The sequence below is a fragment of the Hibiscus syriacus genome, unplaced genomic scaffold (genome assembly GCF_006381635.1).
Source record: "Hibiscus syriacus cultivar Baekdansim isolate YM2019G1 unplaced genomic scaffold, ASM638163v2 tig00000724_pilon, whole genome shotgun sequence".
In the NCBI taxonomy this organism is placed as follows: domain Eukaryota; kingdom Viridiplantae; phylum Streptophyta; class Magnoliopsida; order Malvales; family Malvaceae; genus Hibiscus; species Hibiscus syriacus.
Genome location: NW_024061812.1, coordinates 5,781 through 66,728, shown reverse-complemented (window position 1 = coordinate 66,728; position 60,948 = coordinate 5,781). Strand labels below are relative to the sequence as shown.

General features: G+C 33.0%; 1 protein-coding gene and 1 pseudogene across 1 annotated transcript; one reads left to right on the top strand and one right to left on the bottom strand.

Moving 5' to 3' along the window:
* The first annotated feature begins 16,326 nt into the window (after window positions 1-16,326).
* On the top strand, window positions 16,327-22,004 carry LOC120212241 (annotated as a pseudogene).
* A 169-nt stretch (window positions 22,005-22,173) lies between these two features.
* On the bottom strand, window positions 22,174-25,102 carry LOC120212251 (ribose-phosphate pyrophosphokinase 4). Its single transcript, XM_039210627.1, has 7 exons — window positions 24,938-25,102; window positions 23,745-24,060; window positions 23,214-23,309; window positions 22,993-23,061; window positions 22,768-22,896; window positions 22,465-22,564; window positions 22,174-22,378 (listed from the first exon to the last, which is right to left on the bottom strand). Exons 1-7 carry the CDS (start codon window positions 25,078-25,080, stop codon window positions 22,245-22,247), a joined length of 987 nt encoding a protein of 328 aa, XP_039066558.1. The 5' UTR covers window positions 25,081-25,102; the 3' UTR covers window positions 22,174-22,244.
* Window positions 25,103-60,948: the final 35,846 nt, after the last annotated feature.

Genomic DNA, 60,948 nt, shown 5'->3' with positions numbered 1-60,948 from the left:
CGAGTATTCGCATGGCACCGTACGAGGCTCTGTATGGACGTAGATATCGTACTCCTATATGTTGGACAGAGTTACATGATAGAAAAATTTTGGGTCCAGACTTGGTTTGAGAGACAGAAGATACTGTCAGATTGATCTGTGATCGCATGAAAGAGGCATTTGATAGGCAAAAATCATACGCAGATAAGCGACGTAAGGATATCGAGTTTGAGGTTGGAGATCATGTTTTTCTCAAAGTATCTCCATGGAAGAAAGTATTGAGATTTGGACGTAAGGGTAAGCTGAGTCCGCGATTTATTAGGCTGTATCGTATTTTGAAGAAAGTTGGACCTGTTGCTTATCAGCTTGAGTTGCCTCCCCAGCTTAGTCGTATTCATGATGTTTTTCATGTGTCTATGTTGAGGCGATACCGTCCAGATCCAGATCACATCATTCAAGTTGATGAGGTAGAGCTAAGACCTAATTTGTCATATAAGGAGGAGCCTGTTCATGTTTTAGAGTGGGATGAGCGAGTTCTTCGGAATATGCATATTCAAATGGTCAAAGTTCAATGGAGTAATCTTAGCTCCTCAGAAGCTAGGTGGGAGACATTGGAGTAAATGGAGGTTCAATTTCCGCATCTATTTTCATAAGGTAAATTTCGAGGACGAAATTTCTTGTAGAGGGGGAGAATTGTAACAACCCGGAATTTTGAAAATAATATTTAGTTGAAATTTGAGTTTTAAATTACGAAAATTGATAAATTTTGGGGACTAAATTAAAAGATTTTAAAACTTGTAGTTTATTTTTAGAGGTAAAGAAAATTCAGAGACTAAGCCCTGAATTTATCCAAGAAAAATTGGTGAGGTTTGGTATTATATACGGCAATTGGTTTCTGAAAAATCAGAAATCAATTGCTCCCAAATTGCTTTTCAATTTCCTTCCCCCAACGTAAACTTCCGACAACGATCTCGACGCCATCCGAATTTCAATCGTCGTTTTGAAACAACCATTGTGTTCGTTATCGAGTCAGGAACAATTCCCTTAAATTAATTGAGGTGAAACGTTGCCAAACGCCGGGAATTTCAAGTCAAAGTCTCGACTTTTTTTAGCATAATCGTCGAGAAAATCTCAAATTCATCGTCGATCGTTGCTCCGTTTTCGACACCTCCCGTACCATCATTTTCTTGTGCCGTTCCGAGTCCACCGGTGTCCTTCTTTTCTCCGGCGGCGGCGGCATTAGTGGAGGTGAAGCGGTCAAAGTTTCCGATTTGTTGAAATCGAGCCCTCCGCCGTTCAAAAATTTGAACCGAGCTTTGTAAGTATCTCGAAATCACTCAAAATAATTTTTAGGAATTTTTCCGTGAATTTTACGCTGCTGGAAGAGCCCTCATGCGCTCCCACGCGCCGCCACTGTGCGTGAGGAAGATCAATATGACCGATTTTACCGGTTTTTCAAAGGGTTTGACCGGTTTTACCGGTTCCGACCTGACCCGTTAACCGTTGATCGTTAACCGTTGATCGAGTGATATTTTAGTAATTATTTTGAAACTGGTGACATATTGGGAATTAATTCGAAAAGGTGCTATTTTTGTAAATTTTAAAAATGCTATTTTCGTAATTTTTGAAAAATGACATATTAGTAAATATATTAAAAATGGTGCTATATTGGTAATTAATTTTAAAATGGTGATATTTTCGTATTTTTGTAAAACAAATATATATACATATTAATTTCGTAAAATGGTTGACCACTTGAACTTTGACCGACTATTAAGCAGCCGTTAATCTTTTCCGAGAATATCTATCATGACATGTTTTGACGTTATGAATTCGTTTTTTGGGTCCTTTTTACCAAACTCGAACCCGAAAGTCTCCAAATCGTCAGTCAAACCTGTTGACTTTGATTTTGACCAAGAATTCAAAATTTCGGAAGGTCATTTTTAATCATTTTCGACATTCTGAATCCGATTCCGAAGTCTGTTTTGCAAAATTCTGACCCGAAAATTCCGAATCGAGCTTGTAAACCCAAAAATCTTAATATTTTACTATTTTGATTATTTATTTGAGAATTGGTTAAGGAATTGATTCAATAAAAATATTTTATGAAGGTACTCGTGTTTCATCTGAGCAAAGATCAGTTAGGTCTGGTCTTGTCCATTCGTTAGATCAGCCTGAACCGTGTACTACGAGAATTACCCGTAGGTTTCCGTATATTATTTAAATAATAGTTAGATTATTTATATTATGATTCAAATATGGATTTTTCTAATTCGTAGGATCTAGCGCTATAGCAGAGCGTGATCGACAAACCCAGTTATAAGCTTCCCTATCTGATTTCTCATACTGTTACAGGTGTGTTTCCCGATAGCGTTACATTAGTAATGTTTAAAATATATATATATGAATATTGTGTACCTGATATATGATTTACTGTATATTTCTGATATGATTTTTGGTTACGATATTTTATACCGATTCTCTGAATACTTATTATCCGATATCTGAATTTCTGTATACTACTAATTTGTCTTCTGATTTCCGTATTTCTGTATATGATTTCCAAATATGAACACTTTTATGTTTTAAAGAATTAATCATGGTTTTCATTCAAATACATTCATGAACATTTATGTCATGGGGGGATATTGTGGAAGGAAGTATATCTGCAGGTTCCTTGGCTGTGTGCTCAGGGCCTTACTGGTTGTGTGGGATAGGTGTATGGTTCTGGGGAACCTACACAAACAAATTGTGAAAGGATGGGGGTAGTGTTCATGTTTTCAAAATATATTGCATAAACAAAAATTTTATTGTAATATTTTAATTGTATATTTTTATACACTGTATGGAGCACACTGGGCTTTTTAGCTCATTCTGTAGTTTTTACCCTTTTTCAGATAACAGCAGACCATAAACTATCAGATTTGGCATCAAGGGAGATCAACTACTTATTTTGTACGAACTTATATCTCTATATGTTTTTCAGTTATGTTTGGTGACATGTATTTGCCATCGTTTTGGATATATATGTATTATTAACATTTTGTTATGTATTATATCTAATGTATTGTAAGATATTTTAAAGAAAAAAAATCTCTGAATGGGATATGTGAACACTTAGGTTTGGGTCTAAATTACAGACCCGGTCTGGGGGGTTACAGGACATGTGTGCTATTGGCTAGAGCATGCTGAAAAATAAAAGGTATGGTATCTTATAATTAAGGATGTCACTCACGATACAATGCATTGTTGTTGTATGAAGTTGGAGTCTGTTGGATTTCCATGTAGACATATGTTGATGTGCTGAAATATGAAAATACGAAGGAAATACCTCAAGGATGTATCATGAAACGTTGGACAATTTATGCAAAGAAAGATGTTGGATTACAAAAGAACTATAGAAATATTGAAGTTGATAATCCAACAACAATACAAGCTATGTACTCTAATCTAGCCTCTTTTTTCATGAATATATGTCATCGTTTATCACAAACATTTAAAACATTCAACGAGGTTAAAGATCAATTTGTAAAAATAATCCTCAAACTACTAAAAGGAGAAGAACTACGAACGAAGATATTTTTGGAATTGGTGATCCTATAATTCTTGAAATAAAGAGGGGAATACACAAGAAACCCAAGGGCCAAGCTTCATCATCTAACCCCACAAATGAAGATGCAACATCAGACTTGAATAAAACTCATTATTTCTTAGCTACAACATGTATACTTTCAATAAAATAGCTTTAAATGCCTATATGATGATTCATGATTGAACCCATATGTAAATGATTTACATTTAACTTACATTTGCAGTTGGTACAGAGTATTTTGAATTCAACTCCATATCACACCAGCAATTGCTCGTGGCAAGATAGACCCTCCACCCCGTTAAAGACATGCAAGCAAGAAAACAAATATGAGTTGTAATTTTTTTAACCCAAAAAAATGAAAAAATATCATTTTTTCTATCTCTATGAAAACCCACAAGCAATACACCAAAGCTTTTCAAAGGAACTTTCACCATTCACAAATTTCCAGTTCATTTCTTCTTTGTTTAAAGGAAAAATAGGGAGAAAGTTTGGGCTTTTACCTGGCATGTGACAAGCGTCGAATTTTCCAAATAAAAATAATTCCTAATTATAAAATTTATAAATAAATAAAGTAGTATAGAGAAGTATGGTCGATCCACTGGGACTAAGGAAGTTTAATAATGTTGTTTCTCGGATTGAATCAACTACAAAAAAATAAAAAGGGGATTTAAAATTAATGAAAATAAATAAATAAATATTGAATAAAATGAGAAAATAAATATAGTAGAAGAATTCAATAAAGATGATATAGCCTCAGGTTTTGCTTAGCCTCAATTTTGACCGATCATCGAAATAAAATTTTCCCTTCGTGATGTATGCTGATTACAATCAACAGAACCCAACCCCTGTAGCTAACTTTTCTCTCATGTTAATCAAAATTTCCAAGTCTATCTCTGAAATCCGATTCTTGTTAGTCTAACCACGTCTATCGTCGTTAGATCCTAAATAACTTTAAATTTTGGAAAAGTCCGACTTGAGTTATAACATCCCACCAAGAATCAAACTCGATCTTGATTCCCCTTAACGGACCGTTGCTAATTTTGAATTACGACCAACCGATCCGACTTCCAAACTTCAAGCAAAACAGTCTTCAAATCAACGTGCACCTTTTAAGTTGAATATGTAATAACTTTTCAGTCCCAGTTTCCAGAGAATCAAGAATACAATCTGAAGGTATGAAGATCAAGATTCAATTCTCACGAATGAAATTGAGTTTCACAAAAATCTTTGTCTAAGTAGAAGTTTAGCTAAGCATGGATTGCATCATGCTTAGCATTTAGAAAAGAAAATAATGAAAGAAAATAAAGAAAGAAATATAAAGATGAAAGAAAAGTAGAACTTCAATAAATAATCAAGGAAAATAAATTCTAATATGAGTTTCAACTATTGAACCTAAGGGGTATTTATAACCCCAGAGTTCTAAGCAAATAAAATAATTAAATACTAAAATAATCAAACTCAAAATCCTAAAAAGAGTTCTAATAAAATAATTAATTCTTAAATAAAATAATAATGGAATAATCAAACTAAAAATCCTAAATTAAAAAGGTTTATCACAAAAGATAAATATTTAAGTCTTCTTGTTGAATTCTTCTTCATCTTCTCTATAACCTTTCCTATGTAAATTCCAAATTAAATATTCAAGGAAATTCTGCTTGTCTTCTATAAGATGTTGAATGGACCATCAAAATCCACTAGTTTTTAGGCTAATTAATCCAACGAAGCTTCTATCCAAAAATAAACTCAAAACAAAGATAAATCGGTAATATCTAAGCGATAAATGAGAGTTAAATAATAATAAAAATATGTAATATTAAACTCTCATCCAATTCCCCCTCACTTATTCAATGTTTGTCTTTAAAAGTACATAAATTCCAATTCCCATCATTCATCAAAAGATTCACTCGAAAGTTTATGTAAAATCCCAAGTACATGCATGGATTGAAGAAATTAGACAAGATAATCAAATAAACAACAATTAACCAAATGAATAAGAGGTAGATATGCAAAGCTTTTGTTATTTGCTTGTGAGATGAAATCAAACCAAGTTTAGTTTCCTCATGATGAGCGATTGGCGGAGTGTGAGTTTTATTTTCGTCCCTTTTGTATCACTCACTCTTTTTTTCATGTGCTTATTTTTTACTCTCATTTTTTTGATTTTTTTCTTCTTCTTTTTTGGTTTTTTCTCTTTTTTTTTACACTTCCTTTTTGTGATTCTCTTTATTTTTTTAAGTCTGTAGTCTAGAATAGTCATCGAATCATTAAACTGAAAACAAGATAACAACCCAACTATCTCACCTTAGTTCTCCAATCTAAGCACATTTAAACGATCTACCGCTTACAATCGCCTCACAAAGTTACACATCTGAAAATAACATTAATCACTAGCAAAACAAGCACATGATCATATTTAAGCAACACTAAAAATTATACCACAAGGTTAAAAGCTTTCATCAAATTATTTCATCAACTCATATAAATTATTCATTCATAACAAGATCAACTCAAGCTTGAAAACAAGGGATTATGACAAAACTAACAAGTCAACCATACAATCAATAGTCATAAGAATCGAGATATCCCATCAAACCAACATGAATATATAAGGTGGAATTCTCACTCTACCCCCTCACCTAAAGAGTATTATCCCAATACAAAATAAATAAAGTAAAGGAGAAGGGATATAAATACTCCCTGTGTTTAGCTTTGGTGGGTTATCCGATTGTATATGAACATTGACCTTTATTCAAATCAACGTTGTGTCCATAATTTTGATCTCAATCAGAAAATACCTGGTGTACCCTAAAGTATAAAAAAAATAAAATAAAATAAAATAATAATAATAATATGAGTTACCTCCCATTAGAGCGCTTTTGTTTAACATCGTTAGTTGCACGACCTGGTTGAGAGTATAGGTTCTTCGAGAATGATTTCTTCGATCACACAAGCTTGATGGTTCTCATAGAAAGGCTTCAATCAATGACCATTAACCTTGAAACAAGTTCCCGAATCATATTGAATTTCAACTGTTCCATGTGGAAAACTTGAGTCACAACAAAAGGTCCTAGTCACTTCCTTCATAATTTTCCTGCAAAAATTTTCAGCTTAGAATTAAAAAGCAACACCTTTTTCCTAATAGAAAAAGATTTAAAAGAAATTCGTTAGTCATGAAATTCTTTTGTCTTATCCCAGTAGACCCGAGCACTATCATAGGTGTTCTTTTTTATTTATTTAAGCTCTTGAATATGAAGTTTTTGAGTTTCGCCAACAGTATACATCTCCATGTTGCATTCTTTAATCGCCCAGTAAGCTTTGTGTTCTAATATAATAAAAAAATGACATGGTTTGTCGAAGACTAAGCTATATGGGGACATGTTAATTGGACCTTTATAAGCGGTATGATATGCCCATAATGCATCGTTTAATTTCAAGCTACAATCCTTTCGATTCGATTTCACAATTTTATCAAGGATTGACATGATTTCTCCATTTGAAACTTCCTATTGTCCATTCATCTGCTGGTGGTAAGTCGTAGCGATTATTTGAGTTACATCATATTTCTTCATAAGTGCTTCAACAATTCGGTAACAAAATGTCTCCCACTATCACTGATTATTACCCTTGGTGTGCCACATAAAATCTTTTAGAAAATCAATGGTGGTTTTAGCATCATTATTATGAATAGCTCTAGCTTCTACCCATTTAGACACATAATCAACAGTGAGAACAATGTAATAATTCCCAAAATATGAAATGAAAGGTCCCATATAATCAATTCCCTATACATAAAAAATTTCACAAACATGAATTATTTTTAAGGGGCATTTCATTTCTTCGGCTTAAATTACCTGCACGTTGACACTTTTCAAAAGATTTAAAAAAACATAAGTGTCATGAAAATAGTCGGCCAAAAAAATCCACATTCCAATACCATATATGCAGTTCATTTTGGACTAAAATGGCCTTCACAGGAATAAGAATGACAAAATTTAAGTATAGAATTTACCTCACTTTCTGCTACACATCGTTGAATTACCTTATCGGAACAGTGTTTTAATAGATATATATATATCATCCCATATGTAGAATATGGGTTCACATTTAATTCGACTTATCTTGGAATATGATAAATCTGAAAGTAGTATTCCTATGGCCAAGTAATTTACCATATATGCATACCATGGGAGTACACCATAGGTTTAATACAAATGTTATTCAGGGAATTCCTCTTTTATCGATGCATCATCTACCATGATGGGTAATCAGCTAAGGTGATTAGTAATTAAATTCTCACAACCCTTATTGTCTTTAATTTCCAAATTAAACTCCTAAAGGAGTAAAATGCATCGAATTAAGCGTGGTTTCCCCTCCTTACTTAGCAAATATTTCAAAGCTGCATGATTAGAAAAAACAATAGTTTTAGTTCCCATATGATAAGAGTGGAGTTTTTCTAAATCGAAAACAATAGCAAAAAGTTCTTTTTCTGTTGTCGAATAGTTTCGCTGAGTCGCATCCAAAGGCGGTGATGTGTGGTTCTTTTCCGATCTATTGTCCTAACATAAATCCTACACTCTCATCACTCGCGTCACATATGATTTTGAAGGGGTAATCCCAGTTAGGTGGTTGAACTATGGGTGCTGAAATCAACATTTCCTTAAGAAAATCGAAGGCCTTTTTGCATTTTGGATTGAAGTCAAATATCTTATCCTTTTGTAATAAATTACAAATTGGTTGTGCTACTTTAGAAAAGTCCTTAATAAACCTCTGGTAGAAACCTGCATGACCAAGAAATAAATGAACTCCCTCACAATATTAGGGTATGGAAGTGAGTGAATAATGTAAGTTTTAGCTTTATCAACTACAATCGCATTAACAGAAATGACATGTCCTAGAATTAATCCTTTATCAACCATAAAATGACATTTTTCATAATTTAAAACAATATTGAGTTCAATGCATTGCTTTAGGATTTTTGTCAAATTTGTCAAACACTCATCAAAAGAATTATCGTAAACTATGAAATCATCCATAAACACTTCGATCCTTTTTTCTATGTTATCAAAAAATATACTTACCATGTACATTTGGAAAGTGGTTGGTGCATTACAAAGACTGAATGACATCCAATGATAAGCAAAAGTGTCGAATGGACAAGTAAATATAATATTTTCTTGATCTTCTAGTGCCATGGGGTTTGAAAAAAACCTAAAAAAACCATCAAGGCAACAATAGTGAGAATTTCTCGCTAAACGTTCAATCATTTGATTAATAAATGGAAGTGAAAAATGATATTTTCTAGTTAAAGAGTTTAACTTCCTGAAATCGATACAAACTCTCCACCCATTCTGAGCATGTATGAGGACTAACCCGCCTTCTGAATTCTCAACTACTATAACTCCAGTTTTCTTAGGGACCACATGGACTGGACTTAACTAATTACTATCAAAAATTGGATAAATCATATCAGTGTCGAAAATCTTTTGGATCTCCTTTTTAACCACCTCTATCATGGGAGGGTTTAGGCGCCTTTGAGCTTTCCAAGAAGGCTTGGCATTTTCTTCGACTTTGATTTTATATATGCAAGTGAAAGGACTGAGTCCTTTGATGTCAGCGATTATCGCTTCTTTGTGCTCTTTTAGGACTTCAAGTAAATCCTCCTCTTCCTCTATGGAAAGTTTGTTTGAGATGATAATCGGTAAAGTTGCTTCTTCTCCCAAAAAGGCATACTTTAAGCGATCTGGTAATTATTATTTTAGCTCAATTTCTGGTGCATGCAACATAGAAGGTAACATCTTAGTTTTTGAGGGAGTAAGACACAAATCAGAATAAACAAAGGAAATATTTTCCAACTCCCTTATTTTAGCATCGACTTCCTCTAATTCCCTACACAAATATAGGATTAATATTAGTTATCCATAATTGAAAATTAAAAGTTTAATATAAGATTATTATTATTATTTAAAATAAAAGTAATGATTTAAATTTAATCTCGAATGAAAATGAATGTTGTTAATCCATGGAATGTCTATAAGTTGAATAGTTTCATCTTCGCATGCACGACACTTGAAAATATCATTTTCATTGTGATTGCTAGTAACTAGTTTTTCCAAATATTTCAGTCATTCAACTCTCATTTCCTCTGTCTGCACAAAAAATCAAACTACTCAATATCACTACGCACATAAACTAAACTATGTGAAATTCTAATTTAACTATATCGTGAAAGTTTGTTTGGATCAATCAAAATTTTGCTTAGCTATTATATACTTCAATACGTAAATGTCACAATCGTCCATGAAGTCAACATAAAATAATTATATTACTCAAAATATATAGTTATGGTTTGAGTAATAACTTCATAATTTAAACTTCAAGTAACATACATATTTGGTTGCTTTGGTAATTTAAGAAAATTGATCGAAAATTGTGCGACATCTTTAAACAATCAACTCAATTACTCAAATGGGGATGAGACCTATAAACATGAGGAGTTTTGATCAAATGATATCATAAGTAGCACCACAAATGAGAAAATAATTTATTAAAATTGATGGAAATTCTACTAAAGTTAATGAATAAATACTTACTAAATCTTGTGCAATTCTTTTACGTTACTCATTCACACCAAGAGAGTCTAAAACATAATTTTGTTACTTCGCAACATTAACAACCAATAAAAATCAATGCTTACCACTTTCATTGTGTAAAGGCAAATAAACCTATTAAAATTAGTCAAATTGAAAGTTACAAACAAACACATGTTAACAAACAACAAATGAACAACAGATGGCATATACCTGTGCAACATTGCTACTATCAGTAGGCATAGACTCTTCTATCATTCGAGAAGGATATCTTCAAGTACTCTATCTAATCTCATTTTGTCGGGATATAAATAATGTTTTATGACTCCTGCCTGAGATAAATAAGGTTTAAAATTTATTAAATTAAAAACCTTAAATTATGTGTTACATCCATCCATGAAAAATATTTTTATCTGAAATGACAAAAGCATATACATTTTTTTTTTGGCTTAGACTCTTGGTTTATGTACAAATCGTACAAATATGTATTGATAAACTGTTACATTACCAAAAAGTATATTAACACTTCTATTAATAATTCAAATAATTTAAGTACGTAAATAAATTTTATAATTAAATTATATTACCATGTCACATAACCATTTTCCTAGAAAGACACTTTGAGCATCACCGGCTTTTAAAAATATTCTTCTAGCAGTATAATAGATGTCATGTGTATTCTTCCAAGTAGCAATATTGAGGCAAATTATACGTTCTTCAAGCGTTAGATAATACAAATATTGTTTATATGTATCAACAATAAAAAAAAAAGTTTCTTTAACAAAATTCGATATCATATCACATCTGTTATATTTATCTTGCATAAAAATATTTAATATTTGATGTAATATATTTAATAGCATTTAATGCCTATAATCATTTCATAAAGAGAAAATATTTAATATTTAATAAAAAATATTTAACAAATATTTATACATTATTAAGTACAAATAATGACACGGTTTCAGTAATTATCATGATATGTATTGCGTTCTCCTTGAATCTATATATAATACTTAAATATATTAATTTTAATCAAACAATAAATAAAATTATATACAATAAAATATAATTTATATTTATCATTGTGGTACTTTTCTGGGTTCAAGCTTTCTTTTTCACGATCATATTCTTCATCTTCAGATCATCCATAGAATTTGCATGTGCAATAGATGGCTTAACATTCTTTTTCTGTTGAGAATCTTTCCTCTTTGACGATGTCTTGTGATTACTTGATAATTTTTCACGTCTTTTATTATTACTGGAATATTTTTAAACGTGACTAATTGACTAAGAAATTGATGATCGTCAAATTGAAAGTTAATAATCTTACTAGAAAGTTCTAGTGGACCATCAGTAGGTGACTTTACACTATCTTCAAAACTAACATCAAGCTTTCTTTTACCACTAGGTTGCAATGTAGGAGAAAAATATTCATGACAAAATTTGATAAACGGAGAGCTACACATTTTTCTAATATGATTATCAATTTTCTCCTTCAAGGACTCAATACATAATTGTTCTTCATAGATCAACTATCTAAACATTCACCATTCAATGAAACATTATCTAAACTTTTCTCTTCTGATCCATTATTTAATCCTTTTTTCTTTAAGGATTCACCATGTAAATATTCCTCGTGTGGTCTATTATTTAAATACTTATCATTAATTTTTTTTCAAATAGACCACTCATGTGAACAAGTACCTTTTCAATATTTTTTATTGAATCAATCGTGACATCTAACTTGTTCGCAATATTGTAAATACTTATTAGACTTTTCCTCCATATGTACAACTTCAACTCCTTACATGAAAATAAAATAAATAATAATTTAACTCTAACTTGATATAAAATATAGAGATTCATAAAAAAATCTCATTAAATTAACAACATAAACATGAGATAAAGTATAAAAAAATTTGTTAAAATTAATAAACGAAAACTAAATTTTCTTTAATGACGAGAAATTTAAAATTTTAACCAAAAACATTAAACATACACAACTTGTTTAACTAATAACAATAATGCACCTCAATATTGATATTTTTTGAATTCATGTCGAGTTGTCACTCGCAATCCATTTTTTCTTGTTTTGAAGGAGTCAAATTGAGATCCACTAGTTCAAATTGTAGTTATATAACCAAAGTTAAAATTTATTTGATTAAAATCAATACTAAATCAAAAGTAATGATAAAAATGATTATCAAGTTAAAGTTAAGCATAAAAATTAATATTAATGATCAATATTAAAATTTACGTATCAAAATTAAGATTATTATGATTCAAATAATCACAATTAATATCAAATTAAACATTAAACATTAATTTGTCAAGATTAATGATAACAATTAATATCAAATGATATGATAAAAGTGAAAGAATAAAATAAAATTTTAATATTATTGTTAATTAAAATTAAATAATAAATTCGAAATTAGTAATCAAAATCAAAATAAGTCAGAATTATTGAGGAAATACAACTTAGAAGTCTAAAATCTAAACATGGAAAAATATAGGAGTTTGCATAAAATTTGATCATTCAAAATTAAAATAGAAATATGGGGGCTTTCAAGTAATTTAGCCATGAATATAATAACACATATGTTCGAAGTCCAAAACAAAATCAGGGGAAAATATGGGAGGGTGTATGCAATTTGGCCATACGAAATATAACAAAAATAAGGGATTTGGAACACAATTTGACCAAACTTATTAACACAAACCAGATCTGGGTTTACTCAAGGCCGACGAACATGAAGCTTCAAGCTGAAACTCCCGATGAACGAGCAGCGGTGGTCGCTGAGATGGACGACGGTTGTGGATGGTTCTCCGACCGTCGACATACGTTTAAAACAAGAGAAAATGATTGAGCAGCCGGCGATGTAAACAAAAATAGTATCGTTCGTGACCGTCGGTTCTGGCGACGACGATCCGGGTGCCGTTGGGTGGAGCAAGGCTGATTTTCTCTTAGTTTGACTCTCCAACAGCACTGAATATTGTATAAAATGGTTTTCCGACGAAACGCAGTGGCAACAGGCGGTGGTTGTTGGTTAATTCGGGACGAAGCCTAAACATATATAATTAGATATTTTAATTCTATAAAAATTAAACTTATTTTAATGTATTTATAGTATTTTTCATGACTTCTATTTTTTATATGTTTCTATTATATGAATTTACGAAGGTTTAGAATTAAAACAGTGACCTTAGTTTAGGTTTTATCTTATTGGATTTTTTTCCTTCTCGTAGCCTGTTAACGTTGAATACTGTGTATCATTCTCTTTATGTTTTCTCTTTTTAAGTTTAGCGGATCTTACGGTTCTGTCTATATACAAAGATTTTTTACGCATGAATTTATTTGTAGGGAGTACTTTCCAGTACAAACGCGCATATGAAGACTGCATATGAAAATTATTCAATTATTTATTTATTTATTTATTTATACATACATTGTATTTTATCTTTATTTTAATTTTTGACAGCCGGAGGTCTTTCATGGAAGCTGCTCTCAACCATGCGTTGAGGGCAGTCTACTACCCTACCTCCCCCTTACCCCATTGCATATGGGAATATGGTTTTGTTGTTGTTCTTAAAATAATTAACATTTTTAATAAAATAATAATAATTTAATTATAATTATATTAAAATTAAAATTTAATAAATGATTAATTTTAAATAAACCATTACACTCTTTAATAAGAACAATTTTATTAGTGGTGTGTTTTGATGTGTGTGTTACGATGTGTGACGTATGTTTTAGACTCATCCGATATTAAATATAATAATAAGATATATTTTAATATCAATACATAATAAATATTGAATGTAATAATGAGACATATTGTAATCTCATAAAAGAGAAGTATATTCAAACTTTAAAATTAATCAAAAAGATAATTAACTTTAATTTAATCTAAGATGATTATAAAATAGTATCGGTTCAAAATCTTTTTTATTCATTACAATACATACACCACGCAGACAGGAACGGAGCCAGAACTTAATCTTAATAGAGGCCATGTCTTTTTAACGATTTTAAATTTTATATATAATTTTATTTTTATTATTTATTTATTTTAAAAAATATAAATGATAACATCAAATATGCATATCAATATTATTATTTCTATGAAATAACGAGTAGAAAATTATAAATAAAATTAAAGTAAATGATAAAAAAATACATGATTTTGAAAGATGTCACAAACATAACTATCACATAATCATAATAAAACATGTCGCTCCTTAAAATCTCAAAATGCATTCACGAGTGATATTGTACTAAATATACTAAAAATAAATATGATTTAATAACTCCAATTAATAAATATAATATTACTTAATTGCTTACCTTTATAAATTTATACTCAATTGAATTTAGACTACTTCAATAAATCTCTAACAATAGTAAAAGAAGAAACTTACTTTTGTTGTGGAACTGATAGTTCTATTACAATATTTTACGACGGAAACGAAGACTTTAGAATTTATTATATTTTGTTTTGAAAAAATCTAATTTTGTAAGGTAAACTACATGTTTAGTATCTAAATTATTATTTTTTTGTTTAGGTCCCTAAATTTTATTTTTTTTAAAATTATACCTAACGTTTATTTTAAGTTTCATTTTAATGCCTAATCATTAAAAACTTAATGGTGACATTGGCGTATCACCATAAAATAATGTCACATCATCATTGAATTTTTTTTTAAAATATCATGTTAACAGTTCTGTTAATTTTTTAATAACATGTACCATATTGAAAATTTAAACTAAATATTAGGTATGATCTTGAAAACGTTTGAGTATCAAAACAGAATAAAAATAATAGTTTAGATATTAAACTTATAATTTATCAAATTTTAACCGTTCTTATACGAATATAAAAATTAAATTTATAAATTACTACAGGCCGTTACCCCTTTGGGCCACAATGGTCTTCCGTTCCTGCATGCAGAAGTAACTGTTTGAACCTAAAATCTCTAAGAAGAGTAACATTCTTTTTTACAATTGATGTCACTTAATAAATTCAAGATTATCAAAGACTTACTTTTTAATAAAATCTAAATTTAATCGTATTTTTTCCTCTATACCTAGAGGAGAAGAGAAAAAAGACTTTAGAAAAAAGAATGAGAATACTCTTAATATGTCTAAAATTCATTACCTAAAAAATATGAAAGAACCAACCAAACACGTCTAATAACAAGAAACTTGAAACGTTATAAACACAGACATAAAATATGAAAGGGTAAAGTGCTAGAGATAATTCAATAATATTAAAAAAATATTTTTGGTTAATAATTTTTTAAATATTATAAAATAATCATTTTGTAAGAAAAATCAGATCTTAGATCTTTTAAAAAGTGTAGGTAGAGCTCAAGATAAAAGACTCTGATCCGAACATCTCAACTCTAGAGCGGAGCAGCTGAATGAATCAAACCACTTTTGCCGACACGCAACTACACGTCACTGGTCCCCACCAATGCCAAAGATAATCAATCACCTGCGCTCATTCTCCCCAACCCTCCCTCCATCACCTGCCGCTGGATCTTCGCAGCATTTTCGCAAACCAATAAACGATAGCCACGCCAGCAAATACAAAGCCCATGGCTTGTTCGTAATAAAACGGGAATATAAAGGGTGAAAACAAAATGGGCCAAAATTATGTTGGGTAAACTAAACATTTAGCACCTAAATTATTATATTTATTTAGTTTTGGTACCCAAACTTTATTCATTTTTACAATCATACTTAATGTTTAGCTTTAGGTCTTAATTTGGTGCACCTTAAAAAATTAACAAAATTGTTAATGTTATATTTTTTTAACGATGACATGATATTATCTTATGGTGATATATTAATATCACCATTAAATTTAACAGTAGATATAAAATGAAACTTGAACTAAATATTATGTATAATTTTAAAATAAATAATTTATGTGTTAAAACGAAACAAAAATAATAATTTGAGTGCTGCACGTATATATAATTTTGTTTGTATCTTGGTGTGGGCTATATGTTTCAACGGACGCCAAACAAAATTCAAATTCAGCAGATTGTTTTTTTACTCTTTAAGCCAAATTTTAAACTCTGCTTATTTTTTTTTCTCAATGACGGAAGAACAGACTGCCTGAGAGAAAACTTAGTGGTTTTTTCCCTCCAATCGTGTTTTTTCTCCCACTTTCTATTTTAACACACTTCTTTTAATTTGTATAAAAAACATTTTTGTTTATTATATGTATATTTTTCTAGTTTCCCGGCGAGAGAAAAGGAAGTAGAAGTGTACAAGGAAGAAATATCTCTGCTTCTACGAAACTCTCTCTGTTTCTCTCTTTCAGTTTTTGTTTTACCGGCTGTGTATATATAATTTTGGTTCATCAAAGGCAAAAACTTTATTTGGAATCAGGCCACTCAAGTTTACTTCTTCAATGCATTTTCTTTAACTACTTTCTTTTATATTCCATTTTCTTGTAAAAAGGTAAATTTTTTCTTCTTTATTTTTAGGTGGTTAATTGTTTGTTTATTTTTTTCCCTAGTGTTTGATCAAATATCTGAGAAACAAAGTATGGAGTGATGTTGAGACATGTTTCTGGGAAGTGCCCAAAAGGGTTGATTTTGATTCTCAGCCTATAATTCTTTTGACTTTGTTAATAAGTGAAGATCTTGTTGGCTGTTGGGGTTTGATGATTTTTTTTACCTTTTGGTTAAGTGGTGTGTGTGTGTGTGTATGTGTTTTTTCATTTTGATTCACATAATTTCATGTTTTGGGTGTTGACTTATTTGCTGCAATGATGGACTAGTTATTTGATCATGATTATCAGCTCTTTAGAGATTTAACTGTAGATAACTTTCGAATTTTCTATTTGATCTGGACAACTTTGCTTGCTTTTTTTTGGACCTATGTTTATCTGTAAAGAATCATTGCATGATTGACTACTCCAAAGTGAATTCCTGCAACCGGTGTTTACTAAAAGGAAAGCTGTGTGATCAATAACTCATTGGAAATATTTTAGTTTAAGGGTAGCGATTTGATTATGAAACTGGAACCAAAAGTTTCATTTGATTTGACTGCTAGTTTACTTGAATTGCTCAGGAACTGATGTATGTATTCAAAATGAAAATTTAGTGAATGCTTTGCAATATGCTATTCTATTCTAAGGCTTCACATAATCTGTGTTAGATATGATGAATTAGTCTGCAATATCATATTTTGATAGTTAATTTTTGGAATTCTTTGCATGCAGAAAGTGTTAAATGGAGAAAAGGTCAAACGGTTGGATATCAAGTCAACTTGAAGGTATAACTTCTTTAATCATCTGATTAAATGAATCTAGTATACGCATGCATGCGATCTTATTCATGGTGTTTATCTAGTCTTACCTGGTATTGATTTTTGAATTCTTGTATTATAGGACCATCCAAAACTCCTTCAGTCAACATTTCGAGAGTGTGGGAAACTGGTGCATGGGGAATCCCACGTAAAACTGAGACATTTCATTCATCAAGTGATGCAAGCTTATTTTCTAGCTCATTACCGGTCCTTCCCCATGAAAAATGTATGTTCTATCTACTGATATAAAATGTTGCATATGCTATATTGTGATGCACTTAGAATAGAACTGACGCACCCTTTTGCTAAAATGCAGTGCACTTTGCTGATGCGGAGCATTCTGGTCATTCTGTTGATGATAATTCGCCTGAGTTGTGCAGGCTAGAACTTAAGAATGGTGGAAAGGACCCACTCAAAGATGATGAAACAAATGCACTCAGAAGTTTACTTCCTGGTGATGAAGATGACCTCCTTGCTGGCATAATGGATGACTTCGACTTAAGTGAGTTGCCTAGTCAGTTGGAGGACTTGGAAGAGTATGATGTCTTTGGTACTGGAGGGGGAATGGAATTGGACTTTGAACCTCAAGATAGCCTTAGTATTGGGATGTCGAAGATGAACCTATCTGAAGGGGTTCTTGCAAATGGGATTGGTCATTACCCTCTTCCAAATGGTGTGGGAATGGTGGCTGGGGAACATCCCTATGGTGAGCACCCCTCAAGAACATTGTTTGTACGAAATATCAATAGTAATGCTGAAGAGACTGAATTGAGATCTCTCTTTGAGGTATTCTAAATTAGTCTGTTATTCTTATTTACTTTAGTTAGTATTCTGCCTAATAGATCTCTTTGCCGATGAAGGTTTTATTTTTCAGTCTCCTGAACTTTTTTTTCCCTTCATTTATGTGCAAATAAGAGTTTTCATCCTGTTAATACTAGGCTACTGATTTTCATCTTGCAGCAATATGGAGATATCAGAACTTTGTACACTGCGTGCAAGCATAGGGGTTTTGTAATGATTTCATATTATGATATTCGAGCTGCGCGTACTGCAATGCGTGCATTACAAAATAAGCCGCTAAGGCGAAGAAAACTGGACATTCACTTCTCAATTCCCAAGGTTTGGACTAGGTGTATTTTGTTAGATGTTTGAGTTTGACACTGTTGATCCCGCCTACAAATTTAGAAGAATTTTTCTCTTATAATGTTTTAGGATAACCCATCAGAGAAAGATATAAACCAAGGAACTCTTGTAGTATTCAACTTGGATCCATCTGTGTCAAATGATGACCTTCGACAAATATTCGGGGCTTATGGAGAGGTCAAAGAGGTGTAATATTTGCCTAATTTGTTCCTCTACGACTTCCATTCACCATTTTGACATGTCTTTGTGACTTGCTTATGAGTTGTTTGGTTGCGAGAATGCAGATCAGGGAAACTCCACATAAGCGACACCATAAATTCATAGAATTTTATGATGTTAGAGCTGCAGAGGCAGCTCTTAAAGCATTAAACAGGAGTGACATAGCTGGGAAATGCATAAAGCTTGAACCTAGTCGTCCTGGTGGAGCTCGTCGAAAGTAAGTGTTAATTATAACTTCTTTATATCATCTGATATCTCCAGTAGATGTTTCTGTAAGATAATCTTTACAGGATCCGATTCTTGAAACACTTAATATGAGCTGTTAATGCAGTTATGATGTGGGAAATTAATTGCACTTTCCTCACGGTTGCTAGGTGTACTTTTACACTGGAATAAAGAAATTAAATTAATGTCCCTTTTTTGTTAGCTTGATGCAGCAGCTAACTCAGGAGCTGGAACACGATGAAGCCCGAAGTTTTAGACATCACATAGGTTCTCCTGTTGCTAACTCTCCTCCAGGTAAAATATCTTAGGCGCTCTGCATTTGTGCACTCAACAACTTTATGCTTCATACAACCAGTTTTTCTGTAATTATTGTGAGTAATACATTGCTGTGACAGGTAACTGGGCACACTTTGGTAGCCCTGTTGAACAAAATCCTTTACATGATTTTAGTAAGTCTCCTGGTTTGGGATCTTTCAGCCCTGTAAGTAACAATAATTTGCCTGGACTAGCTTCAATTCTCCCTCCTCATGTGCCTAACTCTCCAAAGATTGCACCTATTGGTAAGGATCAAAGAAAATCCCATAATACAAACCCAATTTTTTCTAATACCGGAGCAGTGCAAGGTGTATCCTATAAGCATTCTAGATCCTTCCCTGAGCAAAAGATAAGTGCAAGCCCTGGACCAATCTCTACCTTTAGTGAATCTAATTCAAGTTCATCTGGTATTGGAACATTGACCGGTCCTCAGTTTTTGTGGGGAAGTCCCACTCTTACTCTGAGTGTGCTAGTTCTGCTTGGCCAACACCACCAGTGACACACCCTTTTTCACCAAGTGTACAAAGTTTTTCATATACAAGTCGACATGACTCTTTTCTTGGTTCAAGCAACCATCATGTGGGATCTGCTCCTTCTGGTGTGCATCTTGATAGACACTTCAACTATCTCTCAGAGTCACCTGAAACATCTTTTATGAACCCTGTTCCTTTTGCTGGTGTGGGTTTAAATCATAGCAACGGAAGCTTTTTGATGAATGTTGGTGCCCGTGGAACTATCGGTGCTGGTGTTGGCCACATACGAAATGTAACTGAAAATGGTTCACCTAGTTTCAGAATGATTCGATGCCAAGGCACGGTGCTTTTTTCCTTGGAAATGGTTCTTATCCAGGACTAGGTACAACTGGCATTGAAGGGTTGGCTGACCGCAATCAAACTCGGCTAGTTGAAAATAATGGAAACCAGATTGATAACAAGAAGCAGTATCAGCTTGGTTTGGATAAAATAATAAACGGAGAAGATACAAGGACCACTTTGATGATTAAAAATATCCCCAACAAGTAAGACAAATTAATGAATGGTGAAGAACTTAATGCTTTGGGTTCCAAGTAAAATGCTGTTTTTTCTTGATGGTTTCTGCTTATATTCTATTTCTTTAGGTATACTTCAAAGATGTTGCTTGCTGCCATTGATGAAAATCATCAGGGCACTTACGATTTTCTTTATTTGCCAATTGATTTCAAGGTACTTTAGCTTGGGTTGTTGGGTGCTGTATGGTTAAGCCAAGTTGAATTATTGGTGATTATCAATTGACTTTTCTGATTGCAGAACAATTGCAATGTAGGTTATGCCTTCATCAATATGATCTCCCCTTCACATATTGTCTCCTTCTACCAGGTTCAATTCAACCATTGGTCCTTTGTTAAGTGTGTCAAGAAAGAGTCGCATATATTATCAATCAATAAATAGTATTTTTTAACATCAGAATAAATGTGTATGTGTGTATTTATCCAAATTAGTTTATTTATACTAAATGGTACTATGGACCATTTTCTGGTTGTAAGGGGATTATATACTGGAACTTATCCATATAAGACAAATATGTGAGTTTTATGTTTATGTGAATGTATCTTGGTTGAAGAGTTAATTATATGGAAAAATTTTGCAGGCTTTTAATGGAAAGAAATGGGAGAAGTTCAACAGTGAGAAGGTGGCATCATTGGCCTATGCACGAATCCAGGGCAAGACTGCCCTTGTGGCACATTTCCAAAATTCAAGCTTAATGAACGAAGATAAGAGGTGCCGACCAATCCTGTTCCATTCAGAGGGCCAAGAGACTGGTGATCAGGTAGTCAGTTTTTAATACGAATTTCAATCGAATTTAGCCTTGTTTAACTCTAAAATCCAATGCCAACAATAGACTAATGTATACCAATCCTAGTATTCGATTAATGCAGACTAATTCATTCAGATGGTGTCATTTCAGTAGAGACAGAACAAATAAGAAGTGTTTTTTTTACTTACAAGTTTGTGATGGCGCAGGAACACTTCATTTCTAGCAATTTGAACATCCGTATTCGTCAACCAGATGGTTCTTATTCTGGGGATTCTTTGGAGAGCCCAAAGGGCCTTCTGGATGAGAAGCCAGAGATTAGTTGACAATAAATTTGGAAATCTTACCTTTAGCCTTAAAAAAGAGGGGCTAAGGATTCTAACAAGTTGATAAGTGTCTTTTTCTAAGTGTCTAAAGTTGGAAGACAAATTAAACACAAGCGTATGTTTAAGCTTGTGTGTTTGCTCTTCAGCTATGGGCCTTTCATGGTAATTCACTAGAGAAGTAAAAGATTAAATGAGTCAGAAGGTTTTTTTAATTGTATGTAGAGCTAGAAATTGTTATTGAACTAGGGGTCGAAGAATAAGGTTAAACATGTTTCTAAGGGTTGGGAGTCTGTTTGCAAACTGTGTGCGCTGCTTGTCAACCTGTGCTTGCATGTCCTCCGAGTTCTATGTTTTCGGTCATTCATGTCGACGTTGAAACATGGTTACTTTGTAAATCAGTTGGGGAACCCCAAATGCCAAGGGTACAGGGCTGTTCGTATAGGGATGTAATGAACTTTGTTCTTGTCAATATTTATGTATGTACAGATATTTGAAATGCCCCGTCTTCTGTTCTTATCTCTTGCCACAATGGGACAAGCACATGTTTTCATTTAAATAAAATTGATGAAACATAATGCGCAAGTAACACCTAGTCTTGAAATTGATTTTCTCACTTATACTAGATGCATATATCAATAGAGATATCTAAATCAGTGGTTTTCAACACTTTTTTATTGAAATGATGGGAGTTGGTCAGAGAGAACCAAGAGAGTTCATATGAACTCTTGGAAATTTGGTTAAATTTGTAGAGCATCAGCAATTGATCCAGCAAGACTCAGAACTTCAAAAGGAGCTTTGTTTTCGATGGCTTTCACAGTGTTGGGACAAGAATCTGTGATCCAAAAGTAGGCAATTGCCTCATCTGATCCTTCTGCAATATGGGAATCAAATACAATCAATCAATACCTACAAAATTTGAACCAGATACATGAGATGGGGACAGGCAAGTATACTTACTGTCACTCATTCGTGTAAATCGCTCCCAGGAATGCTTCGGAAAAACACCATGAGTGACGTACGCACTCACCTTTGCAGCTCCATGAGCGAACAGAACTTTCTGGAAGAAGAACCAATTTACATGAACCAACAAATCAGTCATATTATTTCAAGTCCAAAGCCAGAAGAATGCCAATAAGTGAAACGCCCATTGTATGATAAATATTCTCCAGACATGTACATGATCATGTAATGTCTGAATATCGAGGCGACACCAGAAATAAGGGGAAAATGTGTATGAAGAGGTTATTGGACTACAAGTACCTTGCACTCAATGAGAGTGCCTCCAGATTGCACTAAGTCATCAACAATCACAACATGACAATTGGCAGGATTTCCCTCCTTGAGTCGAACTATCCTCTTGTCACCCTCACGAACCTTTGTGCAGATAACCTGCCAATCAATTACCATGTACTTTCAATCTACAAATAATAAACAGGAACAAGAACAGAATATAACATAGCATAATAGGTAAGCTTCTAAACTGACCGTCGGAAAATGATCCAACAATTTGTGAAATCGTTTCCAAGCTCCATCATCTGGAAATGCAACAACTATCTGAAACAAAGATCGAAGATAACAGACCATTCCTAAGAAACGTTAATGGCATTAAAAGTTGGGAAAATCATGTACAAGGTAACACTGACAAGCAGCATGATGACAGAAAAATATATTTAGCGCTAGACAACATTTCGAGATGATATACAGACCTTGTCTGCATCAGGAAGCTGATGAAGACGCTGCTTTAGAAGAGGAATCCCAGTCTCAAATAACGGCAACACATGGTCTCCAAAATAAAATCTTTCCTATATTAAAAGGAAAATTAACAAATAATGATTAAATAAAAGACAGGATAACAGAGTAAGCCCTTGATTACAAACATAAATATTGTAACAAAATTGATAAACCAATAAAGTAGCACCGTTCAACAAAATAGAGCATTTCATGCTACTAGGCCTAAAACCGTAAACTGAAAGAGAATGCAAAACACAAGCCTGTCCTTTGATGTTGCTTTTAAGGAACAAGTGAAACCATGAGAAGAAATAAAAGAATCCTCGTGTTGTTAAAGCCGATGTGTTGGTGAGAAAACTAAATAACCAATTCCCAACTATCCGAATGCAAAACAATTAGATAAAACTTTCCGGATGAATCAGATAAACCACTTCAGCAATAAATATATATAAATATCATAACATAGGAATATATATATTGATCAATTTCATTGCACAAGAAAAACTAACCTGCAGAGCATGGATGTCATAAATGACTACACTTGTTGGACCACCCCTAGATATGGGAATGTTTGACAAAATCCTTGCCATTGTAAATGCAGTTGCTACATCTCCTTCTTCTTCCATTCTCTCAAAGGTGCCGGTAGGAAAGAACGGCAACACCAAAGTGAAGGAAGCAACAAACAATCTTGGAAGATTATATATGACTGAAAGCTGTTCAAAGATAACAGCTGGGGAGCTGAAGGATGCAAGAAAAGCAACATGCTGACCTCGAATATCATGTGCATTGTTTATGTAAAGATTCGGAAATCCATCATCAAAGCTCCTGTCAACGAAAGAAGTTCAATATAACAACACTCTTTGTTTAGAACTATTAATATATATCTTACATTAATCAATTGAAGAGCATAATTTTTTATCATATGAGCTGGAACATTCTAAAACATCACAGATGATAAAGACAAAATTTAAATGCATATGCCTATGGTAGAATGTAATTAATGTCATACTACAACTGAGACGTTAGCAAGGAGGATATTGATAGTAATAATTATTTTTGCAAAACAATATATATCTTATCGGAATCATTGATTCAATGGAAACAGTGTTTGTTATCCGAAGAGGAGAGTCGGGATTGAAACAACTGGAAATGATAAAAGGAGTTTGCACATATCATCATATTGGCTCAGTTTAAATTAAGGACTTGAAAGTAAGAACATAGATAGGTTAATATGTTCATGGGACAAGGTCAAAACATGAAAATCAGCTGGTTTTCCATGTTATTGAACACAATGGCCGATTGTTAAGTGCTGAACCACTTATTTGTAGGTTTAGAGCTGACTGACCGGCTAAAGAATATGAAAAAAGTGTAAAAAAAACAAAGATAACCCCTGTATTCACATCCAAATAAAAAGCAGAACTTCCCCCCTTTTTCTCTATTTTTTAAGAAAACAAATATACAAATGCTAATTATAAACTAGTTCATGAAATTAACTGCCACTTATCCCAACACCCAATCTGATCATAATCTTAAAGACTCAAGCTTTCTACAAACATATTAAATGAAGAACAAGAAAGTAATAAACCCACCTCGAGAAATGCAAAAAAGGAATCTAAAGAACGGAAAGAAACACGAAATTTATCATTCATAGGAGAAGAAAAGAAAAGAAAAGAAAAGGAAGATTTAGAAGAAGTGAGTAGACCTCCAGTTGATAGATTGAAGGGTAAAGAGTGATGAGTGAGCAGCAACTTTACGGGCAAGCTCTTCACATTCCACGCAGTAAAACAAAAGAACTTTCTTCTCGTTCATGGACTTCGATTCCCCCATGTCCTTGTTGTTCTCCATTTTTGTTCAAAAAAAGAGCCTTCTCTTTTCCTGGGGATGAAAAAAGAACGACGCTATAGAATTCAGACAGAGATGGAGAGAGACAATGATTTTATGAAGAAGTGGTGAGTAGGAGGGCGGGCTTTGTTTTTTTTTTTTGTTTTTGTTTTTTTGGATAATTAACGGGCTTTGGTTTTGCGACTCTTCCACGCTTTCCTTCCCACTTTATATCATATTCTTCACTTTTCTCTATTTTCTTGGGCTTTGTCTTGACCTAATACGACACAAATTTAATAAAAGTTAACTAAAATGGGCTTATGTAAGAGAGAAAAATGTTATAGAATCTAAAATTAAATATCTGATTTGATTATTTCGTCATATCTTTAATGAGAATTATTAATTGAGTGATTTATTATATAATAAATTAGAAATATATGTTTTAGGGAAATTATAATCCGTTTTTATTCGAATAATATTTTATTTGAATATTAAATTATTAAAATATAATAAATCAATCAACTGTTACCAATTATTATTAGAGTAATAGAATGTTAATTTGATACATTAAACCAATGATTTTGTACTGCTTGGTCACACGAAACAGTATTTAAAAGGTCATTTGTACTTATTTAATATCATATACTTAAAGCTTCTCAAGTCATGAAAATTAGTATGTATATGTTTCACCGAAACCAGGCCATGCTAGTACCTATATAAACCACGTAAGCCCTTAATATAGTCTTGGACGGCTCGAGGTCGATTCGACAATTTTGTAGTAGGAAACTGAATTTATAAAATCTTATAAGAGAATAAATTTTTAAAATTCTATCAGGCGAAAAGAGACTATCCATAAGAATTATATAATATATAAAATGTATAAATATTTAAAATTTAAGGGGGGTGATTGTCCCAATCCAACCCTTCAGTCAATTCCTGCCCACGCTTTACCCACCCTTTGCAAAGTCTCTACTAAAGATTAATTAAAGATTGAAACGGTTGTAAGTTAGAGTTTTTTTTTAAGGATTGAGTTCTTTTTGAAGAGGAGAGTCATATGGTCAAAATGATTGTCTTGTGTGGTCAAACAGTGACAAATCATCAGTTTAACGCGCAGCATCAATAATTAGTTACCTTAATAACAAATGTTGATGTCCAAATGACCGATTTATCCAATGAAATCCCCACATTTTATTGTATTCTTGAATAGTCTTTTGTTTTGCAAAGCATTTCTAGTGTTGAATATTTTTTTTTTCGAATTCTTCTTCAATTTTTCTAGATAGTCTACAACTGCTGTTCTATTTAGGAATAGTAAGGGATGTAGCAGAACAAATTTTTATTGATTCGAATTTAATTTGTTGCTTTTATAATAAAATTTGATCTAAAACCAATCTAGATATTAATTATTTTCTACCCACTCAAATTCAAATTAAAAAATAATATAAAATCGAACTTCATTGCAATTTAACCTAATTTTCAAATTTTAACATAGTTTTTGCTAAAATAGAAAATTATTTAAACAAAATATTAATTTGTTCAAACACTTAGCATAAAATTAAAATAAATTCTTTTATATATATATTTTTCACCATCCTAGAATCATTTATCTTTTATGTCCTTTAATTACTAAAAATAACTGAAAAACAGTTCATAAAAAAGTGGAAATTGACTATTTCAGATAATACTGTGGATGTTGAGATCTAAGGTAAAAGATCTTATATATTTGGAGGGGCAAACTTCAACATCAATGACACCCTTTCTTATCTTCCACATCAATATCCATAGAAGAAGTAAATAAAAAACATTAATTCACATTTAAATTGGTAATAAATACCTAAACATGTTTAATTTGAATATTAAATTTATTCAATTTAGGATAATATTATATTAATGTCTCATCATACATAAACCATACAATAACTTAGATTTGATATTATATTAAACATGAAAACAAATTTGGTATGACAGTACCTTGTTTTAACATAGGTGACGGTAAGGCCTAAACAATGATTTTTTTTGAATAAGACATAATATTAAAAATAGTCCACAACATTTATTAAAATGATTATTTTGATTTTTATTCTTTTTTTTCTCTATAGATGAAAACTATTAGTTAGCACACGATTAAAACTTTAAAATATAAATATTTTTAACCTAAAATGAAACATTGAGTGTTAAAATACTTTAAAAAAAAGGAACAAGATGATTATTCTATCCAATATTAGAGATTTTTATCTTAAAATAAATTTTTGTAGGCCAAAATATTCCAAAAATAAAATAAAAGATAAAATAATTATTTTAATTAAATATTTGAGGTTAATTTGAACTGTATGCCTTTGAATAAATGTAAATAATAATGAGGATAATTATTCGACTTTTGTCATGTGATATGACATATGTGTTTAGGCCTTTTTACCCAAAAATCACCCAAAAAAAATTAATAATTACATGTAAAGCACTCATTGATCAAATTTTACCAATCTAACACCCATTTGTTGACATGGACGGAAGGCGCAGATCACCAAACGTGCATTCCCTGGGTTTTCATCCGAGCTGACACCACGTGGGTAAAGCGTGAATCACCATTCACGCCTTCGCGGGAAAAACTGACATGCGGCGGAAGGTGAGTATCACCATCTGCGCCTTCCAAAATTACCCGCAACCATCCGTCGCTCTCGCTTAATTATCAAATACTCCTCCCCTATAAATACCACCTCATACAACTCTCAAACCGCATACAAAAAAAGAAAACACTATCATTCTTACTTTTATCATTCATTCTAACAAGCTTCAAGTCTGTTATTATTTTTAGAAGGTAAAATTATTTTTATTATATTAATAATCATTAAATAGTATATTATTTTATTATAGTTTATTGTGCTATTTTTTATGTTTTGTAGTTATAAAATGGAAGGAGGGTTGTTGCGTTTAGATAATATTTCGATTCATTTTACTGATACGGTAACAATTTTAAATTGTGTTATGTTAATTATTTTGAATGATATATTAGTTTTTAATATTAGTTTATATTTTAATTTGTATACTATTTATTTAATTAGGGGAATGATCGTATATTAGATCCATTTGTAACGCTAAGTTAGAGATACCGAATTGTGTTTGGTTGTATTTAGCCGAGGCTGTTTCAGTTACATAGCTAGATATGAAGGGCATTGTAACATTGAATCCAACCTTATTTCTGCATTGGTTGAGAGGTGGAGACCAGAGACACACACATTCCATCTACCGTGTGGGGAGTGCACTATTACGCTGGAGGATGTTTCCTTATATTTGGGGCTTTTGGTAGATCGGGATGTCATTTCTGGTGTGGCGGATGGTGATTGACATTCCTTGTGCGAGGAGTATCTTGGAGGTATCCGCCTAATTTCAACGGTGGTCAAATATCGTTATCATGATTGATTACAAGTTTTTAGGATTTATTTTTTTGGCTGAAGCAGAGAAGGGATAAAAGCTTTTTTTTTTTGGGTAAATCACGCTAAGGTCCTTAGACCTTTAACGTGTTTTTGCGTTTAAGTCACTTAGTTGTAGGTTAATTACCCATAGGTCCCCAGACTTTAGGTAGCCTTTCAAGTCCTAGGTATTAAATTAGGGTTTTATTCATTTTGAGTCATCGTTTCTTAGTGTTTTGTGTCTAGTCAGTTGTTCGAGGGAAAATTACCTTTAAGTTCCCCAAACTTGGCTGTGTTCTTATTTTTTAGTCACTAGATACTTTGTTTTGATGTTTTCATTGATTTAAGCATCTTGTTTCTATTTTATTTTAATTAAGTCACATTTTTTATATGCCATTTATTTGAATATAGCAACTGATCTATAATTTATTTTATTTTAGCCATTAATGAAGTTTATTTTCTTGTGATTTGGCCCTGTAATTTTTATTTCATTTTATTTTTGTCCTTGCTGCTGCTGTATATGAAGTTTGATTTTATTATTGTTTTAGATTATCATTTTGCCATGTTTATATTATAGTCACTGTTCAAGTTTAACTTGTTACTTGATATGCTTTTATTGTATTCATAACTTATTACTTCGTTCTTGTTTTACCCCTTAAAATTATTGTTTTGGTCTCTATATCATCCTATTTTTGTTTCAAGCTTTGTTTTATTATTTGTTATTTTATTATCACATGCTAATATGTAGTACATATATATAGTACATATACATTTGATGGTGTTATTAACATCGATTAAAATTTATAGAATGCCCTAAATTGCTCGATATTGATAATATATTTTTTATATATTCGAAACTACTTTCAAGTACATTTGTCGTAGAATGGATGTGAAAAGCACTACTTTATAGAAGATGTGTGATTCAAGATGCCATTCAAATGAAATGGGAACTCAAAATAAATCAAGTATATTTTACGAAAAGTAATATTAATTACTTGTTTCTTTAATTCTAACATTTCTATTTGCAATAGGTACTGCCCTACATGGTAAATTATTTTATGTAACTGTTGTTATTTTATTTTATTAGATTATTAATTTTTGATAAATCAAAGGGGAGTTTTCTTTTGCAAACAAGAAATAAAAGAGATAGCCTTCCATAAGAGGATGTGTGAATCTCGATATTTCTTTTCGAATTAAATGATTTTCCATAATAAATAATTCGAAGAAAATTAATTAAACTTTAATAAATGGATCATATTCTAACTTTATATTCGATTTACTAATTTTACTTCATCGACAATGTATAACGATTTGGTACCAATTTTGGGCGCAATGGTGGTGACTTTTCTTCCCCATGCGTAACCGACTCCTAGACCCGTTAAATCGAATCTTTGATAAGCGCATACCAGTTTTTTGTCTTTTAAATGATTTTTTCTAAATTGTTTTAAAAGACGTTTTTAGGTATTCTACCTACCTAACCCGAAGGTCGATGGCGACTCCAAATCAATTTAGTTAAAATAAACACAAAAAGTCAATTTTTCCAAATAAGTCGTAAATTCGAGGTTTTCATCGAAAACATATTCGTTCGTCAAAAAAGATGTTACGACAATAATGTTTTTATTTAATTTTCTTTATTTATCCGCAAATGTAATTTTTTTATTTAATTATGAACTTTTTTATTTATTTTGTTTGTTAATGTTTTTATTATATAATTGTTTGAATTGTATCGTTTGTATTTAATATTTATATTTAATTATTTTTATTATTTAGTTTGTAAATTATTATATAACAGAAACTGAGATTTCAAAAATGACAGTTTCATTGTCACAACATCTACGATTATGTGATGATAAAAAAGATGAATTTTTTTCCTATTGTGGCCTAGGTTTCTACAATGCCCACATCTTTTGTTTTCTTTAGACGTATCTTGCATATCCATATCACAATGAATTAGAGTGGATTTTGGACGACTTGTCTCCTTTAATAAGGAAAAATCTAGTACAATCGAAAGCCAATTCTGACCCTCATTTGGGTCTTTCTCATTACCTATGGAGGAACTCGACTTCATATACCTTAAATACTTCTGAAAATTAGTATATGGGATCCACAAAACGGTTATAGTCTTGACAGGTTTAAGAGCAAGCTACTATAACATGGGAGCATGGATACTTTAGAGCTTGAAAAAACCCACAGTCACACCACCTGTCTTGTATTTTTAACTCTGAACGATTAGATTCAATCCCTTGAAGAGGCTGTGGCATTTCTATGCCACGAAATAGTTCATGGGTTCGAGAGAAGCTTGTTATAGACATTACATTTGAAGCAACAATTCTTTTTTATAGATCTGCAACTAATCTTGGGTGATAAACATGACCGTTTTGCATCCAACATTCAGCTTGTCCCTCGAGCTTGGCAAAAAGAGCTCCCAAACAAAAATTTCATTTTAACCAAAGCTCTTACTGGTAAATGCCCCCCTTTAAGGTCGAATTGATAGTCTCAACCAAGTTGGTCGTCATGTGTCCATATCGATATCCACCATCATATGTATTTTTCCACATTTCTTGGTTGATGAGGATGATGTAATTGTATCCTTGCTCATTTTTAATGGAAAATCTTGAAACATTGACTCAAACGTTTGAGGAAGTAGTTTGTAACCCGATAGTCAAATGTAGCACTTACTGTTAAGTTCCCATAAAAAAATAAAATGATGGAGAAATGAAATTAGGAATTATGACATACCCATGTGCACAAGTAATTGGTGTTCATCATTTTTCTTGAACTTTCCATGATAGTTCACAACAATATGTCAGATACAGTACCGATGTTGGACATAGGGTGGTTGCCACATTGGACCCAAAGACTCCATTGCTGCTTTGATCCACAGCTTCGCGATCTGAAATGACACAGATTTTTTCCCTCGCGACAACATGTAAGCATAAGTTTTTGAGGAAAAAAGCCCAAAAATATGTATCTTCTCCTTCAACAAGGGAAAAAGTAACTGGAAGAATGTTGCGATTACCATCTTAGACAACTGCCAATAGTATAACTTGCTTGTATTTTCCATACAAGAATGTCTCATCAATTTGGACCACAGGCTTGAAGTATTTCACAACATTAGTGCACTGTAGGTAAGTCCAAAAGTCGGTAGAATTGGTATCGATCGCGAAACACTCGATCATTGTGGTATGCATGACAAGTTTCAAAGTCGACTATTGTACCGGGATTCAGTCTGCGCACTACCCTAAACTAACCTGATTATTCGTTATAAGATGAATCCTACTCACCGTGAAGTTTTTTTAATGACATTATACTTTGCCTTCCATGCTTTCCTATATGAGACGGTGTACTCATATTGAGACTGTATAGATGAAACCATCACCACAATAACTATATGGACATGATGGCTTGGCAGATAATGTCGAAGTCTAAGTTGGGATGATCCTGGTTGATCACTGTAGAACATCATGTATGAGGACCTTTGTATATTATTAGTTCCCATATGTTATTTTTCCTCTTCCTCTTTGATACACGAACCATCCAGTTGCATCCGTTATCACATTGGACACAATAACATACATACTTTTCGGTGGTGGATCTGTCGACTCTAGAGTGAATAGAATTACGAATATTGTAATTCTTAATTGCAATCATCGCTTATTCTTTTGATGAAAACTCCATTCCAATATATAACTCACCATCATTGATTGATTAGTTAAATCCGTAGTCACCAACATTAGACATATCCGCAAATTCTGGTCCATACATTACACCGTAGTCAACTTCATATATGTGTGTTGGAGGTTCGGTGTATACCGTATTTGTAGGAACTTCATCTACATCATCATCATCGGAGTTCATGTTGAACTGTGATGATTCTGGCTCAACAAATAGTCCAATCTCAGCATCATACCTGGCTCACGAAGAGGTTCTTTTGATGGAGATGAGGGTTCATCTGTGATGCCGATATTTAGGTCAAACAAGATGGTACTTGAATGCCTTCATCTTGAACTTGAAGGCACCATTTCGTACATGTTTTGAATTGAGTATTGTGTCATAGGCATCTCAACATTGAGGTCGAAGAAGCTCACAATTGAATGCCTCCCCTGGAACTTAAAGGCATCGTGTCAAATGGGTACTGAACAGATTGTTGTGTCGAGGGCATCCCTATTTTCAAGTGAAAGAAATTGGCAGATGAATGCCTTCATTTTGAACTGGAAATGATGTTGCCATATAGATTGTTCGTGGAGCCACCGCGATAGAGATCGTAACAAGTTGTCGATGAATGTCTCCACATTGAACTTGATGGGATGGTACTAGGATGCCGATTTCCCATTAACGTGTTAAAATCACTACACATTACTTGAGTTGGGTTGTCAAATTGATCAGCTTTTTGAGCTAGACCATAGTGGGAGCATAATGACATACCACGAATCGCAAACATTTCAACAAATATCGCATACATTTATGTATCAACGTCTAAATCTTGATTATGAGAATCAACCATCATAGAAACATCGTCATCGTTGGCGAGTTTGAACGCAGTATAAGCTAACAGAAATATTGCAATTGGAAATCTGTACTGAAGCGAGGATAGCCTTTTAGTACTTCCAACATGAACCTCCCTTGAAATTTTAGTGACCAGCTACTCAAGGGTGATGTTTCTATTGAAGGATATTCAGACATAATAATTTGATGCGAAGCCAACGCCAGTTTCATATTCCCGAATTTATTCATTATAGTAAACAATAGCTGAATTACGTCTCATTTTGAGAGTTTGAAAGTTTGAAAGTTTGAGAGTCTTATATGAAATACACCTAATTAAATAAATAGTATATGAATTAAAATATAAACTAATGATAAATTTTTTTTAAAAAATTAACAATAATTAAATAACACAATTTAATATTGTTACCGCATCGGTAAAATGTCTCGAGATTTAATCCTGCCTTCCATTTTACAACCGTAAAAATAATACAAAATAGTTAGTAAATATTTTTTGGGTCAAATAATGAAATATAAAACAAATATAATATAATATAATAAAAAAATTTTACCTTCTAAGAACTATAACAAAATCTAGTTAGCTTGATAGAAGGAATTGATAGAAGGAAGAATGTGAAAGTAATTTTGGTGTGGTTTAATATTTGTATTCGAGGGTATTTATAGGGGAGGGGATGTGTGAGTTGCTGAACTTTAAGACTCGAGTAATAATGGAATACCCAATAATTGTGAATAATGGAAGGCGCGGATGATGATATGTGCCTTCCGCTGCGTGTTAGTTTCCCCAGCGAAGGCGCGAATTACCATCCGCGCTTTGCACTTGTGACGCCAGCTCGAACGAAAACCCAGGAAAGACGCGTTTGGTGACCCTCGCCTTCCGTCCATGTCAGCAAATGAGTGTTAGATCAGTAAAATTTGATCAATGAGTGTGACAGGTAATTATTGATTAGCCCAATGTTTAACTCAACCCATGTGACCAAAAAGGACAACTAAATTAATATTTAAATCAAGGATTTAAATAGTGTTCAGGTAGTGAATGTATCATTAAGTAAATTTATAAAATTTTAAAAATGAAAAAAATTATAAAATTTCAAAAAATTAAACATAAATTAGCAATTAAAAATATTTAAAATATATAATTTTAATTTTTTTTAAAAGTAACTATTGTCTGTCAGTCTTGTTTTTAATCTATCTCTATCAATAATAATGGATTGTAACTATAATTTAATTTAATGGATAATGATCGATTACAATGATAATAATATGTCGTTATTCCTATTATTACTATGTAACAATAACTTAATTTTTTTAAAAAAATTTAAAAAATATAATGAAAAAAATATTTGCGATTAAAATACTTAATAGTGATTACAATGAAATATATCATATCTACAGTTGTAATAAACGCATGAAGAGGCAATTGCAATTTAAATGTCCGGTCGAAACTTCAATCCCTGTCATCTCTCATAATCCGATTCAATCCTTGAACAAACCCTTTGTGTCGCTTCTCTAAGTAACCCAAAACCCCTGCCACGAACTTCGGGTCCTTATCATCTTCCCTGCAAACACCTCTTGATTCTGCCCATTCTCGACAACCGCCGCATACGGCGCTCGAGTTCATCTTGGATTTGGAACATACCCGAGAAAGAACAGAACAAAGCTGTTCTTCTCGGATATTCGATTCCAAATGCAGTGTTGTTTCTCATTCACGGTTGCCGAACCCGACCCGAGTCCGTATATACTTCACCATGCCATCGATGAGCCAAGGTGGAGCACCACTGGGCTCGCCATCCGAGAGCCATATACGAGCCATTGCACGTTGTATGGCTGATATGACACTGTACTTGACATTACTTTCGTCCATTATCGATGGACTTAAACTGATGACATAAACAGGTTTCTTGCCTTTGCTCATGTTGACGACACTGACTTTGTTCGTCGACGTGCTGTGTCAACAACTTGCTAAGACGTGGTAGCATTTTGAATATTTTAGGCCAACACATTTGAAGAGTTATTCACCTTTAGTTCTCTATGTAAATAAGTTATAATATTTTTTTTATCTCAAATATAAAAAGTTTGAACATATCGTATGTTAGGTATATTTAAAATATTTATTGTCAAATAAATTGAGAGTTTTTCGAATAAATACTACTTTATAATCTAATTTAGATTAATAAAAATATCTGAATTAGGTTGTGAGTTCAATACTAATTAGGAGTAAAATTATTATTCTCTCCCTCTAAGTAGAAATTGTTTTAAAAATAATATTTTAATTGATGAATTTTTAGAGTGATTTCAACGATAAAAAGAAATATTATTTTTTAGAAGATTTGAGATCGAACAATTGTATATACAAAAAGTGTATATGTTATTAATAAATTAAAATAATATTCAATAGATACTACCTTATAAATTATCTTAGATTATTCAAAAATATATTATTCCATTTATTCTTAAATAAAATCTTATTGGTTGTTTTAAATGCAGGATTAATTTGCAATAATATTTTATTTAAATATAAAACAAAAGTGCACAAATCAAATGACTTTAGTGGTTAAAATGATGATTGTTATCTTTAAAGATTTTGGGTTGAAATTCTAGTGATTGTAGCGTATTTAAATGTTCATTATTACATGATTGAGAGTTTTTAGAACATATTCTATCACATAATTCATCATTCCGTAACTTTTAATAGTTGAGATACTTAATAAAGTATCTTCCTATGGTTGAATGACCATTTGTGTACTTTACTCCATAATATAAAAGGTGGGTTTGAGTAGGGACAACGATGAGTATAATATTTGTATATTTTGAATTATTTGAACGCCAAATGGTCGAGAGTATCTTTAAAAAAATACTACGTTATATTTATCTAGATTAATAAAAAAAAATCGTAAATTTTTAAATTTAAATATACTTTAATTTATAAATTATTTTTTGAATCTGGTTTCAAATTAAATATTATTATCCGTCATATATCTAAATTCAAAAAAAATATGAATTCAAAATTTTAAATCATATCTTGAGTATCCAAATATACTCAAACTCATATATGAGTCTATTAAAAGTTGAAAGACCATGATTTAAATCCTTAAAAACAAATATATTTTCTATTTTGTAATACGAAGTCTGATTCAAATACTAAAATTCATAATTAATATATGCATAAGTAATATGGAGTCAAGTGATGAATATTTAAGGGTGTTTAGCCTTATTTTTTTTTTCTAATTTATAATAGATAGTAATTTTAACATTTAAATCTATAAATATATAATATGAATTGCCATTATAATATCTTTGAATTTGTAGGTGGGAAGAGGTTTGATAATTCAAATATTATATAAAAACATAATAAAATTGTTAGGAATGTTTATTTATTTGGTGTCTATTTTCATCAATAAGATAGAATTTTGATGTACATCATTATCATATCTTTAATATCCATTAGTATTAGAGTTGTGTATTACATCTACTACCTATACCTATAAATATAGAGATTGATATAATCTCTTATCATGCTTCATATTTTTTTCCTCACACATCTTATTTTTGTTCTTTCTTTATTTTATAATACGTTATAAACACGAGTTTCTTCAAGAGCTATCTGTGTTTATTTATTTTGTAAGTCATCTATCTCTCATTGCAATTTCTTTTCTTAATCTTTATATATAGTTATTCTACCATTTTGCATAACTTATTTTTTTTCTTTCTAAAGTATGGCGTGTCTAATTTGTGAATATGTTGACATTACATAATGTTTAATTTGTATGGTAAGTATTTGATTAAACTAAAAATTTCAATAATTTAATTTATCTAGTTCTAAAAGTTTAAGCACGATTAAATATATTAATTATCATTTACAAAAACATTTTTTTCTTGAATTTTCACCTGAGATGTGAAATAGTAGTACATTCGAGTTGAATCTTTAGATTATTGCATGAATATATTATTTATAATTACGCTTTAGTTACTGATTGTCGCATGTATAGACTGAATTATATATTTGTATTTTAAAACATGAATTTATTTTGTATTCATAATAATAATTGTCATTTGATTTGTTTGTTTTAGATTGTATATCAAATTTTGGAAGTATTTATATCATTAATCGTGAAGATTAATGCTTAGTAGATGGTACAACTAGTTATACCATACTTACACGTAAGAAATATTTTTCTCACTTGACAAAGCAAAATGATTAATGTGAGTACTATATTTGGAAGTACTAAAATTATAGAAGGCTCAGGAAGAGTAAACATATTATTGCCGAATGGAATTGAATTCAAAATTGATGATGTGTTATATTTTTCTAAGTCCCAAAGAAATTTATTGAGTTTTAAAGATATTCTTTAGAATGGATATCATATTGGGACCACAAGTGAAGGAAATGTTGAATATCTCCAATTTATTGAGTTTTAAAAATTATTGACAATTCATATCGTGATTCATTGAAGAACCAACAGGTTCTTCAAAGTAATAATTTTTATGTGATGCTTGTTCTAAATATAAATTAATTATTCAACCATCAATAACAAAGATAGATTATGAATCTATTAAATTTTTAGAATGGATACATGGTGATATTTGTGAGCCTATACACCCTCCTTGTGGACCATTTAGATATTTTATGGTTTTAATTGATGCATCAACAAAATAATGGTCACATGTATCATTGTTATGGACCTGTAACTTATCATTTGCAATGTTACTTACTCAGTTAGTCAAATTACGAGTACATTTTTTTTTAATTTTTTCATAAAGATAATTCATCTTGACAATGCTGATGAGCTCATGTTCATGCACAAAAAAAAATCTTGTTGAGTCATTCGTCAAACGACTCCAATTAATTGCAAGGTCATTTCTTATGAAATCACAACTTTTAATTTCTTCTTGGGGATATGTCATAGTACATACAACATTAGTAATTCCTTCAGATCAACGAGTTATTATAAGTTATTCCAATTACAAATGGTTTTTGATCAGCAACCAAATATTTCTCATTAAGAAGTTTTAGATGTACGGTACATGTCCCTATTTCTCCACCAAAACGCACAAAGAAGAGTCCTTAAAGAAGGTTGAGAATATACGTACAGTTTGAATCTCATCAATAATATAATATTGCGAGCCATTGATTGGTAATTTATTTAAGAATTAAAGCTCAATTTGTTGATTGTCATTTTAACGAAAAGTTTTCCCAACATTAAGGATAAAATATAAATAATTAAGAAAATAAATGAAATGAAATGAATTATCATTATCTTATTATGATTCACGTATACAACAATGTGAACTTGAAGTTCAGAAGATAATTCATATATAAAATTTAACAAATCAATTATTAGATGCTTTTACTGACTCAAAAAGAGTGTTTAACTCACACAAACTAATTGTAAATGCTCCAATTAACATTGATGTCTCTAAAGGAGAAACTCTAGTTGCTAACAAGTCTAGAACACACTTGAAGTATAAATCAATAGGCTCTAAAGATAAGAATTCTAAAAAAACACGAAGCTATGTTTTTGATGGTCAAAATGAGGAAACAATAAATTTTGAAATATCTCCGAAAGAGATCTTAAACATGACTAAAATAAATTCTCTAGAAGTGAATCAGTTACTTGATAATGAAAAATATCAAAAAACTATGTCATATCTGGAAATAAATAGAACCAAAATAAAATCAACACCTATGATACATTTACATGTAATACAACACTAGTGATTTTGGATGACTATGTGGATCAAGAGCCAATTTCTATTGAATAATATCAACAAAAATGGAAATAAGCAATTGAGGGAAAATTAAAATCTCTTACAAAAACAGAAGTATTCATACCTGTAGTCTGTACTCCTAAATGGGTAAAGCTCGTGGGATATAAATGTATTTTTGTGAGAAAGAGACACGAGAAAGGAGAAATAATAAGATACAAAGCAGTTTGGTTACACAAGGATTCTCACTAAGGCTCAATATATATTATGTAGAGACATACTCTCCCGTGCTAGATTCAACTACTTTGAGATTTTTTATTACTCTAACATTAAAAGAGGAACTTACCATCCGCCTAATGGATGTTGTCATAGCTTATTTATATGACCCACTTGATAGTGCATTTACATGAGACTTCCGGAAAACTTCAAACCGTCATAAACAATTAATTTAGGTTCTCGAGAATATTATTCAATCAAATTAAATAGATCCCTTTATGAATTGAAATAATTTGGGCCCATGTGGTATAATCGTCTTAGTGAATATCTATTAAATGAGGATATAAAATAATTCTACTTTCCCATGTATTTTTATCAAGATATTTAGATCAAGATTTATCATAATTATTGTATAGGTTGATGATTTAAATATCATTAAGACTCCTGAAGATATATATGTGATGACGAAATAATTTAAAAAAATAAAAAATGATAGACTTCAGAAAAACAAGATTTTGTCTTGGATTATATTTTGAGCACGGTTAAATACTTGTGCACCAATCAACATATAGAGAAAAGATACTAAAGAAATTTTAAATATATAATGTATAATCGATGAGTACCACAATGATTGTTAGGTCACTTGATGTAAGAAAAAGACCTTTTCGCCCTCGAAAAAACTTGGTCTAGAAGTATCGTACTTAAGTGCAATTGGTGAATTAATGTTGTCGTAACCGTCCTTCGGGTAGGTACGGAATCGAGTTTCGACTTAAATAAATGGCTTAGAGTCGCCATCGATAATTTATCTTTAAAAATAAAAACTAGGTTGATCGGACACCTCGGTTTATTTTCTTACCTGATCCGCATCTTATCAAAAATATGTCGGGTTCGGGAGTCGGTTACAGTCAAGGAAGGATTAGCACCCTTGTACTGCCATTTCGGTACTAATTTAATTTCCAATTGTCTTAATTGCAAAAATTAAAATTTAAATTAAAAGTAAAAATTCGATCCAAATTACTTACATCCGATCGATTAAAAAATAACCCTAAAAGGTCAAAAAGATGTTAAATTTGTAAAATAAAATACGGAATTGATCAAAAGGAAAAATTAACAAAAAGTTAAATTATAATACTTTGAACGAAACAAGGAGAAAAGATATATATATATATATATACATATATATACATGCCGAGAAATAAATAGAAATAAAATTAACAGAATGGAATGCTAAAAATAAATAGAACTAGTTCATGCCACGTAAAGAAATAGATCACACATATTAAAAACATGAAGTGATGAAGAAGACGATGTAAAGAAAAGGTTAATTAAAAATGCCAAATGCAAGATCAAGTACAAATAATGACAAAAAATCAATTAAATAAAATAAATTAAATAAAATAAATTAAATAAATTAAATAAATAAAAAATAAATAAATAAATTTTCAAATTGAGTACTCATAAAATATAATAGCCTTTTAAATATAATCAAATGAAAACATGAATTAAATAAAGAAAGGACCAAATTAAAAATGAAATAAAGTAAATGGTCAATTTAAGAGAAAAAACTGTAACTAAAATTAAATTAAAATCACGAAATGGATTTTAAAAATACTCTAAGAACTAATACTGCAATTAGACCCTACCCGTGTGAAAACACGCGGATCCTTAAGGGATCTGAATGGGTCATCGGGTCGCTATAAAGCCCAAAATGGCTTAAACATAATTCATTTTTCTCCCCCCAAAACATATCAAAACAAATCAAAACAAACCTTTTATTTTTTTCTCTGAATTGTTCTTCGTGTTCTTCATGACAAGAAGAACATTCAGCCGAAACCCAGATTTCGGCTGTGCTCCGCCTCGCCGACCGCCGTAGACCGGCGATGAAACATAATTTTTTATCTTTTGAAAGCTTTTGATCTTCTCTCTTCGAAAATCCCCACCATTTTTCTCAAAAAGCCTCGGGGAGGGCTAGATTTGAGAAAGACCTTTCGAAAACCCTCCCCCTCGATCATCTGCCTTTCATCTTTAAAAGAGTTTTCGAATCAAAAATAAAAAACAAAATAAACCAAACAAACAACATGCAAGTGCAAAGCTGAGAAAGGTAAAAAATAATACCTTTTTTTATTTGCGTTTCTTTTCGAAATTTACAACTATTCTTTGCTTTAATCTCACTTCTTTTTTGTTTTATTTTGCAGGGATTTATAAACTTAATAATCCTCTTTTTTCCGTTCGGTTTAGATTCCTAGTTAGACTAGAGTCCTTTAGGATTTTGGTTGTTGGCTTGATTCTCCGAAAATAGTTTTCCACTATGGGATAACTTCTTCAAAACCAATCGAAAAATCGGGGGTTGTGGAGCCAAATCCCTCCTTTCTAGGGGACTATATAGTTTGGGGTTGTTAGGTTTAGAAACCCTAAAGTTAATCTCTATCATAGGTTATTGGATTGGGTGCAGATCCAATGGTTCAAGATCAGTTGCGGTTTGGTGATATTTTTAGGGTTTTAAAAACCCTAATTATTATGCAATCTGAGTCGTTGATCGATGCCAGATCTTATGGCTGGAAACGCGCAATGCTTTTACTTAAATTTGAAACCCTAATTCACCGGGTCAGGTGAACTTGGGCTTCTGCTTGCTGGACTCTTAGCCGAGTTGGTTTGCTGGGTCAGGCCTGCCTACCGGTTGGGCTCCCTTATACCCTCATTATGGTCATGGATTTGGACCTTGGACTCCCTGTTGGACTGAACAAAACAAAAGAAAATAAAAATGTAAAAAATAAAATATAATATATATAATATAATACTACATACTATAAAATAATATATGTACAATATAATATATAATATACATAATATATATATATATATATATATATTATATTTTAAAAAACTATATAATATGTTTTCTAAAATTATATATTATATATATGTAACACCCCCAACCCGTACCCAACCCGGATACGAGTCTGAGGTGTCACATTGACTTTTAAAACTTTGACTCTTAACAAAAATCAAGGAAATTTTAAACTTTCATTAAAATAAAAGTTATTACTTTACATAAGTTTATCAAAACAAGACAAAATCGATCAGAGCATTCGTAACTAAAACGTTTCTTACATGCCAACACACTATATACCATAAAAATACATACTTTATCAGTTACTTCTGATATGATCTTCTAGCAGTGATGCTGTCCTTGCCACTCCTATTTATGCTCTTCTTGATTTTTGGTACCTACGTGTAAATCACTTATACTCTAAGTCACAAACTTAGTGAGGCATAATATGAATATATAAATATAACAATAAATTCATGAACATGCATTCTTACCATTTGATTATGACAATTTAACTTGCATGTATATATTACTCTACACTATAACATATATGAATACGTCATGCACATATGAAGCTTATATTCTTATGCCAGTTTCACTTTAATTTATGTTTGGATTGCCCATGTACATTATTGAGAATAGGAGGTACGTGAGTACACTGAGGTTGTGCATAATGCTGTCACCACAGCTCGAATAATTCCCACTAGGGGCACTGAATATTTGTCCCGAAGGACCACTATGTCCCGAAGGATCACTGATAATCCCTCGACTCTTTGCATGCCAATTATACCTACAACTCTCATATTAAATAACATGGGCTTAAATATAGATACATTTCTCATTCTTTTATATCTATTTTATCACGTTCATGTAAACACATAAGTCACTTCATACGCACATATATGATCACTTCCATTATTTCACATACCTGGGTTGATTCTCTTATAATGACATTAATTCATATAATATCATGTTAAAGCATGGATGATTTATGCATGAAATCACTATAACATTAATACTTATGTAAGTATGCATGTGCATGAATATGAATTCATAAATTCAACTATAAGACATAGACTCATCGCAAGTCTTATCTCGATACAATTCTGTCTAGGATATGCATTCACCTTAGCTTTACTTGCTTTGACTTGATCCTAATTCTTTGATTGTTTCAGAACGGGATTACGATCTATATCTACATAGTAATACATTGATACATATCAGTATACTAATTGGTATATTCTAATCTTTCATTTCTTAAAGAAAAGCTATTTTCATTCTTATTTAAGGAAGGTATCGGTACACTCTATAGTGTATCGGTACATTCCTTAACTTGTGTATCGATACACTACCTATGTATCGGTACACAAATTACATTCGATGTTTTCATCTTAAGGGGGTGTATCGATACACTTCCTATGTATCGATACCCTTATGACATTCGATGTTTCTATTTCATTTGAGAGTGTATCGGTGCCTATTGAAGGTGTACTGATACACTCTGCTCAGAAATCACATTTTGAGCACAAAAATCACTTCATTTCCAGCTCAACACTTCATATTTCATTCCTTCACATATTCTTAGTTCATATACTCATGCTTAAACTCATTTCTACTCAATAATAACCTCTTTAACCTCAAAATCTTACTCTTCATATGTAATTAAAAAATTACACCAACTTTGCAACATGTTCTAAATCTAATTCTAATAATTCATATTCCTTAATTAGGTTGATGACAAGTCAAATCCAACTTCCAAATATAATTATGAACTCTATTTCAAGATTTCATTCAATAGCCCCTAACCTTTAATCTCTCCTAACTTCATCATCCTTTGATTTTAAGATAACTTAAGCTTTTCTTAAGCTTAGTTATCATCTAATGATCATTAACTAACTTTAAATTCATAAAGAAATTAACTAATCAGAAATCTCACCTTTGGCTCTTGGCTTCCACGCGTGAAGAAGAAAGGAGAAGAAGAGAACTCTGGAAACTCACTTGGTTTCCCTCTTCCTCCCATGTGGTTAATATATAACCATAACTTAATTATTTTTCCTTGTAAATGACCATTTTATCCTTATATTCCTCCTTATTTTCAATTTGATCATAAACAACATTTTTTCATATAAGTCCTTGAACTATTCAATTATTCTACTTTAATTACCAAATTCTAAAACTTTACAATTTAGTCACTAACCTGGTATTGAGGATGCTACAATATGTTTTCAAAAACCGTTTTAAAAAACTATACATATATGTTTTCAAAATATGTTTTTAAAACTATATATCATATATGATTTCAAAAAGGTTTACAAAAAGGTTTTCAAAACTATATAATATATATGTTTTCGAAAAATATTTTCAAAACTATATATTATATATATTTTCAAAAAATGTTTTCAAAACTATGTTTTCAATATTTATTTGGTTAGTAATCCATGAGAGAATTTCGTGAAAGGACAGCTGATTAAAAGATGGATCTCATCAATTTTATACATGCCTTGTCCCTTTTGTGAAGATCATTTTGAGACTGCGTCGCACCTTTTATTTTTGTGCAAGGTCTTATGGACTTTATGGATATATTTTTCTAGCTGTTGAGGATGTTCTCCTGTACTACATGAGGATCCAAGATCCTTTCTCTTTTATTAGCATGAGGTTAGTTCTTCAACTCATTTAGGCTTTCTCTGTTGGATTAAAATCCATATTTGTGTGCACACATTTATAATGTACAATGTTATCATAAAGTATGTCACAATTTAAGTGACTAATTATGTTACATGTGTTATATGTATTAAAGTGTCATGGAATCAAAGTGTAGATACCATAAGTTGTAGAAACCATACTCTACATTTTAAAAGAAAAATAAAGTAACTTTAAATTAAAATAAAATGAAAGAAAAACTTTTATAAATCTAAGGAAAGAAAGAAACAAGAGAGTTTGAAAATGATTGAATTCTCAAGTGATGAGTTGAATTCCCTTGAGGCTTATCCCAATGGGGTATTTATAGTCCTAAAAAACTTAGAAAATAATATTCAAAATAAAAGATAGTTCCTAAATATAATTCCTAAAAATAAAAATAAGATAAACCTAATTTAAAATAAAACAATTCGGCTAAGTCTCATTCTCCACGCCACTATTGATTGGATATTCTAGAAGCTATTGACTAGGCACCACGTCACTTGCCCCATCATCTGCCTTGTCATCCCCACGTCAGTCGCTAAATAGATTACATGTCGGGTGTGTCATGTCACAAGTCGTACCCACTAATCCAGCCATGAATCCAGAAAAATAAAAAATTGCACGATTTCGTTGTTCTTAGTATAATTTTGGAATTCAATGTCTTGCATCAAAAATGAATGAAAAGGGCCAAGTTAGTAACTTAAAATAGCTAATCAAGGAGTAATTGATCATAAAATAATGTATAATTTAAGCATTAATCAAATTCCCCCTCACTTATTCAATGCTTGTCCTAAAGCATTTCTCAATTATCATGCAAAAAATCTCAAGTTGCTAACTTCAATTCCATAGAATTTCTAAGATTTCTAAGCAAATTCAACCAAGCAAATGTCGAAATTCAAGATCAATCAAGCAAGGCATAACCAATTAAGTGTAAATCAACCAAGGCATTTCAAACATCCATAAATTTCAAAGAATTCAAGACTTAGTTCCTCACATGGGATCACTCATCTCGCTCAAGTGTTTCAGGTGAAAGAATCGCTCAAGCCTAAACTAATCGACACATTACCATAGTTTGTAACTAAATCTCATCTCCATTACTTAATATGAAAATGATGCAATAATGTTGAACTATGTTTTGATATAGCAATTTATGGCAAAATGTTTTTGGAATTGAATTGAATTTATTCAAAGTTTTCAAAGTTTACAAAAATAATTCAAAGTCCATTTAATTTGGAACTGAGCATAAAAATGTTTTTATGAATAATATTGTACTGTATGAATAGTATTGATACTGTGTGAACAGTACCGATACTGTGTGAGCAGTAATGAACAGTACCGACACTCAAAAAATCAAATGTAAAATATGTATCGATACCTCTACAGTGTACTGGTACACTGTTACAGTAATTTCAGCCCAACGATCATAAAATTTGAATTTTATGAAGGGGTACCGATACACCTTGGGAGTGTACTGATACACCTTATTCTGGGCAGTTTTATTTTGCAGAAAATGAATCCCCAACGGCTATATACGACTTCAAACTCATTTCAAGCTATAAATACAAGCTGAGGACACTTGAAGAAATAAGAGAACACCTATCCAAGTATTCAAACACAAGAGGAGAGTTTTCATTCTTATTTCATTTTTCTCTTGTAAATATTTGTTCTTGTGAGCTTAATTTTTGTAAAAAACCTACCTTTGAGAGGTTTATTTGTTTACTTCTTTTATTCTTTTGTAAGGGGAAAGGTTCTAGCTAAGCCCGTGTAAAAGCTAGGGAGTTGTAAAGGTTATCTCTTTGTCCTTGAAAAAGAAAGAACAAATTAGTGAATTTGTTGGAAAATCCTTGGTAAGGAGCTAAGGTATTGGATGTAGACTTGGTTGAGAAGTCGAACCACTATAAATCAATGTGCAAATTTTCTATCTTTCAATCTCCTTACTCCCTAAACACAAAAACCATTCCGACCCCTCTTTGCAAACTGTATCGGTTGTCGATTCGAGCTTCCATCGAGTTAGATGCCTCCATACTTCGGATCGTTTATGGAGAATCTTAACATGAGGTTTGCATCCATCGAGTCCCATTTAACTGCTAACAACGAAGCGATGAACTATTGATTCGATGCTATGGACGAAAGGGTCGACGCGCTAACATGAGACGTGGCCAACATATGGGCACATTTGTCACCTTCTGATCCACCGATGGACGATTAGACATTGTCTTGCTTTGTTTTCTTAGGTTGAATTGAACTTAGTTGTTAAAACATTTTGGATATTTTTGGATTGATATGTTTTGGATATTATGGATGATTGAACTTGAATGTTTATTTATATATTTGGTTGTGACTCTTTGAATTTGGTTTGATTAATTTAAATTTAATATTTATTAATTTTTGCATCATTTCCATTATAGTAGAATGTGACCAATTTACCATTTCACATTGATTATGAATATTGTTTATGAACTAATGGCTACCAATTCTCTTGATTGTGATTTTAGCAGCTTAAACTATATCTATATGGATATCAATTGACTAATTTTTTAAAACCATGTTTAAAAACGTTTTATAGAGTCTTTTTGATTTAACAAAAAGGGAGAATAAAATAAGGGGGAGTAATTTTCAAAATTGATTTCAAAAATGATTTTCAAAGAAAATCTTAAAATTACTTAAATGTTTTGTTACATCAAAAAGGGAAGATTGTTGAAAACATTTTGATATAACAAATTAAGTGTTATTGAATTTTAAGATTTTATTCAACTTTGAATTTTAAGATTTTATTCAACTTTGAATTAGATATTCGAGTAAATTATTTGAAATATCAAAATATTACTCCAAGTTTTTCAAAGGTCAATTTTAATCCCAACTAAAGTGTAAAATTGTGTTTAAATCTTAAAGTATTTTTGAAACAATTTTTACAAAGTTTTTCGAACCATAATTGGGCCAAAAATAATTTTTATTAAGGGATGTACCGATACACTCTTGGATGTATGGATACACACCAAACATCGAATGCATTTTGTGTATTGATACACAATTAATGCATCGATACACTCCTGGCTCCAAGAAACATTGAATGCAATTAATGTACCGATACACCCCAAGTGTATCAATACACTAGGTCAACCAACAGTTGAAATATTTGAATTTTACACTGAGCGTACCGATACACCTTGAAAGTGTACCGATACACCTATGCTCCCAACTGAATTTTTAAATGATAATTACACCATAACAGCTCTATTGACTTCACCAACAATCCCCAACGTTCAGAAGTGATCCAAGGTGTATTTAAAAATGCTCAGGAGCCATTGATCAAGGACAAGAAACAATAATTGAGAGAGAATCAAAGAGAAAGCCTTGAACTTATCGTTTGAGCATTTTCAAGCCTATTTTCATTCAATATTCATTTTTCTTTCAAGAACACCATTTGTGCTCAATTGTATTCATCTTTAAGTGTTCTTTCGTTATTCTAGAATTGTGCAAACATATTGCCTACTGAGGTTTTTCTGTAAGTTTGCGAAATTTGTATTCTTCTCTTTGGGAGAGAATGTTCTCAAGAATTTGGGGTATAATTCTTGAGGGAGTTGTAAGGTTACTCTTTGTCCTCAAAAGAGAGAACAAATTAGTGATTTTTTTTTGGAAAATCCTTAGTGTGGATAGCTAAGGTAGTGGACGTAGACTTTGGTTGAGAAAGTCGAACCACTCTAAATCACTGTGCAAATATTTTCAATTTTCTGCAAAAGCTTCCACTGAAATTTTTATTGCCAATTCACCCCCTCTTGGTCGATTCATCGATCGATTAACTCAAGAAATAATCAAGAGGTCTTTCAAACGGGTTGTAATGAAGCTAAGGTTCGAGTAGGATATAGGCCAAAAATAGGGTTTCAAATTCCAAAACAAGGAGAAAATTATTTTGAAAATTTACTCAAAGGGAAGAGAAGGAAATTAAAGAAAGGAGAAACAAGAAATTCAACAAAGCTCAATTCACTCTCTTTTTCTTCTTCTTCTTTTCTCTCTCTTTTTTTTTCCCGAACATTCTGTTTTTTCTGCTCGAACCAAACTGCATTTTATATATTGATTTTCGGCTCACTTAAATCAAAACTGCATTGTTTAGAAATTTCTGCACTGCAAAACTAAACTTTCCAACCAAATTGCACTAGTTTTTTTATGCTGCTAGAACAGTGTAAATTCTGGACTGTTTTGTTCGATTCTGCACTATATTTTTGGAACAATGTTTTTTTGGGAAATAATTTCAGCTTGTCTTGAAAAAGGATAACAAAAACAGGAAAAATGAAATAGGCTCGAGTTTTAAAATGTGGTGAATGAAAGAAAATGATATAAGGCTCAAAGTGGTTCATTAGGGAAAATAAAAAGGGTAGGCTATTTTTTTGGGAAGAGAAACGAGTTTAATCCTAATGTCTCTATTACATCAAATTATTACAATAAAAAATGTAGTCCCAACAAGCATCGAGTTACAAGTTCTAGAATGTAATCAATTAGTTCAACACACTCAATTGAAAAAAAAGAACAAGAATAGAATATATGTTCATTAGGCTCAAAACTCACATTAAAGACTTATTGAACTATGTCATGCATCAAATTCAATCAATGCATTCATGAAATTACCATAACAAATTTACCTAAATTAAACTTGCCATGTTATCTTCAATCCTAAATTTAACAAGAACATGCTTGAATTCACAAATAACCAAAACAAATCAAACTAAAGATCGGCAACCAAGATTATCAACAATTCAAATCAAGAAATAACTCAATTTCAATCACAATGGATAAGCAAAGGCTAATTTGATTTCTAATTGAACCCCTCACTTAAAAACATATTGTCCCAATATGAACAATAAAAAGCAAAATGCAAAAGATAGGGTGAAAATACTACCCGATCAATGTCGGTCGTGGCCGTGACAATGTTTTGAAGGTCTGTGGCGAAGGTGCGAAAGTATCTCGGCAATGTTGGTCTCGATGGAGTCTAGCTGGCCATGCATCTCATGGAATTTTCTATGCACGTCCGAGGGTAGATGCTATCCTAGTGCCGTGTGCTGAGTAGTTCTGCTAAGGAATACATGCTCATTGCACAATGTAATCGAACTGGGAGGGATAATGTACGTCGCACTGGGAGTTCCAGCAAGTAGTCCCACCGAATCCGAACACCTAGCATCCAAAGGATCCATTGAAAAAGCATAAGTAAATTGATTAGAATCAAACTTTAACAAAAATAAATGAGAAGCAAGGTGAATAATGTAAGGTCCGAGAATTAATGGGAGATCAGAACGCATAACACGCTCAAAGGCTTGTGCGAACCAAAACCTAAATTTACCTTCCCACTGGTTTGTATACACTATAGGAAAAATAATTCAACCTTACTTAGCAAGTACGTAGTGTCATTACACCCAGAATAATTATATGCAAGGGACCAGTGCATGTAGCGGAGAGCGAGATCATGAATATGCCATCCCTTGGTGTTGCGTGCATTATAGGTAGCACCAGGCAAACCGGTAAGTCCTTCATATGCCACATCTACGTCGAAGTCATGCGGAATCTCACGTAAAGCAGTTAGAAAAGAATGGCCTGCGAGATCTGTCATGAACCCCATAGAAAATTAAAATATGCTAAATAATGAATGAAATGCTATCAAAGTAATCTAAATAAAATCACACCCGACATTGTATTAGATGTTATACGATTTGACAAAAATTTAAAAGTAATATAGAACTCAAAAACCAATTCATAATAGGTAGCTTATCAAATTTCAGAGTAAGAACACCAAGCAATTGCATTAAAATCATTCTTGACAGAATCACAAAAATGCAAGGAATTGAGAGTATGATCATGAAGATACTTACAGACTTGGAACTTACGGTGTCAGATACTGTCGAATCACCAAGCCTCTTCATCGTCAAAGTCGAGATAACCTTGAATACCAAATCGGTTGGTACGGAGAAGGTGCATCTTCTTCGATGATGCTCGCGATAATGATCGTGATCAGGTGCACGTCTATCATGAGGAGGTGTTTTGTCATAACTTGTGGAAAATAATGATGAATGTGGTTGTTGAATGTAGTTATTAGACGCGATTTCGACTAGAGGAATATGTTAGCTTAGGACTCGGTTGTGGCAGCTGATTCATAAATCCGGAAGTGAAGTCATTTACCTTAGATTGTTCGACATGTTCGGGTACTACTGAATGAGTTGAATGATCAACATCCAACATTGATTACGAATGTGTTATAGATGGAATCGAATAAAATGTCAGAGAGGCCGAAGAGGATGGCCAGTTTTGTCATGGTCCAGATTGACTGACAGAACCCTGCAGAGGCATCATAAAATTAGATGAATGATGAGTGGATGAGGACGCCATTGGCTCGGGCGTGGACGAGGGACCATGTGACTTTCGCGCACTCCTCCCCCTACGTCGGGCAGCAGGTGTAGGTGTACAAATGGGCAATGGTTAAGGCATAGAAGCAGGATTGCTCAGTACCTTGATCACTAGAGGCGTAGTAAATCGGTGACAACCACCACCAAGGGTGACCGACGAGCGTGATGGATTACCTGATTGATTTCTTGTCATCACCATGATTTTTTGATTGGTTAAAGAAGAACGAAAACAAGTACAACAGAGGAATGGTGTGTTCGATGGTGATAGTGGGGCAAGGGTACGACGGTGCTCGGCTAACTGCAGTGAAGTTGGGTAATGGTAATGGTGATTTGAGGTTCGATTGATTGAATAAGAGGGAAAGGAAGATGCTATATTTTTTATGGTTAAAGTGGGGTAGGGTATGAGTTTTAATTTAGTGAGGTGTTTTGGTTGATAAGGGAATTCAATTTGAAAAAGGGGAGTGATAAAGGGATAAGGGGATAAGGTTATCAAATCCAAAAGAACTTGATGGTGATTGGGGACTTGGGTTGGTCGAAAGAATGGTGGGAAAGAAGAAAGAATGTTGGAGGCAAGGGAACAAGGTTTAATTAGGTTGAACTAACCTGCGTCGGCTTCCTAATTTGGGTGCTAACATGCATCGATCGTCTCCCTTGATATTAATGAAATGGTGCATTGACAACAAGGGGTAAATCGCTGCTGCATTCACAATTTTTACTCCAAAAGTGGCATTGGTCGGCCAATTCTTTCTTTAATAGAATCGATACTTCGCTTCGGCTTTGCCCATAGTTGAATTAAAATGATTGGGTTAACTAAAAAAATTTAAATTAAGAATTAAAAATGAAAAATAGATGAACGAAAATGAAAAATAAAAATTGAAAACTAAAAATTGAAAATAAATTAAAAGAAACAAATTAAAAGAAAACGAAATGGGTTGCCTCCCATAAAGATCTATTGTTTAACATCGTTAGCTCGACGACCTTATTTTAAAGCGTGAGTTCTTCCAATTCAATCTCCTCGACTAATCCAACCGGAGCGTGTTTGTAATAGGGCTATAATATTTGGCCATTCACTTTGAATCATGCTCTTGAATTATCTTCTATCTCCACTGCGCCATGAGGAAAAATTTGAGTCACCGTAAATGGTCCTAGCCACTTTGATCGAAGTTTACCTACAAAAAGCTTAAGTTTAGAATTAAATAACAAAACCTTTTGATTAAAATTAAACGATTTAAAGGATATCCTTCGATCATGGAACTCTCTCGTATTTTCTTTAAAACGTTTGGTGCTATCGTAAGCGTTTCGTCAGATTTCTTCTAACTCTTGAATGTGTAGTTTCTGTGTTTCTCTCATTGATTCCATTTCCATATTGCATTGCTTCACCGCCCAATAGGCTTGATGTTCTAGTTCAACTGGCAAATGGAATGGTTTACCGAAAACAAGGCGGTATGGAGACATCTCAATCGAACTTTTATAAGCTGTTCGATATGCCCAAACCATATCATGTAACTTTAAGCTCTCATCCTTCCGATCTGGCTTGACAATCTTTTCTAAAATTTCCTTAATTTCATGATTCAACACTTTCGCTTACCATTTGTTTGTGGATGGTAAGCTGTGGTGATTCTTTGTGTCACAGCAAACTACTTCATAAGCCCTTGTAATGCAATAGATGAAATGGGTTCCTCTGTCGTTGATAATTGACCTTAGTGTGTCAAACTTGGAAAAATAAAATTTTCAGAAAATTCACAGTTGTTCTCACATCATTATTGTGGGTTGCTTTCACTTCAACCTATTTCGAAACATAGTCAACATCAAGAATACTATAAGTGTTACCAAAAGACGAAACGAAAGGACCCATATAATCAAGACCCCATACGTACATTTTTTTGCATATACATATTAGATTTAAAGGCATTTCATTCTTACGACTCAGATTACCTGCTCGTTGACACTTTTCACATGGTTTGCAATGAAAATAAGCATCTCTAAAAATATTTGGCCAAAAGAAATTGCATTCTAAGATCTCGTGAACAGTGTATTTCAGTCCAAAATGATCGTCACAAGAGTATGAATGACAGAAATTAAGGATCGAGTTCACATTTTCTTCGGCGACACAATGTCGGATTACCTGATCGGAGTAGTGTTTCCAAAGATAAGGGTCATCCCAAATGTAAATCTGGATTCCCTCTTGATTCGATTAATTACCGCTCTTGGTAAGTGTATCAGAATTTTACCTGTGGCTAAGTAATTCACCATGTCGGCAAACCATGAATTTTTTTTTGTTGCACCAACATTAAGTGTTCTTCTGGAAACTCTTCTTTAATTGGTGGGTCAGATAAGATGATAGGAATTTGGCTCAAGTGATCGATTACTAAGTTTTCTTGCCCCTTCTTATCTTTTATTTCCTAGTTGAATTCTCGAAGGAGTAGAATCCAACAAATTAGCCTCGGCTTTGTTTCCTTCTTGCTCATCAGGTATCGTAATGTTGTATGATTAGAAAAAATGATACTTTTAGTACTAACTAAATATGATCAAAATTTTTCTAAAGTAAACACTATGTCTGTCATACCCTAAACTAGGGCCTAAAAAAAATCTTAATATTCTTCCGAGGAATAAATTAAATTTTTAACTAAATTCAGGAGCCAAAGTGAAATTTTGAATAAATTCGGATCCAAATTTTGAAAGTATAAAAATTGAAGAACCTATAGTGTAATTTTACCATTTTCCTTTTTAGGGAATATATAACCCCCAAATCTAGAAAATTTCCTCTTTTGAAAACCCATTTTTCTATCTCTTCAAGCTTTCTTCTTTTAGCAAAGAAACTTCAATAGTCGTTTCGTTATTGACCGTTGCTCCATTTTCGACACCTCCCGCACCATCGTGTTCTTTATATCGTCCCGAGTCTACTGGTTTCCATCTTGTCTCTGTTGTTGCTATCGTGTGAGCGGGTGAGGAAGATAAAGTTTCTGACATTTTGAAATCGAGCTCTCCACCATTCATCGTTGTGAAATGAGCTTAATAAGTGTCTTAAAACCCCTTAAAAAGTACATAGGAAAATTTTCGTAATTTTTTGACCCCTGAAGGCTTTGCATACACCCCCATGCGCTGCCCCTGCACATGGGGAAGTTCCACTGTCTGGTGGACTGCTTAATAATTTGCTGACTCGATCTACCCCGTGTCTGACCCGATTCGACCCGACATGAATCAAACCGGTCAACCGTTGACCCTTAACTGTTGATCAACCGTTGACCATTTATCGACGTTGACTTTTTTTCAAAAACCTCTATCTTGATGTTTTTCGACGTATTGAATCCGATTCCGCGATTTATTTTTCCAAATTCTGACCCAAAAGCTCTGAATCAATCCCGTTAATCCGAAAATGTTTAATTTTTTGTAGCATTTTTGCTTATTTATTTGATATTTGATTATGTAATTGATTTGAGAATATATTTTTATGAAGAGACTCGTATTTCACTCGACCGAAGGTCGGTTAGATATGGTGCTTCTCTCCGTCAGATCTGCACGATATGCATTCCTTGAGAGTTACTAATAGGTATCTATAAATGGTTTAAATAGGGGTTATTATTATTAGTATTCATATTAGGATTCCGATATGGATTTTTCTGATTTGTAGGATCTAGTGCTGCCACTGATCATGATCGACAGACTTAGTAATAGGCTTTATTATTAGACTACTCATACCGGTACATGTGTGTTTCCTGATGGTGTTACATTACTATTTTAAATTGTTCACCTAAACCATTTTTGATTTATGATAATACTGAATACTTTTACAATGCGATACCTGATTTTTTTAATACTGTTTATATGATATTTGATTTACTGTACATTTCTTCTATGATCTCTGATTTTTTTATTTTTGTAAATGATTTATGAGTCTGGAATATTTTCATGTTTTACTGAATTAAACTACCATTTTCACTCGAAAACATACATGTTTGTTACTGTTATTGGGGGTGTTATTAGAGGAAGTATCTCAGGCCTAGTCTATGACTTGTAAGTCTTTACCGCAGGCTTCTTGGCTTTGTGCTCAGGGTAAGTCCTTACCGCAGTCTCCTCAGCTTTGTGCTTAGGGTAAGTCCTTACCATATTCTCCTTAGCTTTGTGCTCAAGGTAAGTCCTTACCATAGTCTCCTCGCCTTTGTGCTCAATGTAAGTCCTTATCGAAGTCTCATCAGCTTTGTGCTCAGGGTAAGTCCTTACTGCAGGCTCCTCGGCTTTGTGCTCAGGGTAATCCTTACCGCAGTCTCCTCGGCTTTGTGCTCAGGGTAAATCCTTACCGCAGTCTCCTCATCTTTGTTCTCAGGGTAAGTCCTTACCGCAAGTCCTTATTCTATGTGTATAAGGCCCCAATTGGGTGTACATGAGGGTGTATGGTTCTCGGGAACCTATATATTCTGGTGATCGAATGGGGGAAGTGTTCATATTTTTTAAAAACATGTTTGATAAACTGATTTTACTAAAATATTTTATCTGTATGTTTTTATACACGTAAGGAGCACACTGAGGTTTTTAGCTCATTCTGTAAATTTTAACCTTTTTAGATAGTATCAGATCGTAAGCTAGCAAACTTGACATCAGGAGGGCCGACTACTCCTATTTTTGTACCACTGTATACATATATACCTTTTTGTTATACTTTGGTGACACTTGTTTTTGCCGTTATTTTGCTATTTATATGTTTTATACGATTTTTCTAATACATGTATATATTAATATATGGAAGTTTATCGTATGGAATTTTCTTATAATTAATTTTATATTATACTGTATATGGATTTAAATATTATTTTAAATATGAAAAGAAATTTCTGAATAAGACATGTAACCGCCTAGATTTAGGCATAATGTCCATGCCAGTTTTAAGGGTTACACTTGGTGATATTAGAGCTTTCGATTTTAAACACTCGGACTATGAATGAGTTCTAAATTCTGAATTTTCAAGATCTTTCGATGTTTTCAAAAATCGTGTCACCCTATTTTATGAGTTTAAATATATTTGAGATTATTTATACCAATCTAACTTAGGTTCAAATTCTTTCTATATAAACTTGTATAATTATCTGATGAGTGCTGCTAGAGGACGTAGGCTAGGTTGTGGTCGAGGGTGAGTGACTTAACCTTTTGTTACTATAGATGATCTAAAGTCACCGTGAGATCCTCCTGTTCCGCATGTAGATCTGCCTATTCCAGAGATAATCTAGTTACACCTACAAGAGACCCTTATGTTACTGAGGATGAGGAGATTGATATGGATGAGGATGCCATTAATATAGCTATCTTTCATATGTTCAATAGAGATGCTAGAGTCTTTGGCAATATGTTTGCGGTCGATATTTTGAAGTCGATATTTTGGCAAGTTGTCTGCATTCGAGGGCATTTCTGGTGGAATTTTGATTGATGTTGTGTATTTATTGGAGGATACAGAGAGAAATATGGATGAGATGGACCTGAAGTTTGAGCAAAAGTTAAAGGGGGCCTTAGCTATGCTAAAAAAGAGAGTTTTTGATGGTAGAAATCGATTTCTGGTAGTATTCTGGGAAATCAGTTGACTTGGGATCTTTTTAAGGCACATTTTTGGAGTTGCTACATCGGAGAGAGATAATTGCAAGAGTGACGCCCGGAGTTTTAGAATTTAGAGTAGGGTGATATGCCTATAATAGATTATGCGATTGAGTTTATCAGGTTGAGTCACTATGCTATTAGACTTGTTGACACTAAATAGGATCGGTGCTTGAGGTTCAAGAATAGACATAGGTATGAGATCAGGGGTCGAGTTACTACCCACCGAGAGATGAATTTTATGCCCTGGTTGAGATAGCCAAGACTGTTGAGGAGATAAAATGAGTGGGTATGGAACGCAGGAGAGATAGTGAAGGAGATCGAGACTGGTTCAGGAGGTATTCTGGTTCTGTTGACTTTTGCACACGCTTCAACAAAAGAGGCAGAGGTGAGTCTTTTTAGAGTGGCGGTGTAAGTGCCAGGCCTGTGGTGTCAAGTTCGTCAACTATGACGCTTTCTATTCAGGGTGGTCCTTTTGGATAACAACCTTTATCGTCATGTGAGCACTGTGGGATACGTCATTTTGGTGAATGCAGGAAGAAGTTGGGTACCTTTTCAGATGTGGTTCGGGTGACCATCTCTTGATGGATTGTCTAGAGCTAGCTCCTACAGTTTAGACACCAGCTCGTACTCCCACTCATACTCAGAGTACAATTCAAACTCCAGTACAATGTCGTAGTTAGGAGAGAGCATTGGGGTCAGATAGTAGAGGCCAAGCTTCTCAGAGAAGGGTTCCAGCCAGATCTGAGACAAGACAGACTGCGTTGGTTTACGCAACTAGACGCCAACAGGACTACGATGAGCCTGGTGTGATTGCAGGTACTATTAATATTCGTTCAAATCCCTACTTTGCATTATTTGATAATGATTCTACCCGTTCATATGTGTCACATTCTATTTCTGAGGATCTTAATATCACGGTTGATAATATTGAGCGTTCGATGACACTGTAAAGTCCGGTAGATCAGAGCATAGAGTTAGATCATACTTTTAGAGGATGTCCTTAAGAGATCCATAGGGAGATCTTTCTGGATGACCTGATGGAGTTACCTTTGGAGGAGTTTGACTTAATTCATGACATGGATTGGTTGAGCAAGTATCGAGCTAATCTCGATTGTGAAACCAGAAGAGCTATTATAAAGAATCTGGATAACCGAAAGATTTTGATGATCGGGGAATATTGTGGATTCTTGACGAATGTTGTTTCTGCTTTGGTAGCTGATAAGATGATCATAAAGGGTTCCGAGACGTTTCTTTCTTATATTCTGGACTCTAGGAATTCCTGATATGACATTGAAGGCATCCAGATTGTTAAGGAATTTCCTGATGTTTTTCCTGGAGAGTTGTCAAGAATGCCACCTGATAGAGAAGTTGTGTTTGAGATTGAAGCCTATTCTGGTTCCACCCCGGTTTCGATGGCTCCTTATCGTATGGCCCCAAAGGAGCTTAAGAAACTGAAAGTCCAACTTTAGGAGTAATTGTATAGGGCATTCATTCGGCCCAATGTTTCACCGTGGGGAGCCCTAATTCTCTTTGTAAAAAAAAGTTGGGGCATTAAGACTCTATATTGATTATAGGAAACTAAACAAGCTCACAATTAAAAACAAATATCCTCTTCCCAGGATTGATGATTTGCTTGACCATTTTCGAGGGGCTTCTATATTTTCAAAGATAGACTTGAGGTCTGGTTATTACCAACTCAAGGTGAAGAATTCTGATGTCCTAAAGATTGCTTTTCATACTCAATATGGGCCTTAGGAGTTTTTAGTGATGTCATTCGGGTTAACTAATGCCCTTGTTACTTTCTTGAATCTGATGAAACATGTGTTTCGACCTTATTTAGACCAATTTGTAGTTTTGTTCATGGCGCCGTTGCCGGGGATTGGCAGCCTGAAGTTATTTAGTTTTACCAGAGCATTTTATTTTGTTTTGCATTTTTATTTTTTGTATAGTTTACTTGATATTTTTGTTTTATTTTTCAGGTTTATTTAGTGTATGCCTAGAAGAAATTCTGAAGAGCCTTTGGAACCAATAGAACCTGAGATTGAAAGACTCTTTAGAAGAAGAAGACATGCTCAAGGAAATATGTATCAGATTGGAAAGCAAGGCATTGGTCAAGATGACGGAAATCAGAATGCCGCGGCATTAAACAATGCTGAACCTACTATCAGACCTCGTGTTATTCGAGATCATTTAAATCCGATGCTGGATGATCTGAATCCTGGGATTATGGCACCTGAAATTCAATCTGCACATTTCGAGCTGAAACCAGTCATGTTCAACATGTTGAATTCCATTGGGCAGTTTGGGGGTATGCCAACTGAAGATGCCAGGCAGCACATTCGCAATTTTCTGGAAGTTTGTGATTCTTTCCGCCAAGAAGGAGTGCATGAGGATTTTCTGAAATTAAAGCTTTTTCCGTATTCATTGCGTGACCGAGCAAGGGCTTGGTTGAGTGGTGTACCAGCCGGTTCGATGGAATCATGGGCTGATCTTTGCAAAAGCTTCTTATTGAGATACAACCCACCAAACATGAATACGCAGCTAAGGAATGAAATATCATCTTTTTGCCAGGGCGATGACAAATCCATGTATGAGTGTTGGGATCATTACAAGAGTTTGCTTCGAAAGTGTTCAAATCATGGTTTTCATGATTGGACTCAAGTAGTCATGTTCTATAATGGAGTCAATGCACCCACGAGGATGTTACTGGATGCCTCGGCAAATGGGACATTGCTGGACAAATCACCTACGGAGGCGTTTGCTATCTTGGATAGAATTGCTAACAATGATTATCAATTTCCTTCCTCAAGACTTGGGAGTGGGAGGAGAGCACCTGGAGCATTCGAGTTAGAAGCCAAAGATTCGGTGTCCGCTCAACTCTCCGCTATTACTAATATGTTGAAGAACTTACAATGTTCCACTGATGTGAAGGAAGTGAAAACCACTAGTCTGGCATGTCTGTTATGCCAAGGCAATCATCACGAGAGCGAATTCCCAACCAACCATAAGTCCATCAACTTTGTAGGCAATTACAATCGAGGAAGCAATAATCCTTACTCAAACACTTATAATGCTGGATGGCGTCAGCATCCTAATTTTTCATGGGGAAATCAAGGAGCCCACAATGCTAATCAACCTACTAGGCAGCAGAATCACAATGAGCCTCAAGGTTACCAAAATGATATGCCATGGCATAATGCTAACAAAGGAGCTTCATCTTCAGCGAGCATAAGTTCCTTAGAAGCTACAATTCAAGAATTCATATCTACTACGAAGACAATGTTGCAAGACCATTCTACTTCAATTAAGAATCAAGGAGCTTTACTTCATAGTCAAGGTGCCTTACTTCAAAGCCATAGCTCGTCTCTGAGAGCTTTGGAAGGTCAAGTTGGTCAGATTGCTACGACATTGCAAGAGCGTCAGCAAGGACGTTTGCCAAGTGATACTGAAGTCACTAAAGGGCCTGGAAAAGAACATTGCAATGTGTTAACTCTTAGGAGTGGAACACAATTCAATCGACAAGTCAAGGATAGTGGGCCACAACAAGATGATTCTAGTCCCACTACTGAAGCTGAATTACAAGATGATAGAGTTTTTGAGAAGGACAAGGAGGAGGATTCTGCCAAGGTACCAGATTCTGATGCCAAGGCAAAAGAAAATTCTATTCCTACAGCTAAGGAAGCTAGACCTCCCCCACCCTTCCCGCAAAGATTGAAGAAGCACAATGATGAAGTTCAGTTCAAGAAGTTCGTAGACATTCTTGATCAGCTCCATATCAATATACCTCTCTTGGAAGCTGTTGAATAGATGCCGATGCATGCCAAATTTTTGAAGGACATCTGTACCAAGAAAAAGAAAGTAGAGAATGTTGCCACGACAACAGAATTTTGTTCTTCATTGAGTAAGTTGCCGCCAAAGAGAAATGATCCGGGCAACTTCATTATTCCTTGTTCAATTGGAGCTAATTTCGTTGGAAAGGCTTTATGTGATCTTGGTTCAAGTGTCAACTTAATGCCGAAATCGATATTCTTGAAGCTTGGCATAGGAGATACAAGACCCACCTCAGTTATTTTACAACTTACCGACAAATCCCATGTTAAACCTGAAGGGAGAGTCGAGGATGTCATAGTAAGGGTGGACAAGTTTGTGTTTCTAGTCGACTTCTTAATTCTGGACTGCGAAGTTGATGCCAAGGCACCAATCATTCTGGGAAGACCTTTCCTAGCCACTGGATGTATCTTGATAGACTGTGAAAAAGGTGAACTCACCATGAGAGTGGTTGATCAGTGTGTAACTGTCAATGTTTTTAGAACGCTCAAATATGTTGATGACACTAAAGAATGCCAAGGCATTTCTGAATTGAACTCAGTGATTGAAGAAGAGACTGAACATCTTTGCCAGAACAACTTCATTCAGCTAGCAGAAAATGAATATTGGGTGGATGATGAAAGCTTAGTGGAGTCCGACGACTTTCCAATTTTGGAGGATCAATCTATCTTAGTACAAGTTAGATCAGGTATGAATTTTGAACCTCTGAATTTTGATGAATTCATTTCTCCTAAGCCTTCATTATTGCATGCACCCA

Coding starts and splice junctions, on each gene's coding strand:
- LOC120212251 (XM_039210627.1), bottom strand. CDS start 25,080: ATGGAGAACAACAAGGACATGGGGGAATCGAAGTCCATGAACGAGAAG. Junction 24,061..24,937: donor CTTCAATCTATCAACTGGAG/GTCTACTCACTT, acceptor TTTCGTTGACAG/GAGCTTTGATGATGGATTTC. Junction 23,062..23,213: donor AGCTTCCTGATGCAGACAAG/GTCTGTATATCA, acceptor TCTTTGTTTCAG/ATAGTTGTTGCATTTCCAGA.